We start from the raw sequence: 72,089 nt of genomic DNA on the forward strand, positions 1-72,089 counted from the left end.
AAAATTGAATGATTGTTTGATCGGGGCTCACAACAAACCCCGGTGTTTATTTGCTTGCTCCTTTATCAGTTGTTTTCAGCGACAAGTGACCGACCACACGTACCTGGATGCGAGGCTCCTCACGTTCGCATCATTAATCACAATGGTCAGCTTGGACAGGTGAACCCACAATCTCCGGGTGAAATCCACACAGAGTGGAATTTTGTTTATTTGGAGAGGTTACCACGTGTACTAAAAAAAACACAAGCTCATTCAGAGAAATAAACTTTCAACAGATTACAGCTGTTTTTCATTCTATTGGGTTCAAAAGGCTGAGTTAAGCGTCCGGGAACGCTGATAGTGTTGCCGAATAGCATGTACTCCGCTCATAAAGATTTTGCAAGGTCAGCACAATTATCAGGAATAGGATCATAATGTTTGGGATACGGAAAACAACGCTCACACTTCACACTTAAACTTTTATTGTCCCTTTCAAAGAAGTTGATAACTTAATTTTATGTGTGGTGTAACAGATAAAGCGATAAATGGGGAAAAACTTCTACCCAACTATTTCACCAAATAGCTCCAGCTCCTAATATGCCATATACTCCAGACTCTTCTATTCTGTGCTGGTGTAACTACTAGTATATATAGTATATAGTATGTAGTATATATGATACAGTTGGTAGACTTGGGGGTTATTTTGGGGGTTTTTTCTTGTGTGCGTGGGGGCTGGGGAGGAGTGTGTGTGGGGGGGTGGGGGTGGGGGGTGGGGTGAAATGTCGGTGATACACCCGCACTTGTCATACCAAATAACTTGCTTAATAGTAGAAGATGGTATTTTATGTTGCCTTGCCTGACGCTCAACACCAAAGGGACCAAAACAATGATCCTATCATCTGTATGACAGGGCCCGGTATCCAAAGTAATGACAACAAAGTGTCCTGTCGAGTACAAGCAGGTACACACTCATGTATAGATCTCAACATGAAATAAATGTCAATATGAAATAAGTGAAATAGTCTTAAACACGCCATTTCAACTCATCTTTTCTTTAACATTAACTGCAGTGTCTGCATATAGCGTCTAACATGTAGTATTATTTAACAACTACAAATAAAACTGTATAATATGCTCCTACTTTGTGTACACATCTAAACTATTATTTATCTAAATAATGCCACCCCCCACAAACATGAAGCCGTGATCCCGTGTTGACCATTGCACTAAGGTTAGAGGGTGATACATGGTCACCGCCTATCTTATCTATATTGCCTACGTGCGACTTGGCATGTGTTGCCAGGGTCGGTTTGACCTGAAGTCTCTGTTGTGATGGTGTTTCGCGGCGACAATTTCCATAAACAAATTAGACCGCAATTAATTGCTCGCTTGAAATACATAAGCTTATTTAAACGCCCATCTGAAAGTGATGATTTATGAAACAGAGAAAAAGTAACGGTATTTGTCCCTGTAACTCGCCAGTCTCGGTGCGGGTGGTACATCTCCGACTTACTTCCTGCTAAAACACACATGCCATCGTTTGAAGGTGATGGACAACTGATAATGGCGGGTTGAGATAACTAAGAAATATATTTGACATCCTACCTCTGATGAGCTGCTTGCGTCAAGGTGTGCATATACCGAAAAATATTCTGAGGATATAAGAAGAGATTCAAACATGACATACCGTACAGAAACTGTTGATATAATGTTCCTGTATATATCAAGATAAGACATTTACTGCAGAAAACATTCGATTACAGATCGGATATATTAACTAAATGACAAATTACACATATGTTACAATACTATCAAATTTGCAATTAGTATGGTTTGTCTCTCTCTATTTAGTTTGTCTGCCATTCTCTCCCCATATAGGTTACTGTCATACCTTCGTAGGAAGATATGACATGTAACCTCTGTGGGAAGAGAATATATGTCTCCCTGAATCACACTCCATGCATTTTCCCTACAACCAAGCCCTCTTTGCAATGCCGAAGTGAGTGAGTGAGTGAGTGAGTGAGTGAGTTTAGTCTTCCGCCGCACTCAGCAATGATCCAGTTATATGACGACGGTCTGTAAATAATCGAGTCTGGACCAGACAATCCGGTGATCAACAGCACGAGCATCGATCTGCACAATTGGGAACCGATAACATGTGTCAACCAAGTCGGCGAGTCTGACCAACAGATCCCTTTTAGTCGCGTGTTACGACAAGCATAGTCGCATTTTACGGCAAGCACGGGTTGCTGAAGGTCTATTCTACCCCGGGCCTTCACAGGTCGCAATGCTGAAGCCCTGAATGTAGCAAGACAGTATTTCATCACGTTGCCATCTCGCTGGGGTTCATTTGTTTTCATCAAAATTATATATATTCAGAGACGAAGCGTTAGTCTACTCTCTGTTCAATGGGGTCTGACAAGAGAACCAGACTCGGTTCTCCTTTGTCATCATGAACATGCTACAGCCGGAGATTTACACATGGAGCAACGTTTGAAGTAACGGTGACGAATGAATCGTATTATAGCCTATTATGCATTGTCACATCCATGCTTACACTGTGGCTGGAGTGTAAGTCATACATTGTCCTAGTTGAGTGAGTAAATATGTATCCCTGTGTGTGAGTACGTGCGTGTGCCACGTACAGGCAACCAGGCAGCCATTCTGAGCCTGAATAAAATCTAGACTTGCATCAGTTTGATTGAATGTGTTGACTTTTCCCATATTAGACAACGTCTTTATGACGATGTTCCTAGTTTATGTGAACCTTTTGACAAAGTTTCTAACCACTTGACCATAGCATATTTAAAGATTTAGGAATCAGTTTTTTACCCTTGAATACGATACTTGACTGATATTTTAGTGATTTTCAACATCATTTTAATAAATTATCGGTGTATTCTAAAACGAAAGACATTAACTCGCCGCGAATGGCTGCAACATTCCTGAAACGGCTTTAAGCAATATTCACTCACTCATTCAGTAAACTTGCTTCGGGCTTCTGCATCAGATATATGGTGGGGCGGAGGAAAAAAAATAATATGGTTCAGATGACTGTGAGACAAGCTACGATGTCGCTTGACTATTGCTGTTGCAGAGCCACTGAATTAATCCTAACTATCAGGCACACTGTGTATGAAATATGGCCCGTGCGACCACCCGAGAAGAGCAAGAGTTTTGACGGAGGGTCTAAAACCGTGAAACCGTTATCTGGTACAACCTTCAGATAATATGTTCCATGCATCAGGATTTTCTTTGGATTGTCTGGTCAGGTTAATGTCATTATAAGCTGATAACATGTTGAAGTTACAAACCACGGTGTTTTGGTTTGGGGTATATTTCACACACTGTTTCACGACCAGAGTCCCTCTCTTCACCAAGCTATCCATTCATGGAAAGTTTGTCACACTACGACTTCTTAAGCCCATTCTTAACACAATGGATACAAACAATGTTCAGAATTCTTGAGACTACGAACGGTTCGTGAATAAGGGCCCTGGACATAGAACTACTGGTGACGGAGTGAATCATACAGTCACTCACATCCGTATGTATTCAGTCACGTGTAAATACATCTAAAGCCGTCCATGCCCTTTCGATGCCCACAAGATTGTACGATTCACATCCCGTGAACATGTGTTTATGAATCACTATCAAATTGTGGTGATGTTCACGAAACTGAGAGCAATAGCTGCCCCATCAGTGACAACCGTCACAAAAACAGTCCCATCCATGTCACAAAGTCACACCGAAACTGTTATCAAAATATATTCAAATAAGCCCCTGCACATAGTTCATGAGTCATAAGTAGGGCAGAACAACAGGAAACGGGTTGGAAACATGTTTGTACAATTTTCGTTCCAAAAATTGTTTTCTGCTTTCCTTTTAAAGTTAACCGAAATTATTTTTATACTTGTAAATATAGCATTTCTCTCAAATAATAATAAAAAAATGATAAGCAAAAAAGCTCTTAATCGCGCACGTGTGTGTGTGTATATACAGTATGGTTCAAAATTATTGAGAATAGCTAAAGCATTTCATATTATTAAACGAGAACAAATCAGATAAAATTGAATGTATTGTGAAAGTGAACTGACCTTTTCATGTTGTGTAGGTAACAATTTAATATTTTATCAAGTCTCCTTGAGCTTCACGGCACAGTCTAAGACGGGTAGGCATACTTCCTATCAGAGAGGTTAGTGTCTCGTGAGTTATGCTGTCCCAGTATCGGACCACTTCTCTCTTCATGTCTTCAATTTTTGTCAACCCCTTTTGATTCACACATTCCTTCAACATCCCCCAAATGTTCTCAATGGGATTTAAGTCAGGACTATATGCAGGAAATGGTAATGCAGTCACATTTTTCTCCTGAAACCACTGCTTGGCATGTTTTGCGGTGTATTTAGGATCATTATCTTGCTGCAAAATCCAGTCATTTCCATATAACACATGTGCACTTGGAAGGAGAAAATATCTAATATGTTAGTGTAGTGTTGACTTGTCAGATTTCCCTCAAACACACACAGCGGGGTCGTTCCTAATAAGGATATCCCTCCCCATACATGAAACTTTGGGCTGTATTTAGGTCGTCGATACAATGGTGCTGACGCAGACTTTGTCCATATTTTCACATTATTGGGATATACCCATATTGAGCTTTCATCAGTAAAAATCACATTTTCCCAGTCAAAGTTTTCATGTGCCAAACACCACTCAACACGCCTGTCTTTATGTTCTTGTTTCATGAGAGGAAAAGGAATTCCAGTCTTTTTCTCCCATCCAAGATCAATCAAATTTCTTCTAACTGTAGATTTTGATACAACTGTTGATCCCCTTTCTATCATTTCATACCTGATGTTTGAGATGCTTGCCCTTTGCTTTTTAGACGCTAAAATTCCCAGCCGGACGCGATCTGAGAAGTCCAATTTTCTGGGTCTCCCTGCTCCTTTCTGGTGCCCAAAATCCATTCCCTCTTTAAAATTCTTCCTAATCCTATACACAGTAGAAAGAGGAGTTCCTGTTCTCTCTGCCAATGTATTTACATCATCAATTCCTTGATTACACAACTCAAAAATCAACCTTCTTTTATCTTCAGCAGACATTGTTGACAGTGCTGAGGAAAATGACGTCTGCTACAAATTCAGGGGAGGTAACTCTAATTGTACTATACTCAGTAGGCGAAGATGAGTTACCTCCCTTATACCAGTACTTAGTTTTAAGTATCAGCGAATCAGTTGAGGTGTTAGGATAGCTCAAAGTAAGAAGAAAAATTCTCAATAATTATGAACAAGACTATATGTGTGTGCATGTGTGTGTTTGAAATGAATAAAGGAATTAAATTGTTCATTTCATAGGCAAAGGAATTCTATTTTCATAAATTTACATAATTACAAACATATATTCTGGAAACAGATGATAAACATAGATGTTTTTCGCATTGTTAAAAGTACACAGAAATTACATGAAAAGACATATACTGTCAACACCCTTTTGCGAAATTCAGAGCTGGTTTTGCTTCCTGTTTAGTCTCTAAAGGTTGTGCGTATATTGTCAGAATCAATGTCAGTCTGACGTCCTTTTCCTCTGAATCATTTGAATGATATTACTACAGAATGGTATGTCCATGAACACATTACAGGAACTAAGTTTTTAATATCTGCAGTTCCATGCGCTGATTTAACATTTTCATGTGCGATACTTTCCATCGTATATTATAAAGCTTCATTTTCACACACAAAAAAAACATCCATAATTTTATATCTGAAGGTATTACGCGTGTTTTCTGTACAACTTCAGCAGCTTGTGAAAGTTATAACTATCCTGGACTAAAGTATCATCAGCATATGATTGGCAACCATGCACGATCATGCCGTTTTAGGATTCCACCAAGTAGACTGGTATATATTACATGGATTATAGGACCCAGAACCGATTCCTGTGTTACTTACCATGTAAGATTGGCACAATATTGCTGGTCTCCTATGATAACATTCTTCGGCTGTCAATACAGGAAGTGCACTGCCTCTAATGTTTGCATTGTGTTCAGCTGTAATGTTAAGCTGAACTACCATCCTCAATAGATCATCAACAGTGTAAACGGCGTGCGTTATGGAGATTCCATTTATGTGAGTGATAGGTAATGTTTGTGAACTTATTCGGAATTGTCACGACACAAAGTTAACACATTACAAAATTGTTTCAGCAACTTGGCAATGTTTGATTAGTATCAGCAATATGAGCACAAGACAATGTTCCGGAGAGATCGTGATTTTCAAACGAAGTGTCAACAGCGAGTAATAATATACTGACATGAATAACTGAATAATGAAAGTTTGAACAAATATAAACACAGACTTAGTTGAGTTTTGAAATTCGTGGTATTAGGGCTGGGACCGGTAATCCAGATTCCCGGGACGGGACACGGATACCCGTCTCAATACCCGTTAGACCATGCGACTAATAGATTAAACAATGTAATGTGTAACTCTGGCACGATTAAAATGTTGTATTGTCTTTGAAGATTTAGACACAATTTACATTCAGTGGTTAAAATATTGAAAAACTCCAAATTTTAGCCCCCGAGCTGAAGAAGATATTGCCATTCCTGGCAATGTCAGTAATTAACATAACGGGTATCCGTGTAGGGTAATAGGGATGGGGTACCCGGGTAGAAACATTGGACCCGTCCCAGCCCTGCGCGGTAAATTATTGTTTGGTATGTGATACAATAGAAAACACATGTTCTGTCAATCACTTCCTGGTTTACTCCTGTCATATCTACGTTACGTAGGAAGACATGATATTCTGTATAAAAGGATGTAACACATATGTGATGTCCAAAGGAAAACACAGACGACCGCGTACCTAGACGCCTCTGAGAATGGGTAAAAAGACAGGCTTCCCTATAACCCCTCTGTAATACGTCTGCTACGTCTGTTATTACAGGGGTGGTAGGGTAGCCCAGTGGATACGGTCGCTCGTCACGGTTCGATTCCTCACATGGGTATAATGTGAGGCCCATTTCTGGTGTCCCCCGCAGTGATATTGCTGGAATATCACAAAAGCCGTGTAAAACTAAACTCATTCACTCACATTATAGTCTTGTTACTAATAGGTTGGCAGTAATTGACAATTGTTTATACGAGAGACAATCTTATACTGTAATCTGTACTTTTGAAAATAAAACTTGTTTTTAGAAAGTAACGAGCATATGTCATATTTGGGATTGTACTTTCTCAGTAAAGTACAAATTCTAGCTCTTTCTTGGTTGAGTCTCATCCGGGATTCGAACCCGCACCCTCAGAGTCAGGCACCTAGTCATCCGGCTAGCCCGCTGAGCCACCTCGACTTCCACACTTCTGTTTTGAAAGCCGACATATCAGTTGGATGTCAAATAGGAACATACTTAGAATGTGTATAAATCTTAAACGGAATGGAGTTTGTTTAAACAAGAAATGAACTCACTGGTCACACAGTCTAAATATCACCTAGGCAAAGAAGCCTCATAATCAAAACATGTTTACGGGAAAGTGCACATATGTGCATTATCCTTATAATCTAAACATTTTCAGTGCAGTTCATCGTTAGGCACTGTCAAATTTGGATGAGATGCATAATATACACACATAAAAAAGTAGAAATCGTGAAATCTAAATGACAGCATTAAGTCTAAGGTTAGCGATAACTGCCCATGACAAACGTCCTATGTAAGGATGTTTACGTCTGTAAGCCCCAATATATACTGAGCAGCAAAAGAAACGCAATTTTCGAAAAAATGAAAGATCATAAAAGCAAACGTTCATGTTTATGTCTTCTATTTAAAAACTTGACAAAAAGCCAGAGTTTCGTTTCTTTTCCTGTTCAGTATACATTAGATATTTTGCACGTGCCGAACGACGTGGCACCATGCACGTGCTGATTTGGATGTCAACGCTGGTAAGGAGCCTTTCAAAGGATGTCCACGTTCTCTGCGGCTCTTTCTGTCAACTTTATTGATCCTGTTTATCAAACGGTATCATGGTGGTTTACTCGGTTATGTTCACAGACGTAGTCATGTCTGGCGAAGGTCAGCTTGAGACGTTCTAGTAGATTTCACGATGGATTATGGTGTGAGGTAGCCCCACACCATACTGCGCTATTCAGACAAACACTCACTCCCTTTGTTGTCACTGTGCTCACGGGCGGTGGGGTAGCCTTGTGGTTAAAGCGATCGTGCGTCGCGCCGTAGACCCGGTTCGACTCCCCACATGGGTACAATGTGTGAAACCCATTTCTGGTTTTGATGTTGCTGGAATATTGCTAAAAGCGGCGTAAAACCAAACTCACTCACTCACTATGCTCACCGTGCACGAATCGTCAAGCCTGATCTCTGGCAGTACAACCACAGACTGCCATGGACAGCAATCACCTGAAACTACTCTACTGAACACGAGAGACTAGCCTGTCTCACAGTTTATGAACGACATTATGTTCTCTTTCGCCAAAAGGCACTAGATGCAGTCTGCATTTCCCCAGGTCCCGAATCCCTTAATTCGTTGGGTCTCCTTTTCAGTTAAAATGGATCCGTATCTATTCAGAGATTAAACTTTAATCTAACAAGAGATGCGTATACGTCAGTGTCAGAGGCCGGTGACCGCGTTGGATGGCCTTGACACGGAATGACACTCAGCAATATTCCAGCTATATGGTGGCCGTCTGTAACTACTCGAGTCTGGACCAGACAATTCAGTGACCAACAGCATGAACATCGACCTCCGCAATTGGGAACCGATGACTTGTCAGCTGGCCTGATCACCCGATCCCGTAAGTCACCTCTTACGACTAGCAGAGTCGCCTTTTACGGCAAGCATGGGTTGCTGAAGGCCTGTTCTACTCCGGACCTTCACGGTCACAAGAGCAATGGGACAGAAACCTTCAAATCGTCATTAGAAGACTTATACGCAGCGTTATAGGATGAGTGAAAATGAAGAGTTGAAAAATGTGGAGCCTGTGTTTACTTGATCTAAAACCACTAACTTTGAATTTCCCCATCTCACCAAGGTGTCTGTCGTGGTCTTTGGTGGCCATCATGATCTATCTGACCTCATTACCAATTGTATTCATACAGTTATTACAGGAAGCTCGCATCTTTTGCAATTTTGAAAACAGTTATTTATTAATGGCCCTTATGTTTTTTGGAAGAGTGTATATCCGCAAATCATTTGCAGAAGTCATATATTCTCTCAAGACTTTCAACGATAAAGATGCTTTCCCACGCTTAACTGTTAAATTCTATCCTCAGTTTGTTTAGATCCTAAACACGTCAAATTATGGAACGGGCTTATGTTTGTCAAACACGTTTTTACAGCGCACCACCCTTTAACCGCGGGGTCAGATCTCAAGCGTACATATGAATATCATTCTTCATGACCACATTTCTCTAAATAGCCCATCTAGGTTCAGCGGAATGGCCACATTAAAATAAAATACGGAATGACCTGAATTGCAATGAACTGGGCTTAACGTGAGACGGACAAGGAAACAAACATGTTGCTAAGAAACTCCCCGGATACAAAATTACTGTCTCAGCAAACCGACAAATGTAAGAGTGTCCGACCTATTACATCCAAACAAGAAAACGTGACGTATCGCACGCGTCGAATTTTACCCGTATATATCAATAAGTGACCACAGACAATCAACACGTACATAGTTTAAAATAGGAGATTGAAGCGCTACTGTACATGTCAGTGTTATCTAACTGGGAGAGGTTTGTACGGAAGACCGCTGGGGCCACTCTGTTGTTAATTTTATATTGAAAGATAATATTATTTTGAAAATTTAAGTTTTCATCAGTGTCACATCGCAGAAAGTGTAACCCTGGCCAGTGATCTGGAATCTTCACGAGTGTACCTGTAATGTTCAATTAATGACTTAAATTTTCAAACTGGCTTGGATGAAAAGGTTTTCCGTAGTTTTATTCTGGTCACGTAGATGCTTGAAGACCAGTCTATTTCAGCCATACTGTTTCGAGAGGCGACCACATTATAAATTCCTACATCATGTTTGATGCGCTGAATGTCGATCGAATGGTCAACTGCCGATCTGATATAATATCTATTAAAGTCTGGAAAATTCTATCATTACTATCACTAATATCACTGCAACGAAGCACCAATTCTACTGACCCGTGAAGATACAGGGCAGAATTTGTCTTAGGCTAGACAGGTTAGATGATGTTGATCACAGGATTGTCAGCGCGAGACCACCGCCAAATAACCTGAACTTCTTTATTCTCCTTCAACCACCTAGCGGCGGTACAAGAGTACAAAATATCGGATTGCAAACAAAATAACAAGATGGGGCACAGTTAACATTTAAACTTTACAGCAGGAATATTGGCAAGGTTGGCGTTTAACAACAATCTAATGCGTGGTATTTTTTAAAATAGTTTTTTGTAGTGGCAACTACAGGCAGAAAAGAACGTGCTTACTGTCCCTGTCTTTGCACTCCACCCTCGTAACAAAGAATGAACTGTGCCAATATATTAACGACAGTTTGATAATTTTATTATTTTTTTTATTTTAGGGCCTAAATTCTGAAAAATTATCACAGCGTTGATTTGATGTTTTAATTATGTTCAGCGTTTCAATGAATATTATGTGTTTATTAGTTTTCGATGGAGGTTGCAGTTCATAGGTCGGCGTCCAGTCAAACAGACTGTATCAACAGAAATTGGCTTCACTCATTGTATCCACGTACGGAATTGAACTCGGACTCCCGTTTGACCAGCGAACACACTGACAGCTAGACTAAGCACCGCGCTGGAATGTTGTTTTTTCTGCCTTTGATGTAGCTAATATAATGCAGAAATTGGGTCATTTGAAATCTATTGACATCAGAGGCTGTATTACCTGGCTGTGGCGTTTTGAAGTCATGCTGAGGTAGGTGTAACAGGATGTGTCCCAGTCGACTAAAACGATCCAATAACAAGGTGTCTGTTTCGACCAATATCTAATGCAGTTATTTTTACACAACCGGACCTTTATAATGAATGGATGACGTTTGGGGTTGTGTCACATGTAATACCCATTTTCGTCATGTGTATCTTTTCATTAAAATTAAATACAGAGGTGTTTCATCATCAACAACATAAATTTGTAGAGTTGTAGAGTTGTCCGGAATACATATTTGTCTTGGCAAAGAAGGACAGTGTCGTTCTATTGTTTCATAGTGATTGAATTTGGTTTTCCGCCGCGTTTAAGAATACTGGAAACTTGCCAAATCAGCCTGGGTCAAAGATAGTTGTCATGTACCCAATGGTTCTTTTAAAGGACCGGTGGGCTTGCATACTGCGTATATTGCGCTCAGATCCGTGAGGATCAGGGTTAGAATTGACTTCAGTAGCTCATGCAGCGACTGGTGGGATTGACTGTGATACGATGAACGGAATCGGGTGGTCAGGCTCGAAGGCGTGGTTGACATGTCATCGTATCCCAGTTGCACAGATCGATGTTCATCGTGATCACCGGACTGTCCTCGATTATTTACAGACTGCCGCCATACAGCTGGAATATTACAGAGTGCGGCGTTAAACAATCAATTAATCATTTTGGCAATTTCGCAACAACATATGACTTAGGGTCACACTATGCCTTTTCAGAAAGTAGTTCAATGCAGCATGTTAAATTAACTGTATTCCACTAACCAACAGTGATTTGATGAGTCAGCATTAACTCTGTACCACTGATCAACAGTGATTTGATGAGTAAGCATTAACTCCGTACCACTCAGCAACAGTGATTTGATAAGTGAGTATTTACTCTGTACCACTGGCCAAAAGTGATTTGAGGAGTCTTGACAGACTGGAGGCCAAAACATATCCCAAATCCAGGAATTTGAACAATAATAGACTTATCTATTCAATGTCCATTTTGGACTTCTAATATAGTACATAAACCAGCGAACACTGTTAAATCACTGATGTTTTATTCTATCATGTCGAATATTTTACAACACTGGCATCTGGCATGGCATTGCTTCATAATTGGAAAAATTCTCACAGGATGAACTTGCTGTACAATCTTCATAGTTATCCTGATTACAAGAAATAAGCATCAAACATACACTCATACATACACTCTGTAACAAAGACGTCAAGCAGTTTTACATAATACTGACTAAGCCTGTACATTGGCTTCCCCAACTCCTAGTCAGTTACTCAGGTCAATGATACATATCTCAAGAAGACATCACTTTTTCAAGAACACCAGTTGTCATCACTTAATTTTCAGGATCCATTCACATTTTAAATGATATTTTTTACTTACACACCTACTGGAATCTGGACAGATAATCCACACTGATTATTACCTGCAATGTCATTCTATATTTAGTTGACACTCAATGCTATACAATATATATGGTACAAAATGTAGATGTACAATACATGACAGCAAACACTATACAGTCAAACCCTCAGATTGACTTTCCCTTTCTTCCTTTGGCTGAGAAACATAGCACCTCAAGACATATGGTTCATGTTGGCATGTAAGTGTGGGTGTAAATATTGTCTGTTCTCTCCAATAATACAGCAGTGATAAGTTGGCAGTCAGTTACTAACAGAGCCAGACAAACCAGTGATTGTCAGCAACACAAAAGTAACACTGTCACACATGATGATCCAGATCATCCAGGTTAATTGTCATTTAGTTGCCTCCAAATATCACCTTGGGGAATCTGAATTCTCAGTTGGACCAAAACCCATCAAACAGTAACGCAATGGCCATTTCTGAGTCAGTAACCTGTCCCCATTCTGGATCACAGCTATGACTGATAAACTGACTATGAACATGATAAATATAACACAAAAACATAACACAGGCATATTGTGCCATGCTTTTTAAATTACTGCAGTTAACATGTTACAGATATAAATGATATTCTTTTAATCAACACTGCCATATCTGCACAGTTCTGTTATCCCCCTCACTCACTCTAAGAATCATTTGACAATTGCTGTGTTCCATTAATACACTTGAACAACACTCTGTCTATGATTAACCATGCTGTAAGTCCAACATATTAGATACCTGTAACTAACTTTGGGCTATATTTGGTAGTATGTACCTAAACATAATTATGTACACAAACAATTTCTTTGACTAGATACTATTTCTTTCAATGCCTATCAATGCATGGTAGGTGTCAGTAGAAATAAGTCAAAACTTTGGAAGATTTAAGAAGTGGATCTTGTGAAAAGATTGTCCTTTGTGTTGCTCTGTTAGAAGGGTTCTTATAAAGGAATGTGATACAAGGCTTATGGAGTTCTGTAACATACGTACATGGTTCTATAGGGTTTGTAATAAAAGGGTCTTAAGAAAAATTGTTATGTAAGGTCTAATGAAGGTTCAAAAACGTTTTAAAGAGACTTTAACACTAAGTTCTATAAGGACATTATTGCAATATATGACTATTACTTCATCTTAATATAAGGTTCTATGGAAGACTGAAAGAAGAAGGTCTAATTAATAACATATAATTTAGTCCTAACTGAAGACTGTAACCAGTATGTAAGGCCTGGGCTCTGATGGAGGAATGTAGAACATGGATTCTAATGTAATGCCTGGATAGTTACTGCAGGGGTTACAGCAGTACACAATCTTCCCTACATCCAGCAAAGTTGAGATACCCTTCTGTATAATGTGATTGACACGTTGAAAGGCAAATGTTACTGCAAAAGCAGCCAGATACAAAGAAGAAACAATATAACATACAATGGAAGCTGTCAAAACCGGCATTTGTCCAATCTGGCAAGTTGTCCACACCAGCATAAAATCTCAGTCCCATCCATGGCTTGTACATTTATCATCAGCTCCATAATCCGGCACATTGATTAAGCCAGATTATTTATCAAGTCCCACTGAGTACCGGTTTAGACAACTTCCACTGTATTATTTGCTGAGAAGAACAATCCATACTACAAATAACCCATGAATACAAACTTACTGTGAAGTATTTTATAGCTAGGGTTTTCCAGGCTTTGCGCTTTGGTTAAATGAATCGTTGTCAATTACTTGAGTCCTAATGTATGTACGTCACAAATGCCTATCAATGTCTGGATTCAAACCGAGCAAGTTGACAGAAACACACCACTTGGCCACCCATGGGTTACTGCTTCTTGGTTTGGATAATCTTGCTGTGCATGTAGCTCTGCAGCTATTTCCTTAGAATTTCCTTACCACATTTATCTATGAATGCTCAATTCACATCAAATTACAATCATCCCAATATTACTCTTCCAACAGATATCAAATACAACTTAAACTCTTTACAAAATCTAGGGCATTAAGTTGATAACATATGCATAGAGTATACTAGGTACCCTGCCATCTGATATAAAAAAAAACATCTAATAATTACATCGGATAATTACACTGTTAAAGCAGATAATGAACACTATAGGTATTAATTACATACTGGCCGAGCACTGCTTCAACATATCTACATCACACATCTGGTACTCCCATAACAATTTTGGCACATTATTGGAAGCGACTATCGCTTTTGTCATTCCTTCCACCAGGTCCCTCCACAGTAGTCACTGACACATTCATCCCCCTGTATTAAAAGGTGGGTCTGTCAAATCTGTGCAGATGCTACGTGGGAATTAAATAATATATTTCATGCTTTCAGTGAGGAAAAGCATTTAATGAAAATCGACCTGAAATATCAACTACAGTTTAGCGAGGATCAAGTGGTTTTAATAACCAAGGTCAGTAATTCTGTAATCGTCAAATCTCTGAACCAGGGGTGGAAATAACCCATTGCCCAATGTCCCAGTCTAGTTTTTTTTTTCTGTCAGGCAAGCTAATTTGTATATCACACTGTACCGGTGTCCAGTGGACTTTCCATAGTTAATTATGTTCAATTGTTGGTTATTTAAATAATCAACAAGAAAATCAGCTTGTATAGTGGAAAACGTATCAGGGCAAGTGATTTTACAAGTGCCACTGTGCTGGGATACATTAGCAATTCAAAATTAGTTCCATCCCTGAACCCTTTGCCACATGTCCAAGTATATGTGAACACATGACAATTACAAGCCATAACACTCTACTTCAGTGTCATGAACACAGAGAAATAGTGACAGAAATGGGAATCACCTATGTCATAAAAAGTGCTGGAATTTCAAATTTGGATACACACAACAAACAGTGCTCAAAAGAAAATACAGAAACCACACAAAAGGCTACTAAGGACAGTCTCCTGTTAATTTCTCTTTAATATTTATTCATGTTTGTAAGGCTCGACCAATGGGTATCTTGTACTTCCTGAACACATCAATTTTGCAATAGTTGTGAGTCTTGTTTTACACACCACACAGCAATATACCATCTATACGACAGCTGTCTGTATATATTAAGTCTGGACCAAACAACCCAGTGATGAAGAGCATGAGCATAGATCTATGCAATTGGAAACCAATGATATGTGGGTTAACCAAGTCAGCAAGCCTGACCACCTGATCCCGTAAGTCGCTATACTATAGTAAATACATCTAAATGAACCAAAAATATGATCCTCAATAAAAAATATGCATGAACTATATATTACTTATATAAAGGTGTTTGTTTTCTGGAATTGCAGCTCAAATCTACCTTAATTTGTGTTCGTGCATCAAATCAAACTGACCAAGTAACAAGAAAAAACAAGAAACATCATTGGCCTGGCCTTACTATGCTGAAACACAAGTGACAAGAACACACATACCTTTACACTGAGTGTACAAGCTGCCCGTATCTACTGACAGTGGCAAGGTAAACACTGAGATGAAAGACATTATAGGAAGGTATGCGCATATCTCCTGCCTCATGTGATTCTAAGAAATCAATGAAACCTGACTTTACACTCTCAAATTCAATCAACACAGATTCACCATTCTTGACGGAACTGCTTGATCTGTATGTACTAGAGTGGTGTAGATGACGGTAACAATGATTAATAGAGAAACAACATTCCTACATAGATTCATTCCAGTTAAGCCCACTCAGTTCTGAGCACAGAACAGACATGAGGATTGACTACATCCAGGCTGGTGAAATGTCAGCCATTTCTGAAAAGCTAAAATGACAGAAAACAGTCCATTCCGAAAGGTGCCAGATTAAATTAATTAACTCTCTACGGCCAAGTGTGTTGTCAAACATACTGAATATGTTGATATATCTCATAATTATATACTGATTATTGTCTTCTTACCAACATTGGAAGTGACTTTTCACACAAAACACCTTTCATTATTAGTAGGCCATTGTCATCAGATGTAACATTAATGTGTTCTGGTTTTTTTCAGAGATAATCCCTCACAACAATATCTCCTTTTCATCAAATAGTATATCTCATAGAAACTGAAGAATGGTGAATTATAGATAACAACAATAGGATATTTTGTTACAAATCACTGGGACAAATCTTCAACAATGGACTTCCATCATCATAAAAACAGAAAATCTTAGATTTGGAAATGAGTATAATTGGAGTATCTTGGAATCTGTTGAATTTCTTAGCATCAGAGTGAAAGAAAATTGATGTTGGACATCCCTCGTTACATCGGAGACTGCCTTGAACTGTCTATGTTCATTATCTGGAGCTGACACACATTCCCAATATTAATAATTCAAACTGTGGCTGTATGGATCTTAAAGACAATTGTTGGAAGAGTCTCACTGATTCAAGAAATAACTTGACTGAACTTTGACAAAACATATCGCATACACTATAATAGTTCACACAGATTGTAGTGACAAAACTTGTTCATAACTCAGGAATACACATATAAAGTCCATGCTTTCCTGTTTATGTTGAGTAGAGAGTCTGATATAGGATTGTATTCACAAATGGTATCTTCTAACAAACAGATCCATGACAGAATCATGTGGTTCAGACTGACATTTCTACAGTTTCGAAACATGGATTCTCCTGAGGGCTTTATTTCCTTAAACTCAAGTGAACAAAACGTTTGAACATGGAACTGCCACCTTAACTAAAAAAAATATAGCCATACAAGACATCCAAAAAATAATGTAATCATTAAATGTTCAGGGTGCCCCATGTAACATACATGCCTTGGAGACAAGGCCAAGTGTAAATACATACATCAGGCAATGGTTCAACATTTACACCATTAAGTAACATAAAAGTCCACCCTTATGCTGACCAGTCAACCTGGTGAGAGAGGACATGGCAGCCAGCTTGAATAGTCACACATGTCACTGACTGTATCAACCTTTCGTCTAGCTCTGGGAATTGGAGATGTGGTATACTATCAGGAAGCAGGGTGCTACGAGTTGCGGTCACCATTTATCAATGGCACAGCAGACTTCCTTCCATTTCTGGAATGACCTGGAACAAAAGAACACCTCAACTGACATAAACGTGAGTGAATATGATACAGAGGAAACTGTCTAAACTGGCACTTAATGAGACTGAAGAAATAATCTAGTTTGGACAATGTGCCACATTGTAGGGCTGATGATAAATGTACAAGCCATGGATGGAACTGAGATTATATGCTAATAGTGACAACTTGTCGCATTGAACAGATGCCTGCTTTGACAGCTTCCACTGTATTTATCAAAGGAGCAAAACATTGTGTACTAATCACTGGACTTTCTGGTCCATGCTGTTAAACTTGTATAGAGTCTTCAGTGATGTACATGAAACATCAATGGGTTTGGTGGTAACAAGTCAAAATACACAAGAGTTATTTTCAAGGTAACTCTGGCACTGAAACATAAAGATCTGGACTAGGATATGATCCACAATGCTCTGAGTGGTGATGGCAAGGATTTGACTTAAGCCCATCCAAACTATGTGACTAAATAATATCCACCTCAACCAATCCCTGGTCAAATGTTCTTTTACAGAAATTTCTAAGAACATGACACCAGAACATACCTCCACCACCCCTCCCAATTAAGGACCACCTGATCTTCCTTAGTACCCATTACTATAGTGATTCAGTCATGAGACAGCATACTATATGCCAAACTGACAGAATACAACAGATAACGTGCTTACCTTTATATCTCTTCAAGGCTCTTGCCCTTTCCTCCATGTCATAGTACCACACAGTGATGGCATATCTGAAACATACAGAAATATACTTAAAAGTCAAGAAGGAAACATTAGAAACATTACTGCAACATGCATGAAAGCATTCAAGGCAAAATGTTATCGTATTCAACCAAAGGTGCAAAATCATGTTTCTACAAAGAGTAAAGACTTAGGTACCATAACCTGAGTGAAATAACAAGACAATAATTTAAGTAAAAGCTGCAACTAAAATATCACAGTGTTGGATATACCATTCTTGGTAAAATGACACTTTCAGATACAGCTTTCAACCATTGCAATTAACCCTTTTATGTTATGTCACTGTGTACTATTTTTAAATCTCAATAGATCAGAGATAAAATATGTTTATGTAATAGTTATTTTCCTACGTAGTAGCAGAGAGAGAGAGAGAGAGAGAGAGAGAGAGAGAGAGAGAGAGAGAGAGAGAGAGAGAGAGAGAGAGAGAGAGAGAGAGAGAGAGAGAGAGAGAGAGAGAGAGAGAGAGAGAGAGAGAGAGAGAGAGCGAGAGAGAGAGCAACTTACTTCCACTGAAATGGCAGGTCAGTGACAATTTACTGCAAATTTTTATTATATTCGCCGTTTTATCTCATATCATCTACCAAAAATGAAGCAAAGTAGCTCTTGACCGCGTAACATATTACCCACGAAAAGTTTAGACTCATTAGTGTAAATGTGGTCATTTTAGCAAGTTGATGGATGATCCTCGTGCAATTCATCTGCATGACATTTGCAGTTGGTTGCCCCAAGTTAGAGGAGAAATCCATTTTTGATGCAGCCATATGCATATACATAACATATGGTTAGTGTTCTAAGTGTGTCTTAACTTTTGATGGGTAGTATACAAGAAAATATAATCTTCTAAAGTATTGCATTCACGTTCTTTTTCTGTACAGTCGTGTTCACATCAGCTGGCTCCCTACAAGGACAGGTTTGAACTAATCTTCAGCAAACTCACACTTCTAAGAGACAACTACTGAGATCAGACATTATGAATTGGTGACTTTGTTGATGCCCATCATTGTATCTTGACTGGAATCACTGATGTTCATGACATCAATCACCATACTGTCTCATCCTCACTTGATTATTTACAAACTGCTAGTCATATTGCTACAATAGTGCTGAATGTGGCAGTAATCAACACACAAACAAAATTCACCAGGTCAAATATATTTGGTTAACAAGCTGTCAACCACATGTAGGGCAGTGTTCATAGAAGCTGACTGACAAACTGACCTTTCCCTACTGGAACTCTGAACTTCATGTGGGTTTCGTCTGTCTGACCAGAAGTACAACAGGCGGTCAAACACCGGCTCAATGTTGGCCACTCTGTTATTGCCCTGAGGGAAAATCCTCAATAAACCACCATTTTTCTGCAACAGAAGAAACAGTCTTCACCACAATTATCATCTAAATAGTATGTATCCTTGGTAGAAGAAACAGTTTTTTTGACTTAAACAATAAAAAGATGACACAAAAAAGTAAATAAACAGTCTCTACAAATGTGTAATCTATCCACAATAAACATCAAGAAGAGATAATAATCAAAGATTATCTGCCGAAGGATATTACATTCCTAAAAGGAGGCAAAATGCTACTTAAAAATCAATAATGATCAGTTGTGTCCAAGAAAAAGGTTAGCATGTTGATCCTACCAACAAAAAGTAGGGGAACACCCTAAACTTTGATAGTGATATATACCTTTAAACACGGTGAGATCATTGTTACTGAAAGGTAAAAGATTTTGTTTGCCAGCTTAATGGGCACTTTGAATGATATGTCTGAACTTGCAGTGAAGTAACTCATTCAATATTAGCCGAGTTAGAGTGAAATAAAACATTGTTTAAAACAGCGAAAAACAGGGGTGGTGAAACACACCAGCATCATGTTTGATTCAGACGACCAAACATAACAGCCAAGTGCATGTGGAAGACAGACAGACCTCCCATGTGGCGTGTGGCAAGGTTTCCTTTAAAACAAGCTACAGCCAACATCAAATTTTACAGCCAGCATCCCATACTTTTTGTTTGTAGTTATATTGACAAAACTTCTTTCGTTTACCGAACGTTGCGAACAAAGTAAGGATATTGTGATAAGCTGTGCTGCAATGTAAAATGGAACTCAGTACATGAGTTATACTCAATCATTAGTCACTGATTCATCCACAAAAACAGTGTCAATCTGGATTCAAGAACCTCATTATATATACTGTTAGGAAGTCAGTTCTCCTGTCTTTCACATGTCTCAATAATCCATATTAATCTTAGAAGATCAATTCAAATTATGTAAGAACATAAGCAGCAGCCAGCTATTGATCTCTGATTGAAGCATTTTCATTGACAAAACAAATATCCTTGACGGGGAAAGAGTCAAGTCACTTTGGGAAATAACTGTATCAAATCCATACTTGCTTCTCTTGCATACTGGGTTCTACCAAGCTTGATCAGGCTTGTATTGAATTATTTTCCTGCAGAGATCATGGCCACAAGGCCTAACCTGAAGTCCCCAAACTATATTTTGTGTTAGATTCAGTCAAACCAATTTCATAAATGAAGACTCAAGTGTTAAGGAGCCTTTATAAGTCTCGGAACTGAGCTGAAAAGAATTAGGGAGGTTTGATGAAAATAAGAAGATGTTGCATATAGAATGGCTAAAGATATATTGTGGGGAAAGTAGGAAGCTCATGGCCACATTGTTTAAAGTATGAACAATGATTACTATATTTACTCAACTTTTAATTGATATGTGGTTTGTGTTGTTGATCTAACAGGTGACATGAAGTGCTAAATACGACAAAAAGTTGATAGCATGAACAGTTACATACTACCCATGTCACTGGTCAGTCGGTCAATCAATGCACCTAAAATAGCCTCAGTAACAAGTCACTAATTACATCTTCTCACCAGCAAACTACTTCACTGGGTGTTAAGCCATGTTTTAACACATGCTAATGATACACTCACAATTGTACGACGGACTGTTTTTAGCAGCGATAACTTTTGACAGTGGAAAGGTTTTATTTATTTTTAATGACTTGCACATACTGAACCAACTACTGACTTTCATGTCAACTGATACAACACTCAACAGTAGACTATCTAACATTATCAAAAGTAACTGATATGGACACAAATGATATAAAATATGCTGCGCTAACAATTACATGACAAAACTTTGTGTTACACTGCACCTATCTAACGCTATCGACCGTAACTGATATGGACACAAATGATATAAAATATGCTGTGCTAACAATTACATGACAAAACTGTCCTCTGCACTTACCTAACATCATATACCGCAACTGATATAGATACAAAGTACATAAAATATGCTGTGCTAACAATTACATGACAATACTTCAAGTTAAACTGTTCTCTGCAAGAACTGAGATTTTCTTACCTCCAAACCCCTCGCATCCCAAAATATCATTATTTTAGACATCTTCACAGATGTGAAGGAAATTAGAACAACTGAAGGCCTATGTCAACAGAAACAGAAAATTTAACTTGTCTATCAAGTCAACAGTTTAAATTCTTTTTCATTCTTTAGACACCTACAGTACCACAAAAAATACATCAAATTATTGAACTTTAATTCCAGTATATCAAGTTTCATCATCAGTATCTGTGTTGTCTCCTCCTGATCATGGTTACATAAAAGTGTTTGCATAAAGCAGGTGGATAGTCTGAAGTCTTGAAAATCTGTAGTGATTAGACATAGTTTTCAGGCCAACATTCCAACAGATTCACTGACCTCGGCAAAAACATTGTATACGGTAAACCTCGGTAAACAATTGGTACACCCTTTACACATATTTTGCTAGAACTAAAATTACTAAATTACACCCAAATATGAACACATGTACATTAGGAAAAAAGTCTCTAACAAGAAATAATGCATGCATGTAGCCTAACAAAACATGCATGCATACTATTCATATGTAAAACCTTACTTTGTCTCCAAGGGTCAGTAGAGTAACCTAGTTGTTAAGGTTTTCACTCATCATGCTAAAGACCCAGGTTTGACTGCCAACATGGGTACAAAGTGTGAAACCCATTGACATCCCCCCTGCCATGATATTGCTGGTATATTGCTAAAAGCGGTGTAAAACTAAACTCGATCTTTACTTTTGTTGCCCACACATAGGAAAACTGAACACTTGCCAATCTTGCATAATAATGCAAAAAATTCTACACTGTCTCCATTCTGATTCATCAAGATACTCTCATCTAATGTCACCTTTTACTCTCATACTGACATCAAGTAGGCTCCATGAGAACCTTAGGCTATTAAAAGGTCTCATCCAGGCAACATCGGTATGAAATTTCATCATTCTTCCAGCAGGCCACATTCAAAATATCTAAAGAAGACCTTGATAATGTTACAAGGACCGACATTCACCTTGTGGACTTGATTAGACATGTTAAGAATGACATAAGGTTAAAGAGAGAGGTCTCGGGCACTCCCACAGATTGTGTAAACTAACTCTCAACTTTTCCTCCTAAATTTTGAAGTGTATTGGGATTGGTCTCAAATCAGTAATTGTGGATAGCAAAACAAGCTGCTTTGAACAGAAGTGAATCAGGTTAAGAGACCAGCCTATCTAGCCTGACCTAGATGTGGGTCTGAGCAAGACAACTGTTACCTAACAGTGCAGCACACTGAAAAGGTCCTCGATCATTGAAAACACTTATGACCTTGCATATCTGGTGTGGTGGTCGTCAGGCACAGTGTTTTCACAGTAAAATGTCACCTGACTGATCTCTGTTGATATATATTTTTAAAAATCTAAGTTCTAGATTCATTCAAAATTCTGTTTGATGGAGTTAGCTCTGTTAATACAGATCTGTAATGTAACAGTAAAGTAAACAGAAAATGACACTGGGAGTTAGGTTTGGGCTTATGGAATCATAAGTTTCAGGCACCGACTGCAGCTACATTTTGATACAGCTAACTGCTGTTACAAGACTCACATAACAACATTAACCAACTAAAAAAAAACCACTTTGAAACACAGGATTTGATCTGAGGAACTTGACTGAAATTACATCTTAAAGTTAGTTGCACCAGGAGAGAATATGGTTGCACCCTGGTCCAAACATATATCAAAGTCAAAATGTAAATCTGTATGTTGCCTGTGACATACCAACTGAGGTATGTAAAATGTGAAGGGAACAGAAGTAGCCAAACTTGATGAGTTACCAAAAAAACAGTGATTACTCAAGTGGTGTAATAAATTTAACTTGAATGTACGGAATGTGTTCCTAAATCAATCTTAAAATCTTTGCTATGCACTTCATGCATGTAAACATACATGTTAAGTGTCATTTTTTAGTATTAGGTTGCAATATATCAACAAAAGTGGTAGTACAAGGACCTCTTTTACTTTCATACTTAATGCAACCTTGGGATTGTATGCTAACTCTTGTGCCGATATTTGCTTGTCACATCGAAGACATTTAATATCCAACATGGGTACAATGTGTGAAGTCCATTTCTGGTGTCCCTGGATGTGATATTGCTGAAATATTCCTAAATGAGGCGTAAAACTGAAGTCACTCACTCAATGGTGATACTGAGTCGTATCATATTTGAACTTGAAAAGATGCAAGATTCATACTCAGATTTTATAGAATTTGTACACTATCATCTCCAAACAACCAGTCAGTTTGAAATCCCATCCTAACAATGCGAAACAGTTTCAGAATTTGGCAAGTCAGTCGGGCTAGCTATATAACTGGAAGTTACTAGTCCACAAAAATATTTACTAGGTCAAAATTTCAATGAAGACACAGGTTTCATCACTAAGCTGCAAATGTGAAAAACATTTTTATCAGGCCACAATGGTGCATGATTTAGAGTGTATTATAACTTAACAAGTTGGAGAGAGTGATATGTTTACTAAATGACCCCATGAAAATTCACCTGACAGTATATATAGTGACAGTCGGACGGTGACAGGAAATTTACTGGCCCGACTGGATTTTTACTAACTATGGGTTAGCGAGTCAGTGGTTATTTTGTCCCCTGACCTTGACCTTGACACTCAGGAAGTCTCTATGAAAAATCAATCAGTACCTGGTAAGACAGCTGACCTACTCTGCTGCTTTGCAACACTTCTTACCTGTTCAAAGAGTCACATGAGCACACACAATGTAGATCATCTGTAAAATTTATTAGTGAACTTGATAAGCCTTTAGTAAGGTCATAAATTCCAGTCATGTGCCCCAGCACTCATGCTGTAATATCCTCCCAATCACCATCATGTGGATTTCTTAGAAAGAGTATGCTGTAACCAGTAAGATGGCATGTCCCAAAATGGCACTCTAAATTTCAACACATTAAAGAAAAATATTTATCAGAAGTTCAAAACTTCCTCCTCGTTGCACCCCCTAAAAAACATGCATGGCGATCTAGTAGTGTAATAAACCAATTGTGGCCTGACAAAGATAAACCTTAACCTTTGGATTCTTATCTCCTCAGTCCAACATGTGAAACATATATCTGTGAGTTTTGGCAGGCCAGAGATCGCACTGTGGTGCTGAGCAGGTTGACACTGAATCGTCCACCTGTGCTGATGAGAAACCTCCAGTCAGTGGTGCTGACATTCCAACAAGGAGGAGCCTCAATGTAACTTCTACAAGAGTTTATGTTTTGTAAACATCTTCTGATAAGATTCACCTCAATCCTATGTAGCTCCGCACTTAGCTCTGAGGACCTGTGATAAATTACAGTGATAGCAGTGTTCGAAATTAATTTTTCTTATGCAAGAAGCAAGTACTTGCTATATAGTCTAAAAATGGGTAGCAAAATCCCCTAACCTATGGCAGTATTTTTTCATATTGCTGTTAATCCCTACAATTCACCCACTTTCAGATGCAAGGATAATGTCCATCATAAGTTCAAACAACAAACTGAGCTGTTTTCCTTAATGAAATCAAGAGAGATGAAATGACAGAGAGAATACCTTCTTCACAAAAGAAACATTTTCACAACTCTCAAGTTCTAAGTATTTGCCATTTTCCTTAAAATTAGATTTCCACTTGTGCACAGTACCAACAGGCATCGCTTACCTAACTGGCCTAGAATTTGCATTTTAAGCGACTGACTAAATAGTCTAATCATCCTTAATCTTGATTGTGACTGTCATCTTCTGTAAAGCCCCCAAAATATATGATAATTCAAAAAAAATTTCATGAATCAATCAATCTTTGCTCTTGGCAGAGACAAAAATAAAATAATTACACATTTTACTCATTTGTATTAAATGATCTATATTTGAAACTAAACCACATACGTAAAATATATCATATAATCAATTCACTGCAACTTTAATACTTCTCCATAACTATATTTATCATCAAGTTATGGAAACTAGCAGAGAGTGTTTTATCACCTTACTCTCCAGCATGTTCAGGAAATGACGAAAGTCCATTATCGAACATTGGTATCTTATACTTATGCTGTGATGTTATACTGTTGCAAGTATGCAAGTTTTGCCATGTGTTAGTGATCAACAAATGCTCCAATGAACATTTTTTGTGCAAGTTAAATAAATACCAATATCAGGAAGCTGCAAGTGAAAGTACACAAGTGAGCGAGTGATTGAGTGAGTGAGTTTAGTTTTACGCCGCACTCAGCAATATTTTAGCTATATGGCAGCGGTCTGTAAATAATCAAGTCTGGAGCAGACAATCCTGTCAACAACAGCATGAGCATCGATCTGTGCAAATGGGAACCACTGACTTGTCAGCAAGCCTAACCACCCAATACCGTTAGTTGCCTCTTAAGACAAACCTAGTCACTTTGGGGCAAGTATGGGTTGCTGAAGACCTATTCTACCCCAGATATTCACAGAACCCGATACTCCTATGTTTTCTTCCACTTTTCTATTGTTTTTAAGACTGAAATTTGCACCATATGTCAGTTTTTCTCATTTTGACTGGAGCCACTTCTTAATGAGGAGGTTCATCGGTAACCATAATAATAAATTATCAAAAAAGCTGACTGAAAGGGGCAAGTTCTAGAAATACCAATAGCATAATGATATACTGAATTTCATTACCTATGAAACCCAAAGAAATACATACAATTATATATTTTCTCAAGACTGGAACCTATTTTGATCATGATACTTATCAATGAAGGTTGTAAAATTCAGTTCATTTCACTTTCATTTTATCCTAACTCAAAATATCCTGATAGATAATTCACACCAAACACAATTGCGGAGGACAACTATGACGAAGGGATTTCTTCCTAACACAAGTGAAAGGAAACTTGTAAGAAAACAACAGGTGATATACAAAGAGAAGCATCCTGTGATCTTTTCTTCTCTCAAGGACAGTATTGCACAACTCACTCAGTAAACATCCAAGTATGCGCCTCATGTTGGTGCAGTGCTGCGTAGGCAAGATGGTGCAGATGTCATGAAGATATAAACTATCTACACCAGGGAGGTGAGCCTCTCAGCCTCCTCTCGATACGAACCATCCCTACCCACCATCACCAGCCTCTGTCAACACATCACTTGTGATAACCCAAGTCATATCCCCACTGCACTTCCCACCTATTATCACCAGATCAACTGATTTCCACATAGAACCTTATCCTCAAATTACATACACAGCTTTGTAGCCAGAAAGCGCTTTCTAGTGCAAATCAATTGACTTGAACATGTTAAAATGATGAAATCGTTGGCTTATAACCTACATCAATTAACATCTGGACAAATAGGCTCGGGACACAAAACCATCAAGCTAATAACATACTACAGGACAAGACTTGATAAAATGACTTAGACAAAACAATACAAACTACTTACAGCAACTGTGAATGACCTCAAATAAAAACAACAATATATACATTAGTCCATATTAACAACCATGGCTAATGTGGCAACGGTATAGAGTCATTTTGTACAAATGTAAGCACTTCCACAAGCGAATCTGGACCAGACAATCCATGGATCAAGGGTGTGAGCATCGATCTACACACTTGGGGTTAGATGACGTGTCAACCCAGTCAGTAAGCCTGACCACCCGATCCCGTTAGTCACCTCTTACAAGAAGCATGGCAGAAGATCAGTTCCAATCCAGGTTTTCACAGGTAACTTCCAGAAGAGATCCTGGAGGTATGGTTTAGGACAAACAGGTTTTAGTGTTAAGAAAAGAAAAGGCTAATTCCAGTATTTCAATCAACAGTTGAAAAAGGAGTTTTTGTGGGTTTGTTTTCAGTAGACATTAGTACTGCAAATCAACTTGTTGAATGTTTATCTAAACACTGAAAGTAATCTCCATATGCTGACCAGAAGGCAGTAGATTCAGGGGGGTTGAAGGTGGGGATAATTATGTTTACTGTACATAGATAGCTACAAAATGATCATGCATATCATGCATATCATTCATATTCTTGAAATACTTGATCCATTTGTTCAATCCCTCCCTTTCTAACAGCTGAATCTAGAGCTTGATGCCAATGTGCAAAAAAGAGATATCACCATAATGAACAGAATCATAAATTTACTACTAAACAAGGTTTAGGAGGAAAAACACTACGCAACCTGGATCCCATTTCTAGACTAGGTCAAAAAGTTATGAAACTGAATCACTGAGTGTTCAACGTCAAGAGGGTCCTGGAAGTCACTGAGTACTTAAGGCATGTTGACAACAGTATTTGAATCTTAGGACTCCTAAACTGAAGTGTTTTGATAACACTTTTTCTGTGTAATTTGGATTTATTACAATCCAATAACTGATGCAATACTATTCCTGAATGACACATGGTAATATGTTAAGACCTGGTGCATAATGAGCATCATATCTGTAAGTTATATAGTAATTTTGAAGAGAAATACACAAGAAAGTAGTCACATGACCCCTTTTGGAAACAAAATCGTGTTATTGATATTGGGAAAGCTCTTGGGAATGCACCTTCGACATTTAAAATAAAATAAAATGTGTCAAAACCACAAATAAACCATCAAACATACATTTTTACTGACTGAAGAATTTCCACAATGATTGCAACTACCTCACTTCCTTTGGGAATGACCTCTGTTTCAGCATGAAACTGCTCTAGTTTTCAGTTCTAAAATAGAAATGTCACTTCGTCACTTCACCATCAACTATGTGATATAAACTTATGGGACCTCGCCTCTTTCCCAAGGAAATATTTTCATACACCTATACCTCAGTTTCAACACACCTCTCAGATTTAATAAATGACCAGTCCCAAAAGTAATACAAATTTATACACAAGATTCGGGTCTGCGAACAAGGGCCTTTCACATGACTGCAAGTCTGTGATTCGACGCCTTAACAACTCCTCTTACATTCTTTGATAAATAGGATTACAGAAATTAGGTATCAAGAGGTTACAGAACTACTAGAAAAATGTGTCCAGTGTCTACAGTGGATAGAATCAAAGTCAGCCATGAACAGATGGTTATTTCTGTACCCCTGGCCACCATCTCATAACAGTTTCAAGAGGAATCTGTTTTCAATCTACTTTGTCAGATATGATGCATGACTTGTTTACACTGGCTGTATAGTGCTGCAACTTGGACCATACTATTTCTGTCCAAGAGGTTTTTTTCTTGTCTTGAATGTGAACATCAAGCACAACACCCTATCTAATAATATCTCTGGTCCATCCTGCCCACCATGAATGATGGACTTGTTAGCGGATGGCCCAGTTACATGAGAAACACATCACAGCAGGTTGGCCTTGACTTCATCAATGTTCAGTCAACAGCCGGAACATCCAATCTAGATAAGTTTTATGACATCTGTCTTTATACCATGTATGCCCCATCACAAACTGAGTTGATATTGGCAGCATTTTGCCTTGCCTTCTAGACCCCTTATAACTAATATTATCAAGAGTCTGGTAAAGCAAGCAAGTTTATAAAAGAAATTTATATTGCTTCTTGAGAAGTTGGGTCCCTTGGGGAGCAAAAATATTTTTTTCTGTTCTCATACCATACTTTTTATAATACTGGATGCATATTTTAATGTCATGAAAAACCCTGTACTGGTAAATGAAAATCTTCTGAAACATTTGTGCCCTTAGTTACCTTAGTTACTGCCACACAAGAATGTGAACAGTGCCATCTGAATGTGAACTGTAACATGAGAATGTATAGTGCCAAAAGAAAGTAAACAATGCCAATGAACGGTGCCACAAGAATGTAAATGGTGCCATGTCTTTTTTACATTTTGCTGTTAACAGCCTACTCAGCAATATTCTAGTTGAACTGTTTAACAGCAGCTAGTGCAAAGTGAATGTCAACAGTCTCATGTGAATGCAAACACTGAATGTCATTGAGAACAATGCCATGTAGTATGTACACGTAAATAGTGAATGTCTTTTTGTCAGTTTTCTGTCGACACAAAATGTTCGAGCTGCACAGCACAACTGGTGACATGTCTTCTAACTTACCCGAACATCCCAGTTTTCATTGAGGTAGTAGATGCATGTCACACAGCGGCCATCACCATTTGGATTGTCCACGTGACGAACATAACCCGTATCGTTACCAGGGTAGCAGGCAACCATTGCCTGAAACAAGTTATTTCAAGTTTCATTTCAGTGTTATAGTAACAACAGCACACAAATTTAAAAACAGATATAATTACATAAGGCATGATAAAAGCTGATTAATTTTACTCCTAACATTATACATACGACAGGGATTGGGATAGAACTTTGACAATGGAAGATTTTCAGGATACTTACTATCTTCTGAATTTAGAATGGACCACTAGCCCACTGCCCTTGTAGCAATAGTAAACTTCAAAATTTTCATGGGCCCTTTTTTTATTCCAATGTGCAAAATGGACCATGGCCCTTGCCTTTCCCAATCCCTGCATTCAACATGTTCTTTAAGGTCATTAACTGTAAAACATCATCATTGTATTTAAAGTAGGAGATATCATAACATTCCATCCAATGCAACAGTGCAAACTAGACATTTAAATATCTTCAATATTAAGCGATGACTACAGGTCCTGGTATATGCATGATCAGTAAAATAAAGCCACCTCTAGAGAACTGAAAAACCTGCAATTTATACCTAGAAATAGGTACTGGCAATTGCTGCTCCTACTGACTTCAGCTAAGCAGGTTTCAATACATGACACCCATCACCCCCAGTTTTGACATTCTTACAACAAAGGTGTAATAAACTGTGCAAAATATTTCAAAAATTCTTTGAAAGCAGCCATTCTTTAAACATTTTTAAAGAATTTTAAAATATTTCTAAAGAATCAGTTAGTATGGAAACAGTGCAATGGTACTTTCCATATTAACTAAGTCAACAAATATTTAATATATTTTCTCTTCACAGTTTGTTCAGGTACAACTGACACTGGCGTATCCAAAAGAAATTAATGCTTCTTGTTTCTTTAATTATTAATTGTTGATTGTTTACACAGTGCAATCTTTTGTATAAAGTGACTCTCATAGATGTATATGGAAAACAGAAATGGTCACTGGATAAATCTCACACCATCGAAGAGTTGGGCTGATGCATTGTTTGTTGACTCATCACATCAGTGAGACGACATAATCCCACAAACATGATACAAGGTCCCAAACAGATGAAACCAATGAATGTGCTAACACTACAGTTTTAGTTCTGATAAAAGAATATGTCAGCTTTTTATGTGACAATAATTCTCACAATCAAGTCATATGGGTTTTTCCTTTTGATCAAGCTAAATCACAAGAATTGAATCAATTGTGCTCATTTAAAGATAGGTCATTTGTGTGTAGGTTAGGAAAACTTGTACTGATGAGATTAATGCCTGTGTGAGTATTTAACAATGTCAAAATATGGTCAAAAGGTTATCAAACTTAAGTGTTTTAGGACGGTGCATATTCTGAAAATATGACAAAATGTATAGACATGAAATGGGAAAGTATTGTACGAACCTATCACTATCACATGAATCATAATTCATATTCTGATGTCTTTTTAAACTGAACTGAAACAACAGAAGTCTAAGGTTATTTCCTCACTGCACTTAATTAGAAATTCATACTGACCTTCTAGCATGAACATGTTTCTTTAAAAAATCATTCAGGAATATTCCACATACATCATATTGTCTGTTATCAGCTAGATTTTACTAGATGTAATTTCAAACTAGCAGACTTTTATTATTTTTCATTCTTGTACACACAGTTTCAACACGTTCAACAAAGTCACTGAGCTTGCCCATCCAGTCAACTGAATCACCTCTCTAAGATGAGCATAGGTTGTTGGGATCATTCAAACCGTGCTAGTCCACGCTTGCCAAATGATAAAAATGTCTTCACAAGCCTTCTTATGCATGCTCAAATTGTTAACATGATTATCCCAGGTCAGGGGACTGGTGTGCATGTGATACTGATTTTCAACTGCAACCCAAGTATACAATAATAATACATCCCATTCTGCAACCCAAGCTACTGTAAGTGTAAGGCACTACAAGGTAGAATTACTCGGACAGTGTATACAGTTTAAGTCTCCATATCGTGTATATGAAGAATACTGAACTTTTCATTTAAATTTTCAACACACTCAATAACTCCATGTCTAAGCTACACCTGAACTGAACAGAAATATTCATCTTTTCTCTTCCATTATATTTCCAACAGTTTGGTGTGGTTGTTAAAACTTGTAAATGATTCACAAAATATCTGAATCTTTGGGTAACTGGATGGCAAAGTCCATAAACACTGGCCTACTGGAACCTTGGAACAATGCTGTTAACATGTCATCCAGATGGTGCACACTAGGAGCATTCAGAAAAATGTTGCTAAAAAATTCCCCACGTGATTATCAGCTGGCAACTGAATGACGTAGTTTTGTCACAAGTAAGCAGCTTCTCGCAAACATACTCAAGGATGCACCATGCCAGATGCTATAAATATGACAATGTGCGTAGAATTTACGACAACAGTAGCTTGAGATCCTATACATGTCAAATTCGTCAGGCAAAATAGCGCACTGGACAAAGGAATGCTGCAGGCATGCATTGTGCATTGGGATGGTACTCAACCACATTCACTTTGTATTCACCTAGCAATGCTGCTGTTTCCTGTATTAAAGTGTATGCTATGTAAAAAGCCTGTCTAATTAGATTTACACAAGTCTCCAGAGAAATGATTGTTTATTCAATCATAAATTATAAGAAGATAAAGTCATGAATATACCCTACCACGGCAATATCCCTCATGAATATGTTTACAAGTTAAGATTATGCCAAATGTTTTGGTGTGTACATAGAAAAGTGGAAGGAGATCAATGAAAGGTTTTAAAAGTTTTGCTCCTGAAAGGAGCACAACCACCTATCTCCGCCGAAGTCAAACTTGCTGCCATGGAAATGCAAAAATATTTTATTCAGAATTAAAAAATTACCAAAATCACCAGTACACCACTAGACCAAGCTATGTGCCAAGTTTGCTGCAGATATAGTGAACAGCTTTAGAGTTCTTCTCCGGAAAACAGCACTACTACCAATTTCAGTCTAGTCAAAATTGTTGCCATGGAAACACCAAAAATATTTTATTCAGAATACCTACACTACCAGAAGGTACCAGTACACCACCAGATCTGTCTATGTGCCAAGTTTGATGACCAAATAGTGAACAGTTTCTGAGTTCTGCTCCGGAAAAGAGCACTACAACCAATTTCAGTCAAGTCAAAATTGTTGCCATGGAAGTACCAAATATATCTTATTCAGAATTTCAAAACTACCAAAATGCACCACGACACCACTAAACCAATGTCTGTGGTAAATTTTGATGAAGAAATAGGGAACGGTTTTAGAGTCCTGCTCTGGTAAAGAGCACTACCACTAATTCAGTCGAAGTCAAACTTGTTGCCATGCAAACGCCAAACATATTTTATTCAGAATTAAAAAACTATTAAAAGGCACCAGTACACCAGCAGAGCCATCTATGTGACAAGTTTGGTGAAAAAAGCATTACATAAACGGTTTTAAAACTCTGCTCTGGAAATGATAAATGTGCACAGACGGACGGAACACATTTTAATACCTGCTGCAAAACGTGTTGCTGGGTTTAATGAAAATATAAACAGGTTGCTTTATAATTTACAAGACTGACATCCTTGGAAGTCAGCGTAAGTAGACTTGCCTATTATAAGGATAGAATTGCCATACATCCATGGACTTGTCATTTTGCACAAACTTGGGTAAAGGCTACATGACAACCAACACTGTTACTTCCTATCATAAGTGCAAAACCATAACCATGATACATAAAACGCCTAACAGTAATGATTTTGCATTGATTAGTTTTTATATTTTGAAGAAGAAAACATGTCCCTGTCATGCCTAGTGTGGGTAGAATCTTAAAACAATCATGTAAAACTTAACACAATTATGTAAAACATACATATCCTTTAGAATTCTATAAACAGAAATGACTTTCTTACCTGAGTATTGTCACAAGTGTGTATTGTATGTCTGGAAAGGTTTGACATCAGTGTGTCTCTGCAGAAAACCACCTTATTGCTGACACTAACTCACACATATATCATGGCATGTTTTTCAGTAGATTTAGAGTTCTTATTATGTGTTTACACTGACTTATATTGATAGTTTATCATGCTTATGATTTTAGTTATAATTCCTGCAATATCACATTGTGATCCCAGAACTTCAGCATGTCACAAACTTGTATCAGGTAACCATATACAAGTAACCAGGTTGTTGAGTTTTATGGAAGTATACTTAAAGTAATTTGGAACAGTGATTTTTCTCTATCCTTTAGATAGGTTTGATAGATTTTAATATGACATGAATTTGGATGCAATTCTTTTGGACATTCTTGAACACAAGAGGATATTGAGTATGATAATTAGTCAACATTGACCAATGAACCATTTTAGGGCTTGAAACACAGTGATCATGAGTTTCAGTCACTGGCAATTATTATGTTGACTTGTTAAGACACAAACATCCATGTGGTGATGGATCAGTGCCAGACCAATCACAGCAACTGTGAACTATGTCAGCAACATATCATGTGTATCTGCATTAGTTTTGGGAATTGGTTGAAATCTCACAATTGATAACTGCTTCATTACCAACGAACAATCATTGAAAAAACTTGGCTAGCATCATTCTTCAGATTTCCAAATCAAGCTGTTACTGCAGATATGAATAACATGATGCATTGTGCTACTTTAAACTGATGATTAATACTACCGGGTAATGTAACTTAAACTTTCTGGAGTCTTCAAGAAATATTCAGTGATGACTTTTCAGTTACTGAAGTGAGTTTTCTAAGAATCAAACAAGTTTTCAGGCTCTGACAGCTCTGAAGATATGTTCCATTGTGAAGTGTTGGAAAGAATACAACAGTAGTTCCAAAATCATTTGTGTTTAAACTAAAAGTGCTTTATGGTTCAACTTCTTTATTATACAAGGTCACAACGTTTCGAGACAGATTCTAGTCTCTTCTTCAGGTGAGGTGATGTAACTTAAAACTTTCTGGAGTCACTTACACCTCACCTCACCTGAAGAAGAGACTAGAATCTGTCTCGAAACGTTGTGACCTTGTATAATAAAGAAGTTGAACAATAAAGCACTTTTAGTTTGATTCCTCCAACTTCTAAATGCCTTTGAAACAACTCATTTGTGTTTGATTATGAGAAAACGTGATCGAGTGCTTGGTCGTTTGGTCACAGCGACCAATCTTCGATTATTTCAATTTATCTGAACACCACTAATCTGCATGGTTTAGAGCCAAGATGATAGATCATATCTGGAAGTGAGATACACAATATGAAACATTTTTTCAGAATGACAGACTATGAAAACTACCACACTAGCCCTTGTGTGTTCAGTCACACACTCAACATGCTGAAAATAGCTTCAGAACATGTCTTTAATTTTAAAGAGATCAATTGAGAAATATATGTACAAGCTGACCTTTAACATGATTCTAAATTAAGGGCGGTCATTCCTAATGTGTTTGGGGAGGGTCTCACTTGAGTATTATTGAAAATGTTTCTCTTCCAAAGTACCCCCTAAATAGTCTACATAAGAGTTTATGACAATATACATGATGATATTTTGGCTTTCATGCTGAAATCTGACCACTTATCAACACATTACAGGCATGTAAACAGACATACAAATGAATGTAGAGTTATACTTGGAAGGTATGGAAACCTGCATGATGACAAAGCCCTAAAATAGATATGTAAAGTACACAACTGCACCTTTACTTGAAGATGAAGGAACAGGTTAAGGTGCAAAACAGGTGAAAGTGAAAGTGTGAAACCGTATCTCATCTTCTGCGCCTTCTAAAGGTTGATGAAATTCATAATTCATAAAAGTTGATACATTATTAACTTACCTTCGTTCTCTCACTAATCCTATAGTTTTGCAGTTTACCAGAGCACTGTAGAATAATATCATCCATACAGGATATCAAAAACAATATATCCTGACATCCATCCTCAGCACCATCTACCCAGGTTATCATATCACCTCTGATTCTTGTGGTATTGCTGGTATTTTCTGAGTCCACAACTTGTCCATTCCTGAAAACACCCGATCTGTATAACTCTTTCACTTCTTTCAGAATGTCTAAGCCTTTTGATTCACCAAGAAATTTATCAATCACACAAATACCATACTTGGTGAGACAGTTTGTCACATATTCTGCTAGTTCTTTGAAGCGTGACTTCAAAACAGTAACGTAAGTCTCGGATGAATCTAGTGGGTTGATGATGCGTTCTCTCATTGTGTCTCCACTGTCAGCTGAATCTCCAGAAGGTTGACTGAGAGAGCTAGCTGCTGTCTGCAATATATAGGCTTCAGAACTCCCTTCTTGTGGAACCGGTACGGATGCGTGACTCGTATCGTCTGCCCGCGAGCAACACAACTCATCAGGTCTGTGGTCACGATCATACACTTCCTCGACAGTCTTGTTTACACTGTGTGCGTGTGTTTTGGCACGCTTGCCTTCGACGTCCCATTGAGCAGATGACCGGTCACCAACTGCAATGTCAGTCGGCATTGTAATACTGCTGCCACTGGTCGACTGGTCGGAGGGACGCACTACTCCTCCGTGAACTGTTTTTTTGTCTTTCTTTTTGCTTTTACCTGCGCATCGTCGTTTGTGTTCCCTCCAATCGGCCTTCTGGTGTTCCCTACAACAATACCAAGTCTTTCTACACCCTGTACACAACGATAAATTATCTAGAGCTCCACACAGTTGGCATACATTCCTATCGTCACGTAGACACTTGTGGGTATCGTCGGACATGATGTTTGAACTACACATTCATACCAAGTGGGATTCCAAATCATTCCCGATACCGCCGAAGCTCAGTCTCTTGCTATACCTGGAGAAAGCAAGATCGCTTGTGAGAGAATACATAGGTCAAATGCAAATAATCGAGGCTGACAATTGCAAAATAACTTCTTAAACATAGCTGAAAGGTTGTCGTAGAAATAACAAAAGTAAATATGACGTCACTTCCCGTCAGTAAGCCCGCAGTAAAACAACACGTGATCGTGATTGAGTAACAAATATGACAGTAAATGGGATACCACAGCGTTCAGTTTTATTGAGAGAATCCTTTGCACTGACGCGATGACTCGCTGGAGTGTCACACATATCCGAAAATTCCAGATGTGGAGAGAGAGAGGGAGAGAAACGATAGTCCAGGGGTTTGAGTGCAACACGTATTTATAAGCATAAGCGAGAACATGCGTAATTTATTATGCGCCCGAGGCCTTAGCGAAAGCTGTTGGAAAAACTAAATTCTGTGGATTTTCAATGTATATATTAGTGCTCTCGATATTGTTCATCTACTGTATAGGATTTATTTGCATCATTCATTGATGCAGCGATACAATTTATGGTTACAATTTGGCCGCACTCACTGGTCGGACAAACCAGTGATTGACAGCATGAGCGACGAACCATGTTGACGGCCCTCACGTACGTGATCTGCTGGTCACAAAATAGCAAACAAAGACACGTCAAATGTTACGATCGGCTTGCATACGGAGAATTAATCATATCTATATACATGTAGTTTAAGTTTCATCTTTCAATAATTCTAATCGAAAACACATTTTTCTCGTCTACCATGCATTAATGTGTGGATTATTTCCCTGACGGCGTGACGATATCAAGGAATCACTGTCGCAAATTCAGTTATTTAACAAATCGCAGGAGCGGATACAGACTTTTGAGAAAAGGGGTGGGGGACGGTGGGTGTTGCACACATTTTCACGAGAGTTTCAATAGATCTAAACATTTGGGGGTGGGGCTGGGAAGGAGAGGGGGCGCAGCCCGTCTGGATCCGCCTATGAATTGTCATTATACTGAGAATAAACAAAATGAATAAATAACATTAAAATCGATATTTTTAAACTATCATAATACCTTTCAAGAAGTCACAAAACGCTTTATATGATTATATGATATTAATTTTGTCATAAAAAATTAAAATTCATTTTGTAAAGTCAGTATGTATATCATGTGCATTTGGTAGGCCATAAAATCGAATTTGTGCCTGTCTTTCGCTGTGTCTGCCATATAGCTGGACTACTGCCGAGTGAGACCTTAAACAACAAACCAACCAGCCAATCCTGTCTGTCTTAACAATGTTTATTCTTTTCCCATCCAAGACTGAAAACTGATACTGCATGATTTGTAAGTGTCATATTCACATGTACAAACATCTATGAGCAACATCAAACCTTACACTTAAATGGGAATGTCTACGGAAAGGACAAACATTTAAAATGGGACTATGTCAGTCATGCGCACCGTTAATAAACTCCCCCGTCCCCTAACGAGCACCTGTTAATCATGCCAGGTTTCACATATTATATAGGGCGTTGTGGCGCCAGTATTCTTATCTCGTATGCTAGTTTTGTCTACCGAATATGACATAGAGTGATTTTCCCACAGTGTCAAAGTAACCACGTATGTATATGTTCACCTGAACTAGAAAAATACCTTGCGAGTGCGTTGCTTCATAAGGGAGAGAGTCTACCTAATTCTCTCATATTACGCGCTATCGCTTTCTTGGATAGATGTGTTTCAAACTACCACTGGCTTTTCAGAACGTTTTTACCTTAAACCCCTAGTGAGAATCTGGAATAGATTGAGGGCCCAGACACATAAGAATGTAAAGAGGCGACATGTATCGTATGTTTGGCATAAATTTTAGTGGCATGGCCGATCATCGAACTCCAAACACCGAGGGACATTGCTCCAAATATGAATCACTACTGTGTGGCCAGATTCCAGTAATTACGGTCACTGTACTATTAAAGAATTAAAGAACTATTCCTTGGGTAAGGGGATGGGATACATGATTTCTAACATCACTTTCAGAAACAGAAACTAATCGTACCCAAACAATGGAATCCTGAATCCTTGGAAGTTTCGGCTGAAACATTTTATTGACAGGATTGACCCCAAAAAAGAATTCAGGGGCATACTTAATTAGCAGTACAGAATGATAAATGTCAACACACAGTGTCCACGTTAGTATTTACAACAAACAATAATTGGAGACAAACATTAACAAGAACCAGTTATGTCCTTTAGTGGGCAAGATATAATTACAGGAACTCGTTAACAGTGAGTGTAGTCGGCATTGGGTTTATCGGCAACGTTTTATACGAATATTACATATTTAAAATAAAGTGACATGGTATGGAGTAATACCGTTGGTACTATTTTCATTATTTTTTTTTCTTTTTGCAGTGATCAGTATATTCTTTCAAACTTTTATTTAAAATATGACTAAACACTGATAGCAAACGAAATTGACCAGTAATTATCTGCTACAAAGTGGACGCTTTCCATGTTAAATTATAAGTTCAAATGGGCCGAAATTGGTTAAAATACAACAGTCACATTACATTTTGTTTTCAAACGGAGATTGTTAGTTAACACCTTCAAGATAATGTTTAGCTAGAAAAGATGATGGTTATTACACTGAGTTATATTTGTATTTCAACGACTACCATGCACCTCTAGATGCAGATAAAATGCCTATTTAAGGCTTCAGTTTTCTGAAGGTTTCTACAAACTCTTGTACTCAGTGATTTGTGATCAAAGAAGACCACGGCACATTGACCTTAGTTTCTGTCATAGGCAGCTTTAATTGTTTTCAGTATTGGAAGTTTTTGTGTTCGATTGTGAAGATAGAAATTCCCTTGTCTTTGTATTGATAATATTTATGCTGATATTCATATTGTGGGTAATTAAACACTGACTGACTGGCGTTAGTTTTACGCCGCTAGCTTTTAGCAATATTGTAGTGGCGGTGACAGAAGGAATGTTACTTTACACATTGTAGCCATGTAGGGATTCGAACCTAGGTCTTCGGCGTGAGGACAATGAAACAAGTCTGATGTCTTGGAGTAAATGTCTTTTACAGACAATTCTGTCTTTTAACCACACTGAGTAGGACCTATCATTATGTGGCAGCACTGCACAACTTGGAGGAATACAGCGGCCTCTGTATTCCTTAAAAGCACTGGCAGGTTGGTATAATATTCCTATGTATAGTCAGTATTATAAAAAATGCCTGTCTGCGTGTTAATTTTCTAAATACTAGTAGTATATATAGTGATTGCATTTTATGTTCTACGATTGTTCTGTGTGTAGTTATTTTGTCCTATAAAAGGATTTGCGTCAATGGACACAATTACAATACACTCTCGTCTTTACTCACCTCTGTTAAAATGGGAAAGACTTGCTTGTGTAAGGCTACAAAGTTCTCTTACAATGACATGACAAAGTTATCGATAAAGGGAAACTCGTGTTTATCCAGTGATAACATTGCTCAGATATTTCCATAGAGGTATGGTATATAGGTCATGGACATTTGGATTAAAAACCTCCCGGTGAGACAACCCTGTAAACCCATTTTAAGGGCTTCCTCATCGCCCATAACCCTAGGAATTTAACTACCAGATGCTCTGGTGTACGTGTCATTTTACTGTCAAAAACAGTTGCCATTCGTACAAAAGCTGCTTCACGCTGCACTAGATGGCAGCTACGTATGTTAAGGTCAATCGGCCTGCTTTAGTCGATTCTCCAGTGGTTGATAGCATGTTGACGATGATGCATCCTCACCCTCATCTGTCGAGACACCCGGTGGTACAGTCAGTAACTTACTTCGGTGGTTACAGCGTTTGCTTGTCAGCTAGAGAACCGGGTTCGATTTTCCCACACAGTGTGTGAGGCTCCTTACTGATATTGTAGTTGCTGACATTGTTAAAAGTGGCTTAAAACTCAATTCACTCATTTCCGCGGCACTAGACACCCGATTCACATTTTAGACGATGCTAGCGTCGTTGAGTTACACTTCTGCAAGGAGCATCTGAAGCATGTAAACTGCATCATTAATAGTCTCACTCACGTACAGTTAAATGCAGACGTAAACAGTATATTTAATAAACGACAGGTGTAACCATCCAACGAAATCCAGATCTACTCAGATCCAGTATCATCTACGTGCTTATATATGCGCTATATAATGTACATTGTCATTCAATAATCAGCGTTATCAATCAGTCCATGTCAACATTGTAAGCGTTATCGGACAACATTGTTACAGTGATACATTACCATTAAAACAAGTCACATTATCACGACAAGGTGTTGGATACGTGCTGAACACAAGGTATCGACTTTGACGACGCAGAAACTATCACGATTCGCAGCAATCTGGATCATCAACGCGATACCTTGTGACCCGTATAGCCTTCGTTCCACAGGGAACCTGAGGTAGTTGATATGGGTTGTAATAGAAGGGAGATAACTCCTCGTGGCATTAGATTCGCATGGAAAGCTCATCACATCTTCTTTCAACATCCCAACAGAATGAGATACTTGACCGCAAGAGATATTCAAATTTAGCAGCTGGGTGAAACTATGCACGTGTTAGATACGTAGGTGATGTAATTAAAATTGTCAACAGAACTGGCTTCTGGTAAATGAATTCGAAGGCTGGTGCACTTTAAGATATGTCAATACGAAATGAAAAGTCGGCGATAACTCGAGGACTCCAACTTCATGAAAAAACACATGTAGACCACATTAATAAATATCAATCATGTAAACAGCTCCTGATGACAGGCGTTAAATTCAGTTGTGGGGAATTAATTTTACAAATGCATACTTTTAAGCACGCCTTCCTAGAGTGCGATCTAGTAATTGTGTGAACACGGAGATTTTGGTAGATGTAGCTCGTAGTCCCATGCACATACCATACACTTTTGATTAAACTACTCGTAGTTACTGATACCTCTGGGCACTAAAATAATAACATACGTATATATGTGTAAATATTATTCAATTTTCTTCTCATAATTGTTTATTCATTTATAATATCAGTATTATCAATAATGTTTCACTCACATGCATAGTCACTTTTGTACCTTACTGTAATCATACCGTGTATCGGGGATTTATACAAAGCAGCATTGGCCTATATAAAAGTGTGCACTTTTCTAGATATCGTTAAAGGATTGGATTGGGTACGGGTTGGAGACAACCTTTCAACAGCTAGGCTCTGAAATGGAACATATTTTACAGAAAATACAGGTTTTTAAATTAAAATTATAAATACAATAAAAAGGAACCTAGTGGAAAGATAGACTTGTCACATGTTCCATTATTGCGTGGGCTTTCTTGGATATATTTGCTTCAGGATTTGTATGGTAGACGAAGGCGGAGACAAACAATTGCTATTTTGTCGCAAAACATTTCATGCAGGCCAACAATGAATTTGGTTTGGGCGTAAACCCTACCTACAATGTTTTCCCAGCTTTATCTGAATTAGTGTTCGTGCTTTTCTTAACCCCACCCAGCCCAGTATGAATGTCAATTAGTTAATGTATCTGGTCTATACGTTTCAACAGTTAGTTTGTCTGGTCTATACACTATTATCTTGAACTGCCATGATATGGTTGTGTTATATGTCACTGTGAAAGCAAAGCACTGACCACTGAAACAATTCGAATCACTGTGCTGACAATAATTGTTAAAATAAAAATCTAGACTTCTGCAGTCATAAATTGTTTTTATATGTGACGACATCTTTCAAATGTGAACGAAATCGTTGGCGACATAACGAGTTTAGAACGTTTTACCGCTACACTCAAGTATGTTTTAGAAGACTGCTGAACGCCCTCTTTAAGCCAAACATACAGAGTTCCAATCGCATTGAAATCATGCTTAGTTCTAATTAAATTCATAAAAATGTTAATATCAGACGAACTTTCTGGAACCAGACCATGAAATGACTGACAGGAGGTCATAATCAGCCAATCAGAATCAGTTGTATTGAGCTATACACAGCACTTGTTTCAAACTACAGACTGTTGTTCAAACTGCGCTTAAAAGAATACTGAGACAAAATTATGGATTAATAAACTGAAAACAGAGCAAACGATCGTTCAAGAATTTTTATGGATATCAGTATGGTATGGCAGCAGATTCCATGGACTACGCTGAATTTATTCAGAACGACCATACCTACCTCACGATTCCATGTCATCTTCGTTAAAATCTTCATGTTTGCAGTGAAAACGTACCTATGATATTCGCTTTTAACGGAAAAGTAAATCTAATAAAGTGAACTTAAGACTGCATATCCTCACAACTTTACCTTGCCAAATGAACATATAAATCTCAGAATTTGATCATATTTGATCATGAAATCGCTATCTTGGGTTTGTATTACAAGGGGGTAAGCACATTAAACGAAACACCGAGAACAAGCTGGGTTGGTCTAAGTTAATGCTCATCACGTACCGCACATGCATTTGTTTGACTGTTTCAACTACTGCACTTACTCCCTTGTAATACAAACCAATAAAGGCGCTAGCGAATTGAATCATTGATCGTTTGTTGATTTCACTTTATATATACATACTAACATTTGTGTAGCGTCGATAAACAATTCAACTGCTCAAAGGCGCTTTGTTTGTCCCTCGATCATTGGAAATCCGTGATAATGGCCCATCGAATTTTCAATCTCATGTCCCTGGGGATTGTACAACTCTTCCTGCCACAAGACGCACCGAATTATTGAGGCTTTCCAATCCTTACAATATACCCATTTACTGCTGGGTGGATTGAGACACACAGGTACAGTATTTTGCACGTTGCTGTACCCGCGACTAGGTGTTTGCACGTATTCATGAGGCCACTATCTGGTCATCTACCAACGGATTCGTGTGTTCTTTTAAGTGCACGGGGTTGTGTACTGTACACTAGGGGTTGTGACAACACTGAAAGAGTCTGCACACAAAGTTGACACCAAGGCTTTTACACCCGGGTACAGGTGGGCTCGCTTGATTACTAGGCTGATGCCTCAGACAGCTCGTCCACCGCACCCTACAGCGCCCCTATATGATTTACTGTCTTGTTTAAAGTGAAATTCATCAGTACGTTTTCACTGCAACAGACTAAAAGTTCAGGATTTCGTTACGGGATTCGAACCGACACTCGCAAATAAAGGAATGACTGCGAGCACGTCTCATTGTCCCTGAAAGACGTTATTGTTCCTTCCGCGCAGGACGTTCCACCATGCTGACGCCCTTAATAAAGCAAGTCTAGATTTCCGCAGATTATATCATCTCACCACGATCTCTCCTTTGCAATCGTACAGTCAATAACTATTGTTCAAAGCATCCCGTGTGATCTTTCCGAAGTTGCCTGATTTGAAAACACATTCCGAATGCCACTTTTCTTATCTGATAAGCGGAGTTCTGATTGGTCGGGTCGGGTGAAAGGTCTTTCTGACGTGACCCGTAAAAGGGTGTCCTGTTCACGGTAGCAACAACCAAGATATGATTTTAATGACACTGAATTAATTGTGATTTAAATTTACCGTCTTCTGCCTATCCTTTTCTTTAAAAAAAATAATAGAATTATCTTTAGTTACCACCTGGTGCAAAAAATAAACAAATTTACATAGACTAATCATGTAACAGTATTTCAATAGTGTAATTATAGGGAAATAACATGGGCATTAGTTTCAAGTTAATAATAATACAACTATTTCATATTAGTGTATATACTAATATAAAGAATCAGACGAATTACAATGAGTCAAATGTGACGTCATCATCTTTGATAAAAAAAATCCGTGTACACCAGTCAGCGATAAGTATCCTAAATCCCTTCAGGCAACTAAACAACAAATTAAAAAAAAAACCAACAGAATAATGTGCATCAACAACGTTGTCACTGTCATTCCCCGTATCAACACCCATTTATAATACACGATTTCCATGTCCTGTTTTACTGATAACCACCGCAGGTGAATTTCGAACATGTCACGTGACCCCTTTTTTCAGTATTCGTAAAGGCGTCACTAACCTCACACAACACACACGAGACGGGGTTGTATTGACGTAGTTGTGTATAGTGTGCACACATGAGTATATTACAGAAGGAGGGTAATACTAGGGGTGGACGAGACACACTCACCCCTTGTCTCCATCGCCGGGGACTGCTTGCTGAATGAAGCCTTGTATAAGAGAATGTAGTAGGAAAACAGCGTTATCAGTTATATACTATCTGTGCAGGTGACCGGCAATGAGAAAGCCGTGAGAAGAACGACCGTTATCTGAAAGCCCTGTTTGAATCAACCCAACAATGCAGAACTCTAGGCAGACTGGAGCCAGTCTTTTTTGGCAAATATTGCTTCTACGGATGTTGTTCTCAAGGGAGATAACCTGTCATGCGCTATTTACACGTTCCCCCGCTTAGGTCCAAGGTCGCTCTATCTGCCTACCAATACCAACCCACTTACCTAGCTACGCTCCAAACTGCCTACATATATACCTTATCCTGACCACATTTAAAGCGTAATAAACCAATCGTTGCCTGTGTCATGTTATGCAATATGTAAAATGAGTATCATCGTCAGTCCTCCAATATTGTGCAATGCAAGAGTTCCAACCAGTTGGCTAAATATTGGAAGGAGTTTAGGGCCCCGTTCTGTTTAGAGTGAGTGAGTGAGTTTAGGTGTACGCCGCTTTTTGTAATATTCCAGCAATATCACGGCAGCGGACGCCAAAAAGGGGCTTCACACATTGTACTTATGTGGGGAATCGAACCCGTGTCTTCAGCGTGAGGACGGATCGCATTAACCTCTATAGGCTACCCCACCACCCCGTACTATGCATGAGTGGGTGAGTGAGTTTAGTTTTACGCCGCACTCAGCAATAATCCAGCTATATGGCGGCGGTCTATAAATAATCGAGTCTGGACCAGACAATCAAGTGATCACCAGCATGAGCATCGATTTGCGCAACTGGGAACCGATGACAAGGGGCTTTATTCTGTAATAATTGGTAACAATCGGGACTACCTCGACGTACTCTGAGTACCCCCTGACAATTGTGAATACTTCCTTCTAAAACATGTGTTGTGCCAATTTATTGTATATCGGTGAACCTGAAGTAATTATCTAGACATCGCCGCCAAAAGGGTTAAATGCAAACAATAAAAAAGCAGTAGTTTAAGTTACACACATCTAAGCAATTGGCGATCCTGAAGGCCCAAGTCATATAACCCGTTCACAAAGAGAGAAGGAGAATCATGTTGAACCGAACCCTGGTCGTCACTGTGATGAGCGACAAAAGGACTAGATCTATTGTTGACTCAAATAGCGTCGTGCCACTCGTACGTAATGACCGCACTGATCCAGTGCGTCTAAATTCAAATACACGCGTACTTCCTGGCCCAACAGGTTGTCTGTGGAGCACGGCGATTCACGCAACGTGCCAGCTTCAAAGACCCACCTGGATAGGTTGTGAAACAGTTGAAAGATGCACAGCAATATTTGTTATACTGAGTTTAGTTTTAAGCGGCTTTTAGCAGTATTCCAGCACTATCACGGCATGGGGACACAAGAAATGGGCTTCGCATATATACTGAGTAAAAAAAGAAACTTCACATTCTTTCTTCAGGGCACTATAAATGAACAAGAGATGGTAAGGTGGTTAAAATGTAATTATTGCATTGCTGAGATCTGTGTGATGTACTCGACACACTGACAGAGCCACAATCAGTTCCATTAGGCTACACCGCCGTTCCAAAACATGGGTATACAGAATGTTAAGTCACAAGAATAAAAATCGAATGGAGATTGGCTGCCAGCAACCGATTTCGAATGGTCTGTGAGGACAGTCGACCTCTAAACATCTCAGCCTTAGTTCGTGTAGCCGGTAGAAATCTGTCACGTAAGTGACGTAGGACGATTTGACGGTCTTCTGCTCGTAACGTCACACCCGACTATCAGAAGTGGTGCCAGTTTATTGCAGACGACCTAGCAAGTCATACACAGTACGACGGCTGCATCCCAATGCCCTTGCGACGTCAATAACTGATTTTCTCGCTTACAACATGCCAACAGCACGCTCACGTTGCACATTTGACAATCGTGGCATTTAAAGTACTGTTAGAAATGTGGTTTAAAAGTTTAAACGCGTGCAAATGCAGAATACTTCGATGCGAGGATCGTGTGATCGACTGCACGTACAAATCCTGATTTGGTTCTACCGTTATTTGCACGACGAATGGATGGGTTTCAGTGGGTTTTGCTAACGTTTTTCTTGAGTCGTAAGATAGGGATCCATTTCAGATTCATAGATGTATCATTAGAGAAAAATTATGCATTATTTTTAAAAATTATATTTTGTGAAGTTTCTTTTTTGACTCAGTATATTAATAATACGTGCATATGGATCATTCTGAAACATGGACATTGTTAAACTTCATATTACACATACTCGATTAGCTATTACAAATACGTTTGAAACACTGATATCACCAGTGTAATCAGGACTTGTACGTTTTATTATTATTTTAAAACTTGTGCATCAACTTTTTGGCAAGATCTTACGCTATGTCTCTGTTTGGTATACATGAATAGAACTTTCGTTCATTTTAGAAAGTCTGAAAAATACCACTAAATTCAAGAAAACATACATTTTTTTCAGATAATTATCAATATTCGTGATCCGCCATTTACACTTCTTTTCGGAATAGCAAGTGTATATGTGGGACGAGCTATGAATGCTTCTATATAATTACATTCTGTACTGTCCGTGAAAGGGTTAATATTGCATATATTTTCTATAACTGCCACCTACTTCTGTTGTGACGCAGTATTTTGAATACCTTTTGCTCACTGCATATCCAAAACAGGTCCCCTACTCTCCGACCTCCTCCGGGTTCATGGACGACAAAAAAATCAAACACTGACAGTTGTTTATTTTCAGTATGGTCCCCTGAGCAAAGGATTTTACAGTCTGTTCATTCACCCTTGTTTTAGGCATGGGATATCAGTAATGTACGGACTCAAGAGAGAGATTTATGTGCACTATTTGTTCCATTCAGAATTACATGTATGGTGTGACAACGCATACATGAACACCTGGACACAGACACACAAACATGCGTGCATGTCGAGTTGCACGTACACAGACGCATCAAACGCTCACGAGTATAGTACATTGCATACCTCATTATACTTACAAGATCACGTTCCTGATGCATGGAGTGTACACCGACTGGGAAAGAGCTTCAGTAGTATGTGGCGTGCTTAAAGAATGAAGCACGCGGGATAAGTCACATCATGGTAGCTGATTAAATAGAGATTTGAGTACTGTGTCAAGATGCTTTGTTATTGAAACACATATTAATATGTGACATTGTGAGATGTTTTTAACTTCGCATCTATGTAATGAGTGAGTACGTTTAGTTTTATGCCGCATCCAGCGATATTCCAGCTATAGGGTGACGGTCTGTCAATAATCGAGTCTGGGTCAGGCAATCCAGTGATTAACATCATGAGCATCGATCTACGCAAATGGGATACGGTGACGAGTCAACCAAGTCAGCGAGTCTGACCACCTTATCACGAGCATGGGTTGCTGATGGCGAATATTCTAACCCGAACCTTAACGGGTCCGCAACTATACAAAGTGATAGCAGTGCATAAATATGGTATAACATACATGCATTTAATTTAGTAAAACAAATATATATCACGGAATTCTCAACACTTATGCTATTCGAAAAGTGAAGATGTCGGTTAGAATCCATCTTCAGTATATCGGGTGTACCCGGGTGTAAAAGCCTCATGCTATTCGAAATGTGAAGAAGTCGGTTAAAATCCATCTTCAGTAACTCATGCTCAAGATGCCACTCACTGTGACGTGATCGGGTGGTCAGACTCGCTGACTTGGTTGACTCGTGTCATCGTATCCCACAAGTACTTAGATTGATGCTCATGCTGTGGATACCTGGATTGCCTGGTTTAGACTGGATTATTTACAGAATACCGCCATATATGTCAGATATAGCTGGCTAGATCCATTATCAACACTGGAAAACAATACTGTTTTATGTACGAACAGTTGATGTGAACATGCACGCCTGAATTCACGTGTTTATCGTTTCGTTAAACCTGTGTTGTATATACTGAGCCTTTTTCAAGCAAAATGTCTAGTATATTCTCATAACGGTTTGAATTTCTGCATTATGCATAAGGTCCTTCATAGTTCTGAACACATTTACGACGTGGAAGAGAGTTTACGTACGCTTCAGAAGACTCGATCAGTCTAAGTACACTTGGACTCAGTATTATTCGATACACTGCTATGTGAGTTTAATAAAAGCTAGCAGATGTAAAGCTGTGTAACGAATAATATTGAGCCTAAGTTTATGGAGAAATAGCAGGAGCTTATATTAAAGTAAATGCTTCCCTACCCCGCCACATGAGGGTTTGACAAACGAACACGGGACTCCAGCGTATGGAGTGAAAGCCTTAACGCTACCACACCTACCCGCGACTTGTACATGTGAATACCCTGATAACCGAGCTATGGGATACCTGATTAAGACTATGAAGATCCTAACGTTAAATGATGAAATGCTGTGATGGACAATGGTTGGGCAAATGATGCACACTGCATGAGGGACAGTCGGGCAGCCTGAAGATCATCTTTCTGTACACACAATGAGCCCTCAGCATATCAGCAAATAAACAGCCAATCGGAAGTCGTCGTTACCCTTGACTGCACATGCCGGGTCATTTTAAATACGGGAGTATATTTTTCAAATAAAATAGTTATACATTTCACCATTATTTATTTCGGGCATGAAAACAGATGACATAATATCAGAGGCCACGCGTCTGTACGTGATCTCTGCAGAAATTCATAATTGCAGTGGGCGGTGGGGCATCAGTATTTTCGTCTTTGAAGTTTTGACACTCATCATTGGAAAGCTATCTTACCAGTTTCGTCTTTACCAAATGCTGACATGATCAAATTAATTAAAAATATCTTCAGTAATTGACATGAATAATCGCTTGCGCGTTGTTTCATCATAACATCGTGGGAAAACATATGTTGATGACGAAATGAACGTGCAATGAACAACATTATCTTTATCCATATGCAACGACAGTCGCCGGTGTATATGTACAAGCATATCGCGAGCGCTGTTTCCGGAAATACCCGAACTTTGCAAACGTTTTCATCACTTCCGGTGCCCGTAACTTTAAGAAGTTAGTATTCGATACTGCACTTACAAATCCCGCTGATTGGGGCATGATGGCACTCAAGGTGGTTATAAGCAAAGACAAGCCAGCTGCAGGTAACTGACATACTCCTTTCGGTTGAATCATTGGTTAGCCCTGCATGAACCGGCGAGATGTCATCCAAATGGGCACGTGGTCTTTCATGTCAAACTATTGTTCAGTTTTCGATCACAATATCTTTTCACTTATCGAGGATAATAGACATACACGATTTGTATGTGTAATAGTCCATTCGGTTGAGTACCCTCGTTCTCTAAATAATGATATAATCGGACGGGTAAACAGGGCGAAGATAGCTAACCAGGACATTATTTTCAAGTTGTAAGAATTGGTTGATTCGTTTTTGGGTTGTATGTTATAGCTAGCCATCTTTAATTGAAGATGAGTAGACAGTTGCCAAATATGGACTACACGTGCACAATTAAAGTCATAAACATAATGCAGGGATTTTTGGGCAGCCAAAATATCAACCTTACAGCATGGTTGATGAAACAATACAGCATAGCTGGCATTTGTGCCACAATAGCAGAGGCTTACCTGTACAGCAGACCTGTTGAGAGTGTTGCTACAGCACTGACACTGACAGTTTTGAATCAGATGATATGTGACCTGGGGTCTCTTTACTTGTTTTGGTGCAGGTTGAGGTGAGGGGGGAGGTGAGTGAAGAGTGGTGTTACCAACTGCATCATGGATCATGCACAGCCGCCATAATTATTGTTTCATAAGACAGTCTTAACAAAAATGCACTCATTCCATTCCCTTTACCATGAAATTGAATGTCATTGAAGTATATGCTTATTTGTAGGACGGTGGGTTTAGCCAAGTGGTTATTAAAGCTTTCGCTCGTTAAGACAAAGATCATGGGCACATTGAGTAAAGTCCATTTCAGGTTCCCCTAATATGATGTTGCTCAGTTAATACCAAAAGTAAGGTGAAACCCAACATGCTCACTAAATCACTCGCTGCAGGGGCTGGTTAGATGTAATACTTGCCAGTGCAGACCAATACTTACTTTGCCCACCAAGCAACTTCATGTACATGTCTAAGTTTTAACTGGGCTATCACGCAAGTGAAGTTGAAAATCTGGCAGAGGGGTTAAAAAATCCCTTTGCCAGACACCCAGGCCAAGTCAGTTTTCATTTCGTGCTATCAAATAATGGTATCTTTATTGTCCTACATGGGCTACTAGATGAGTTTTGGTTGAGATTTCATATCTGCTCAAGACCCGTGAAGGTCCCAGGGTAGAATAGGCCTTCAGGAACCCATGCTTGCCATAAAAGGTGACTATGCTTGTCGTAAGAGGCGACTAACGGGATCGGGTGGTCAGACTAGCTGACTTGGTTGACACATGTCATCGGTTCCCCATTGCGCAGATCGATGCTCATGTTGTTGATCACTGGATTGTCTGGTCCAGACTCGATTATTTACAGACCGTCGCCATATAACTGGAATATTGCTAAGTGCGACGTAAAACTAAACTCACTCACTCACTCATATCTGCTCAAAATGTAGCTATTGAATTTAACAATGACCATATTAAAAGTAGAGTTATCTTTCTTTGTTATTTATCACTTTTCAGTAAGTTGTCCATTAAACATTAACATCAGCTACTACCATGTTGATTTATTCTTTCATAATTACATCAAAATGGTTGTCATGAAAATAAGTGGAAAATTAGTCAGGACAAGTTACTTAAAATCACTTGCCCAGTAGCAAGTGGGTTTTGAAAAAAAATATGAACCCCTGTGGCAATGTTGAAAATACCTCATCTCAGTCAGTCGGCCATTCAGGCAGATATTTCGAACATTGCTTTAAGGTGATTAAAGGGACACTGATTCAGCGATCTCTGCTGCATTCATAACATTGAGTATTTACTCCAGACATGTGAAATGCTAAATGCTTTTTTTTCGGTATTATTAGTAGTAACCATAGCTTTACTATAATTGAGAAAAGATGGTCCATGGCTCAGTCTCCAGACATGTCATACCAAACAACATGAAAAGATGGGATTGTGTTTTGCCCTAGCACTTGACAGTTAGGGAATATTGCAAGACCTGGTTATCAGCATTGCGAATGGAGTATCCATGTTGACCCGCAGCATTATCTCCCACTGTGCTATCACTATAAAACGAACAATCTTCTTGACAAATACAAACACACATAGTAAATATATGACTTAAACTGGTTCAATAGTGCTATCTCTCTGAGATGCTCCTTGATGCACCCATTCATGCTGAGTTTCAGACGGGGACAAACAAATACTGTATTTTATATTTTATGATCTTTGGTATGACGCAGCCGGGGATTGAACCCACGACCTTCCACTCTCTGTGATCTTCAATAATCCTTGCTTGATGTAAGAGGTGACTATGTGATTGATGTTCATGTTGTTGATCTCTGGATTGTCTTGCCTAGACTTGGGTATCTACAGACCGCCACTATATAACTGGAATATTGCTGAGTGTGGCATTACACAACCAACCAACCATTTGTACGTCAGCCCTTAGTCAGCACAAACCCTTCTTTGGCACTGGGTCATCAAGGTCATTTTTAGCACTGTGCAGTAAACTGGCCGAGTCAGCAAGTCTGATATTGTGACCAGCCCCATGATGCTGGGAACATGTCATCTTTCAGCTGGTTCAGTGACACAGGGCACCTGTTTGTCAGGGTGCAACATGCACTGTAGCAGATTAAACTTTGCATGTGCCTCTGAAGTTTTAGCTGACTAAACTTGAGCATAGTTCGTGAAATAGTCCACCTTGGCTCCACATTCATACCATCTAAGTATTAAAATTACTTTCATTTTACATCATGTCTTTTGTATACCTTACCATTGTTGCAGATAATTCATCTCCGCAATATAAGCATATAATTTTAAAGTGAAACATGTGCAGCCAGTTTATCTGTTGTGCAGTCAGTTATCTATCCCGAACTTACTTGTTGCTGCACAGTGAAAAAAAACCCTAGGATTTATTCAGTTGACTGTTATGTGCTTATATCAGATGTACCTCTCATCTTTGTTTGTGGGTCAAGGTAAATCCCTAAACTATGCTTTCTGTCATTTCAGCTGCAATCCTTGCTGTTGAGTATTTGAAGGCAAAGGGTGAAGACGTAAACTGGGAGTTCGGTTCATCCAACAGCCTCACAGTCAACAAGTAAGTTGTACTTGTATCAGTCTGTACTTGTATCACTGATACAAGCAAGTCTGTTTGCTTGTATCAGTGTTAATTTAAAGGCAGTATTATTAATAAGTTACAAGAAGTATGTGAGTTGGTCATTACTTATGCTATCATCCTCTAGTTTCTCTGACCCATATGTGACAGTTTGCCATCAACTGACATAAACTTAATTTAACACTGCACCAGCTACATGACGATGCTCTATAAACTATCTGGACCAGGCAATTCAGTGATTGATATTATGAACAGTGATCTATGCAGTTGGTTTGCTGTGACATGCACCAACTGCATCAGGAAGAATGTTTGTCTCTTAATGATAAGTGTGGTTTGCTGATGACAAGTTCTCATGACAGTTTTCAGATGTATTTGTAGCTTTGATAGTGCTGTGGCATCAAGCCATGCTTGCTCACTCACTCACTCATCTGTCACAGAAAAACATCAAGTGAAATATTATAAATGTTTCTTTTGTTTCCAGAGATGTGAATTTCACATTCTGCCCCTCTATTTGCCGCTATCTGGCCAGGGCTTTCCCTGCTGCTGGACTCCAAGGGACAGCTGTTCTGGAGAAAACTGAGGTAGGATTTCTTTTGAATTCATAAAGTTTATACTCTTTACAGTGACTGACTTATTTTAATGTTCTATTGACATTACTTCAGTTGTATTGCAACAGTGTAATAGTTCTAGTGATCATGATTTGCCAACATGGTGATCATCAAAACACAATCATCCTCCTTTGCGCTGCGGCATCACAGCGGGGTGGGGCTTGGATTTTACAGATTGATGTTTACCGTACGATGAGACTGGTGCACATTCAGAAAGTGACATGACATGACAGTATTAGATGATGTTTTTGGTAACTTATTAACTTAATACAGCAGCAGATGACTGAATGCGGAAGCAAACACGAGAGTATGGAAGTAAACATGAGAATGCGGAAGTAAATGTGATCGAAGCAAGAGAATGATTTTGATAACCGCAATTAGTGTCAATAACTAAGAGTAATTATTCTACTGGCAATACAATGCTCCTATCTGTTTTCTCAATTCTGCACATAATGCATTTGAAGATTTGCAATAACTGTTCAGACTTGAGTACAGCAGTTTAAGTAGAAATGCCAGTGTCAAGATTAACAGAGTTTCACTGCATCGTTGTTACTGATGACGTGTTGTTTATTCAGGTTGACCACTGGATACAGTTTGCTGGAGGTCAGCTGTCTTGTGCATCAGATTTCGCGGATGCCATCCAGTACCTTGACAACGTCCTCGGCTCCATCACCTTCTTGGTCGGCCATGACTTTACCATCGCTGACTTCATTGTGTGGGAGACCCTGCAGAGTAAGATTTTTTTTTCTCTTAGATGTCTGTGGTCATACATGATTCATCAGCTTTTTAAATTACAAAATATACTTTTTTAATTATTTTTTAATTATCTGGTATCTTATGGTGGCCCGGTGTATCATTTTGGACTCAGATCCACAAAGTACAGTCATCCCTCGCCATGGCGCGGGTGTGTGTTGCATCATAGCAAACATTGTAAGTACTTGTCGTAACTCGACTGATAGCATGTCTTGTCTTTCATAAGTTACTACTTTCGATGTTGGTATGATCATTACTGAGAAAACCCTGCATGTTTTAAGTATCTGTAATGGATATGTATGATAAACACTGTGGTTGCCATCCGCACTGAATTTCACTAGTTTACGCAAATAACAGGATTGGGAGGTAAGGCTCACTCACTTGGTTGACATGTCATGTCCCAATTCCATAGATTGATATTCATGCTGTTGATGACTTTATTGTCTGGTTCAGGCTTGATTATTTACAGATTGCCACCATTTAGCTTGAATATCGCTGGGTGTGGCAACCAACAAACCAATTTTGGACTAACCTCTGACAAAGCAGCCATGTAGTCTGTATTCCATGATCTGTTTCCCCCGTTGCTTACAGCTGATCCAACCAAAGATGTCAGAAACTTACTGCCAAGATAATCCAATCAGTTCAAAATGGTGGTTCAGTAGCCGAATGGTTAAAGCATTTACTTATCACAAATAAGACCCAAGTTCATTTCTCAACCTGGGTACAGTTGCAGTGCAGTTATAACCCAACAGGCACTTTTGAAAGCTTTTATCATGGGTTTGAATACAAGTTTGCTCTATTAATGTTTGAAGGCTTGTCAGCATAAAACCCATTTCTCAAAAATGGGAGAATGTTGTCATAACAGCATTAAACCTGACTAACTCTCTACCTTTGACATGGCAAGTTAGATTCCCATATGGGTACAATTTATGAAGCCCATTTCTAGTGTCTCCCGCCATGATATTGCTGGAATATTGCAATAATGTCATTAAATTAGACTCGCTCACTCACTATGCCTTTTAACAAATAACTTTTCGCTAGAGGGTTGTATTAATTTGATTCAGCCAATGGCCAGTGGCTGTCTTTGTTGGAGAAAGGGAATGCGCCTCCACATGCCAAGCGTTACTTCAACTTCCTGTCATCAGAGGCCATATTTGCATCGACAATTACCAAGTTGCCAAAAGTGGAGATCAAAGGAGATAAGCGAGGAGATGGAGTTGTAAGTTCACTGCTATCACAAAGATATAGCACTCTCCATGCAATAGTGAAATAAGTTTTGTAAAATGTTGGTAGTATCATAGTGTTTTTTAATTAGCAGAAGATAGATCTGTTGCCCAAAAGTTAGAGTTAGTTCTGTATCAAATCGTGGTTGTTATCTACCAAGCTTTAGTTAGTTATTATTGTCCAAAATTCCTTTCGTTTCATTGAAGAAATAGAGTAATCTTTGGGTTTAAGTTGTAATGCATTTCATCTCAGCCCTATTTCAGTGTGAAAGAAGCATTTACTGTAGCCCTTGATTGGGTTTCAGATGAAGAAAGAGGAAGGAAAGTATGTAGATCTGCCTGGTGCAGAGATGGGGAAAGTAGTCGTCAGATTCCCCCCTGAGGCAAGTGGGTATGTTGAGGCAATTCTCTTTTAGATGTTTGTTAAAATATATCAATGTTGCTGTTTACTGTTTCCTGACAATGAAGTGTTGGGATGTCACAATGATGCCACCAATTACTAACCAAGATGTCATAATGCCTTCATTGTCTCACACCGATGCCGTGGTTACCTGGCAATGATTCCTCTGTTACCTAACAATGAGGCCACTGTTGCCTAACACTGATGCCTGTTTAACCTGACAGTGAGGCCACTGTTACCTGGCAGTGATGCCTCTGTAATCTAACAATGAGGCCACTGTTACCTGACAGTGAGGCCACTGTTACCTGACAATGATGCCACTGTTACCTGTGATTTATTTGACAAAGATGTACCCTGACAATGAGACTTTGGAACCAAACATTGAAATAACCTGGCAGTGATGCTAGCTTTGATAATATGGAAGTGTTATCCTCAGTGTCATCTGAGAAAACTGTTGTCTCGTGTTGACCCAAATGAGTTGTCTGTGTGTTGTCAGATACCTGCATGTCGGTCACGCCAAGGCAGCTCTGCTGAACCAGTACTACGCTGAGGCCTTCAAGGGTAAACTCATCATGAGATTTGACGACACAAACCCAGCCAAAGAGAATAAGGAGTATGAAAAGGTACGGCCCATAGAAATTACTTAGACTACAAACACACACACAGAACGCACTCTACAGTATTACCAGCATGCTGCTGTGTGTTTTGCAAGTGACACATATCACAGTATTTCTTCTCCATTAAGAAAAGAGAAAGTATAGAGTTGTTTAACCAAAGATATACGCAGGAATTCATACGCAAATGGTGTTTCCTTCGAAATTAATATACAAAGGGACATAAATCCTGCAGTGACTGTTTCTCACTTCACGTTGATATCCCCCATGTATCAATGACCACTAAATGACTGGCAATGGTCGCTTTGAATGTTTATGTAAGTATTATGAAGAGAGGGTCTGGTAAGTGGTCCCTGGGATCACTTTGTAATATTGTCACTTGAAATATATGAAATACCTTGCAGCATGATCATTCTGCTGAAGATGCTGAAGACCAATGTTGGTTTCCCCACATGAGTGCAATGCATGAAGTTCATTTCGGCTGTCATAGTGGCATGGTGGGCTTATTGCTAAACATTGTGTGAAAACACACCTTTGAGTGGCATTTTAGAAGTTGTGAAGTACAATGCTGGACAAACTTTATGGATAACAAGTTCTTTTATTCGTGTGTGAGACCTTTCGATACAGATTCTTGTTCTGTTGTCATGCAGCTTGACAACAGTACAAGAATTTGCTGTTATGTGTAAAGGTTGTTCTGAATTGCATGAAACACAACTTGCTGATTGTCTGACTGACTCACTCACCGTAAATTCATGTGAGACATGTTACATGAATCACTGTTTATTCCATCATCGACATGTCTGTGGCCATGGCTGCTGACGAGCTCTTCTAAATGGGGTTAACCCAATCTTTCCTTAATGATGGTGAAGACAACTCTCTGATCTGTGTTGTCAGGTTATTCTGGAGGACCTGAAAATGCTTGGGGTCAAGTATGACATATTTAGTCACTCTTCCGACCACTTCGACCGTCTGATGAGCCTTTGTGAGAAGCTGATCCGTGACCAGAAGGCGTACGTGGATGACACCGACCCAGAGACTATGAAGAAGGAGAGAGAAGAAAGAAAGGAATCCAAGAACAGGAACAACAGTAAGTACAAAGTATGGTGATAGATAGTGACTTAATGTGATATGACATTGCTTTTAGCAATATTCCAGCCATAAGGGGGCAAGAACTCCAGAAATGTGCTTCACTCCTGGGGGATCAAACCCCGTTCTTTGGTGTGATGAGGAAACACTAACTGTTGGTCTTTGCTACTGCCTCACAAAAAGAACATGGTATTGCTAGGGTTGGACTTAATGGCAATATGGCCTCCTATGACCATGATAATCTAGAAAGTGGAAAATTGATACTCTATGCACTCAAATGATTGGCCATTTGGAAAAACCTTTTGAGATCATGGATGATGATCTGTAAGGAATTTAATGCTGTATTCGTCCTTGTTTACATCCAGTAGTGTTAGCCTTCTCAGTTTTTTTGCTCCTATTCCAGAATAACTCAGTAATAAATTTGAATCCTTGACGTTTCAACACTGTGTCCATTATGCTCCAAAGCAATAAGATTCTGTTACATGTGCCGTTTTTGCCTTTCCTCCAACACTAATTTGATATATGTGAAATACTGTTGTGGGCAACCTCAAACCATGCAGATATTATTGCCATGTGTGTGTCTGTGGCCAGGTGTGGACAAGAACCTCAGCATGTGGCAGGAAATGATCAATGCCACTGAACTTGGCCAGCGGTGTGCTGTCCGTGCCAAGATCAACATGGCATCAGACAACGGGTGTATGCGAGACCCAACCATCTACCGCTGCAAGAATGAGCCTCACGTCCGGACAGGGACTAAATACAAGTGAGTTTTTCCAGGGTATAGTATTTTGTGTATTTAGTGCTCTGCTGCAATAAGTTCCACCGATGTCTTGGCTGTAAGTAGTCCAATATGTCCAAATTTTCCAACAGAAGTTCCAGATTTTACCGTGTGACCACAAAACTTTGACCACTTTTCAAACTTATATCAACACGATATCTAATGGACTGTTGTACCCAATCACTTCAAATTTGGTGACAACTTACGTACAGGGATTATGCAGCCACCAATTGATTTGGTCGACCTTGACCTTATCTTTAAGGTTACTACACCACTTTGACCACTTTTACATTTTTATTTTGTCATCCTACATTGGTTGATTATGCAGACACCAGTCATTTCAGGCATGTTGTATGTGACCCCAAAAATATATAGAAGTAGATATGTTATGAATATTCCTTTCTTCTTAGCAGCAGGGGGCATTGCCATAGTAATGGCAAGCACTTGTTTTAAATGGAGGAGCCATTCTACATGAATATATAAGTGACTCTTATCAAAAATAGTTCTTTCAGCAATATTTGAACCAAGTGCTTAAGCTTTAGAAGAAATTACCTCATACCAGTATAGTTTTAGGATAGTGAAGTAACAGGGCAAATACAGCATTTAATCAACAATTTTGAGAACTTGTATTATTATTCAAACATGACTACAACTGGAAATTTCTATATGCACATCCTCAATAGTGTGACCTGTGAAGGTCCCAGGGTAGAATAGGCCTTCAGCAACCCATACTTGCCATAAAAGGCGACTTTGCTTGTCGTAAGGGGCGACTAATGGGATCGGTTGGTCATGCTCGCTGACTTGGTTGACACATGTCATCGACTCCCAATTGCGCAGATCAATGCTTATGTTGTTGGTCACTGGATTGTCTGTCCAGACTCTATTATATACAGACCGCCGCGATATAGCTGGAAAATTGCAGAGAGTGGCGTAAATCTAAACTCACTCATTCACTCTTCAACAATGTTCAGATGTTACAGCACCTAGCCTAAAAAATACCACATTTACAATCATTTTTAGGTATTTGGTTCTTGTCAGCAAAGAAATAATTCCTGTCATTTCATCAGATTAGGGATACTTGAACAGAAAAATGAGTTTTAAGAAACTTAACACTCTTATCCTGTAACTGTGAAGATTATGGTGTTTTGTGTGTCAGGTGAAACCAAGGAGCAATGATCTTCTACCAGGATCACCTTATGCGATCTTGAAAATGTCAGTCTGAGGCGTGTTCAGAACCGCGGGCACCTGCGCGATTGCCTCCTGTTAGCGCTAACATGTGTCCTGACTGGATGCAAGAGCTTGGTTACATTAACCATTCGTGACCAACTCATGTAATTCCGTGGCAAGTCAAATACCTTTTCGCTTTCTTGTGGAGGTTACGGAAAAAGGCAAGTGGCGACGAATGACATTAAACATGTATAAGACCAAATTTTATGGCTTTCAACTTCTTCTTTATTGTTTACACAACGTTTCTTGGCTATTCCTTGACCCTTCATCAGGTGGATGCCTACTAATGATGATATTTGCATTTTTATTTTTCATTAAACATGGTCTCAATCTTTGTTTGCTTGGCGAGGCAGCTGAGGATGGGCGGACACTCGCGATTCTGAACACGCCTCTGGTACTTTGTTCTATAACATAAGCCCAGTTTCAGCCAGTGTTTCTCCAAACTCACCACTCTTACTGCATGTGGTTTCTGTATGTCTGCTTCAAGGGTGTACCCGACTTACGACTTTGCTTGTCCAGTGGTGGACAGTGTTGAGGGTGTAACTCATGCCTTGAGGACCACTGAGTACCATGACCGAGATGAGCAGTACTTCTGGTTCATCAAACAGTTAGGTAGGTGTCAGTCCTTCTCAGTCTTTCCATCTAAATCAGAAAAATAAATCTGTTGACAATGTAACAATGCACATTTGTAGTCTCTGAGACTTGCAATGTGGACAAAATGTGTCTTTTAAGAGAACATATTTTTTTAACACAAGTCATCATCCACTTACATCCAACTCTCATTAATCCGACATCATCGTTGCACCGCAAACTGTTGGCTTAACGGTGATGTTAGATTATTGAGGGAGAGGAAAGTACCTTTATCCAATTTGTTACCAACAAAAGCGCCAGATAAGGTCGATGAACAGAATTCAGATCACCAAGACTTGATTGTATAAACAATGCTTATGTGACACAATCTGCTGCATCATAACGAGGGTAAACACAACTGTTCAAGAACCGATTATGTCTGCAAACAAACAATCCAGATATACACATAGTACACATTGCATGCAAGTATTTGAAGGTCCTCCAAGCCAATACAGGCAGTTGTACATCTGTGTGTTTGTACAGGTTTGAGGAAGCCATATATCTATGAGTATAGCAGGTTGAACCTGCAGAATGTTGTCATGTCGAAGAGGAAACTCACCTGGTTTGTCAATGAGGGCATCGTCGAAGGCTGGTAGGTACTGGTAGATTTCAGGTGTACCTGTTATTGTTGTGTGTTAAATAGCATCATTCACTACTTAATTGTTATTGATAGTTGTCAGTGTACAGTGTAATGTATTTTGAAGTATCTTTAGGACCTTGCTGGTATCAGTTAGATGGGATATTACTGACACTGATAGAATATGACTGATAGTGAGCATATATTTCCAACACGGATGAGTTGAAACCTATACTGATGACATGAGGCCAAGGGCAACAAGATGTGACCAGTACTGATGACATGAGAATCGAGGGCAACAAGTTATGACCAATACTGATGGCATTGGCAGATGTGACCAGTACTAAAGACATGAGAACCAAGGGCAACAAGATATGACCAATACTGATGACATGCACAGATGTGACCAATACTAAAGACCTGAGAACCAAGGGCAGAAAGATATGACCAATACTGATGACATGGACAGATGTGACCAATACCGATGAGATGAGACCAAGGGCAACAAGTTATGACCAATACATATGACATGGACAGATGTGACCAATACTAAAGACATGAGAACCAAGGGCAACAAGATGTGACCAATCCTGATGACATGGGCAGATGTGACCAATACTAAAGACATGAGAACCAAGGGCAACAAGATGTGACCAATACTGATGCAGTGAAACCAATACTGATTAGATGAGACCTTTTGAATGACTTTCTCATTTTGTCTTTAACCCAGGAATGATCCTCGCTTCCCAACAGTTCGAGGTGTCTTAAGGAGAGGAATGACAGTTGAAGGTCTGAAGCAGTTTATTGTCTCACAGGTGAGCTTGCAAAATACTGGAGGAAATGGGTTACAATGTGTCTGATTACAATCTTGCATACAACTAGCAACTAGTCCAGTCAACATTACAACCTGTGTCCAGAGCTTGGAACCTTTGGTTGTAATCGTTTCAATCTCATGTCCGTATCTGGTTTCATTATGTCAGCCCATGAAAGGAGAAAGTAGGTTGTCTCCTGTCTCTTTTGTGGAGTGTTTAAAGCTTATTCCCTGAGAGTGGAAGGATGGCAGTGTGAAACTGTGGCTGATTCAAACCGAAAGACTGTAAAAATAGTTGTGTTTGCCTCCGTGCTTGATTCTCAACATTGAGGTTAACAAGGACTGACTGACTGACTGACTTGGTGTTGGTATGATGTGTCTGAGTGAGGTATCTGTGTGATGGAATGAGGTGTCCACGTGTCTGAGTGAGGTATCCATGTGTCTGACTGATGTATCCATGTGGCTTAGTGAGGTATCTGTGAGTGAGAAAGGTATCCAAGTGTCTGAGATATCTGTGTGTCTGAGTGAGGTATCCATGTGTCTGAGTGAGGTATCCATGTGTCTGAGTGAGGTATCCCTGAAGTATCCATGTGTTTGAGGTATCCATGTGTCAGTGAGGTAATTGTGTGTCAGAGTGAGATATACCTGAGGTATCTGTGTGTCGGAGTGATGTATCCATGTGTCAGAGTGAGGTAATTGTGTGTCAGTGAGGTAATCGTGTGTCGGAGTGAGGTATCCATGTGGCTGAGTGAGGTATCCATGTCAACTTATAGTTGGAACTGGGTTAGGGGTAAAAGAGCCTGGCTCACTTGCTTGGTTGATTGTGTGTTTTCTGATGATTTGGGATGCTACTCCTCTTTAATTTGTCAGGTCCAGACTTCATTATTCGTACTGCATGAGATAGGTGGATGATTTCTAACTGTGTAAAATATTATGAGTATGCATCACTTTCTGAGACGCTTCAGATGAGAACATAGCGATATCAACTCGAGATGCTTCCAGTTAGTCCCCACTTTGCTACTTTTATCCCATTGATGTTACCATGACAACCAGTGGAATTCTGTAGTAGCTAGATGAAAGCTGCTGAATCAAGCCATTCCATCAGTGCTGTGACTGGATGGTTCAAAACAGTAGTGACAGTTATTTATATAATAACATTGTTGATCATTGCTCATAGTATAAGTATCTGGACTTTCAGTCAAAACAAATATTTCAAAACCACCTGGAATTTCGCTCAGTTAAACAATGAAAGAAACGAATGTCTCCTGTTTCAGGGCTCCTCTCGGTCAGTTGTTATGATGGAGTGGGACAAGATCTGGGCCTGTAATAAGAAAGTCATAGACCCAGTTGTCCCACGCTTCACAGCACTGGAGAAGGGGGATGTAGTCCCTGTGTCTGTGGCCGGAGCGAAGGAATCGTCCGAGGAAGTTGCCAGGCATCCCAAGGTCAGTCAAAACAGTACACAGAGCTTCAGTTTTACACATGTGTTGATTTTCTGCTGCTCTGCATCTCTGATCCAATCATTCCCAAAGCTTTTGTCCCACTAACGAATACCTTTTGCTGAAAACATGAAAATGTCATGATTGCTGCTTCCATATTCAGCAAAGTTCATTGTGGTAAGTGATATAACCACACACAAAACCAAAAATTCTATTGAATGTGCAGCTGCTGTTATATTTCATCTTCAGAACAAGGATGTTGGCATGAAGACTGTGTGGTATGGCCCCAAGTTGTACATAGAGGGTGCTGATGCTCAGGTCATCAAGGAAGGCGAGATTGTTACGTTCATCAACTGGGGAAATCTCAAAATCAAATCTATAAAGAAGTAGGTCTGCGTTACAGTTAAATGAACTGACATAGGATCAGTTTACATGTATTGAGTGTCTTAAAATTAACTTGGCAGCAAAATGGTGAAAGCCATCGATCAATGAGGACAATTCATAGAATTCTAAATCATCATTATGTCATAATTAAAGGGATATTGGAAGAAGCGACAGTTGTCTTGCTGATAGGTGGTCTTGTAGTGAATTAGTCGGCTGAGTGGTGAAAGTGTTCGCTCGTCATGCTTAAGACCTGGGTTCTATTTCCCACATGGATAGAATGTGTTATTGAGTACATAGTCTTTACACTGGTGAAATCTTCCCAGAAACCTAGTTTGATGAAATCCACTGTGTGACCTGCACCCTCACTGTTATCTCATGTTACAGGGATGGAGACAAAGTGGTGTCTATTGATGCTGAACTCAACCTGGACAACAAAGTAAGTATGAAGAAATCTTATGACCATAAATGGGCGCCACTGTTAGACATGGAGATGTCAGTTAAAACCATGTTAAATACTTGTTAAGATTAAAAGCTTGATGAAATTGATAACTGTTCACCCTTGAAGGTTGTTTCTACCAATTAGTATTTGCCTGAAGTGTGTATAAATAAACAGATGTGATGCTCCCTGTTAAATGCAATGCAGTTTTCAAAAAGAAAATATTTCACACAAATTCTCTAAATAGTGTTATGAGAAATACATGTAACTTACGAATATCATGGCAGAATGGTGGAGTAGCTAAGTGGTTAAAGACTGAGCTTGTCACTCCAAAGGCCAGGTGAGTACAGTGTGGTGAACCCTTACCCAGAGATAGCTGTAATATCTCTGAAATGGTTGTAAAACATACTGAAATGAAGCAGACTATTGGGAACTGATTCACTTTGGACAGGGGACTTTAATGCCCTGACAACTGTTGTGCACTCATCTGTCCAAAACCTGATTTGAGTTGGTCAGTCCAAGTCTGTGCTGTCTGTTATTCATCATAACTCCAATGTGAATGATACTGTTGTCTTCTCCAGGACTACAAGAAGACCCAGAAGATCACATGGCTGACTGTTACGGACAAGGCGCCATTGATCCCAGCTGTGTGTGTCCAGTTAGACTACCTCATCACAAAGGCTGTGCTAGGCAAGGAGGAGGACTTCAAGGACTATGTCAACAAGGACTCTCGAGTATGTCCACTCTAACATCCCAGTTAACATTTTGATTAAATAACATGTTGTGCTAAGGTCTGTGTGTCAGAAATTAAGATATATAAAAATATTGTGTTTACAAATTTTATATAACATTATCAGATGTGTATTCAAGCCTGCTTGATGTGTGTTTTCTTTTGCTAGAAAGAAACCGAGATGCTTGGCGATCCTTGTCTAGCGACCTTAAAGAAAGGGGATATAATCCAGCTCCAAAGACGAGGTTATTTCATCTGTGACCAACCTTATGAACCAGTCAGGTACAGAGCATACAGATTGTGGATAGGGACAGACAGTTACCTGAAGAGAAGATTATTGATTGTATCTTCTTATGTTGCCATGGTTACCTGTATTTCAGTGCAGCATTTTCAGTAGACTTTCTAGTTCCACTGTAAAACAACACATCAGCATCTGTGCTGTGCTGTAGGTTTTTGTCCTGAATTGCAGTGCTGCAGCTACCTTAAAGCATGTGTTTACCATTACGAAAGTTATTACTGTTGACAGTTGTTCTTGACAGCTGAGACTTTGTAGGACCCACCCTCATACAAGTTTTTGTTTTGCAGTCGATACTCTGGACGAGCGAGTCCCTGTGTGTTGCTGAACATTCCTGATGGACATCAGAAGGAAATGCCCACTACAGGTTCCAAACACAAACAGGAGAGTGCAAAGGAGGTAAGTCAAATGGTTGTGATACACTTAGATCATAGGACATTCTCCCTTGTGTTTAATCCTACAAGGGCACCAGTGTCCTGTAATTGTCATAAGAGGTGATTAATGGAGTGTTAAACCCCACTTGCTCTCTCTCAGTTAGCCTCACTCACTTTCACTTGCACACTCACTCGCTCATTTTTACTCTTCTCACGTTCACTCTCACTTGCTCACTCGTATTCATTCTCACTCACTCACTAACTTGATGTTATTTATCCATTACAGAAGGCTCAAAGCAAGAAGGGCAAGTTAGCCGAGAAATCCCCACAGGATGAGCTGCCACCCTCAGAGATGAGTCCGGTCAGTGTGGTCGACCTTGACAACAACATCCGTGCTCAGGGTGACCTCGTCAGGAAGCTCAAGGGCGAGAAAGCTCCCAAGGTGAGCCATAATGCCTTTCCTTGTGTGTTACCACTGCATATAGTTAGAATGGCTAGGATTATCGTCAAATCGTGCTCTGTTATCAGAAATGTGCGGGCCATTGTAACTTGATAATGCCTACAAAATGCATGGAAACTGGTCTTTATCAAGCCTGTTGTTAGGTGATGTAATAAGTAGTTAAGCTGTTGATGTTCAGTCACCTACAGATCGTTTGAAGTTAGGTTCATTATTAGCATTATTTCTGACTCACATTCATCACATGTACCTGTGCCATTATGTACTTTCTTGCCTGTGCCAACCTTGACAATTGTACCATAAATTACAACATAGAGCTATGAAAACATCGAATACTACTGATATTGTTGAGCAATGAAAAATATGGCAGCTGGTAGTAAAAGTCGGCAAAGGTCAAGGTCAAATGTCATCAATTTCAATCTGTGTTGTTCTCTCACTTGTCCATATTTGTTAAAAGTGTGACCTCCATCGTTTCTTATGACAGTAAATGCTTCAAAACTGATGTCTTATTTTATTAAAAATTCCATCCATTTTAGCTATAATAAAAGTCTTCATTGGGCAGGTAATAAAAAGACCTCGGGCTTCTGCAAATAATAATGCCCTGAGAAATAGTGTTACCCTTATAATTATTCCATGTCAGAATATATCCCTGTATCTCATACCTGTTTTAACACTTCATATAGGACCAAAAACAGTAATGAGAATCAAGAAATTGGTCTCTGAGTGATTGGAGAAAATGTTCCTGTTGAACAGTTATGCTATTCATGACCATGGTGATCCTGGTTTTCCACACACATCTGAATTTAATCACTCATCACTCGCTAAAACGACTTTATCAGAAAACGTTTATGTGGGTTTGTGTGATACATTTAAAGATCGATGTCTCTATATCACACAATTAACTGACAATAGATACAGTTATCAGAGATGGCCAATCAGAATTTGAGAATGTTCCCCCATTCCTGCAATGGCTCTGGTGTACATCTTAACAGCTTGACAAATGACACCCAGCTAAACATTGCTGCATGTGATGATGTATTTCAGGACCAGGTTGATGCAGCTGTGAAAACTCTGCTGAGTCTGAAGGCGGACTTCAAGGCTGCAGCTGGAAAGGATTGGAAGCCAGACGTCAAACTCCCAGAGCCTTCTCCAGCTAGCAAGAAGATCGGAGCTGCCGATGTCAATATCAATGATCTCAACAACAAGGTCATGGCTCAAGGCAATCAAGTTAGGGAGCTCAAGTCCAAGAAGGCACCAAAGGTGTGTTATGTCACTTTGATTCAGTATTTGACCACCATAATCTTTGGCATATAGCAAATTTCAAGAGAGTAAATGAGAAATAGCATGAAATACCAAGCCTACTGACACTGGAGCTGGCCTATTGTTCTGGGTGTCATTGTTCAAAGTGATCTTCACGTGAAGGTGATCATAACCCCCATACCTTGACGTACTTATGACTGGCATAGCGCTGAGGGTCCTTTGTACAACGGCACCCTGGTCATGTGAGGATGGATGGCAAGGATGGATGACATCATGTCACATATTCCTCAACAGCGAAGGATTGGTATATTAAACATTTGTATAATTGCTCCGCATCAGTAATCGGCATAGAGCGTCTCTAAAATATTCCTGTGGAAAATATTGCATAAAATTAATCTACCTACATGGGTAATATCACATGTGAATACTGAACTTAGAGTTCGGTTCTCTACGAAGTATCCCAGACATTTATGTTTGTTCTCCCAGGACCAGATTGATGCAGCAGTGAAACTCCTACTGAGTCTGAAAGCAGACTTCAAGGCTGCAACTGGGTTAGACTGGAAACCGGACATGAAGCTCCCAACAGGGTCAGGTAGCACGGATAATCAGGCATCGAGTGGCAATGTGGATGACCTCAACACCAAGATTACTGCCCAGGGCAATATGGTGCGGGATCTCAAGTCCAAGAAGGCTCCAAAGGTAAATATGTTCATTCATGTACCATTCCATTTGTGGTCAAAGAACTTTTAGTCAGATTTTGTTGTATATGGTACAGTCGCATGGTTTTTGTCATCTGTGTATATTTCTGCATCACATACTTTCTGATATTTTACAAGGCACCACTTCATCGGCAGCTTGTTTGGCATCACATTATAACGATTCTGATATTCGTTCGAATTTAATGAACACATGTGCCTTATGCAAGCAACTGTGCTGAAAAAATGGTATATGTGTACAGTTGAATCTATTCCGGACTATTACATACTTTTCTAGTCGCGACTGTTTTTGTCTGGATTACTAAGAAGTCTGGAATAGACAGTTAACATAGACACTCGTTGTTGTTGACATGTGATCATCCAGCTGCATCTAAAAGCAACATTCTTTGTTAACATTTTGATTAAAATTACCTTCTTCTTGTAATGATATAAAAAAATAACACAGATTCCAACATTAGGGTCAGTAAAATGTTTGTTAGAGTGTTCTTTGATTTTACATCCAAAACTACCAGTGGTCTTGTGGTCTAAGGTGGCAATGAATAGGACCGAAACAGCAGTGCCAGAGATGTTTGTTTAACTGACTGTTATTTCAGTCAACCAACTCCGGATTACACAGCATTGTTCTCACTGCAGATTGATTGTTGGGACTGTTGTTGAGCCTGTAATCCTTAATAGACTGGACCACAAAGCAATATTTAATGCTAAATGAAGAACGATTTTGCTGGGACTCCGAAAGTAGTCCAGATTGTTGTGAAAACTGCACTGCATGGTGTCTGTATTTCACAGATTCCACTTTATGTAATCTGCAAGCAGTTCTGCAGTTCTTAAAGGCTTTATGTGCTGGGATCAGGCCTAACTAAGATCAAAACCTACATGCTTCAAGACACAGTAACATGGAAGTTGTTGGACTAGTTTACACTGTGCATTAGCAGAAACTTAACATGATATCTAGGTAGATCATGACATGTAAGCAGCATCTAATTTGCATATTGTCATTTTCTCAAAACCTCCTGACTTGAACTCAACCAATTGAATTGTTCTGAATGCAGGGTGTTCCTATATATCTGCTAATCAGTGTCATGTGATATTGCCCATATTGTCAGTCACTGTTCATAGAGATTTCAAGATTTTTTGAAACTCTTCATAGTGAGGGAGGTTTTGCACCATTTTTAGCAATATTCCAGCAATATCAGGACTCGAGACACCAGAAATGGACTTCACCCATTGTACTCATGTGGGGAATTGAACCTGGGTCTTCTTGGGATGACAAGCGAACGCTTCAACCACTTGGCGAGGCAAACCCACCAATCCCTTAACTCTTCAGAAATCTGACAAAACATTACATATAATTAAATATACATGGCATGAAATTAAGTGCAAATTCTTCATTCTGTCGTATCATTTCTAAAAGTGTTTGTGTAAGAGTCTCGAAGCTACTATCATCCTACTGTCTGCTACTTTGGCCGCCAGTACAGTGCAACTGTAGCAATATAAACGCTGCTGAGTAAAGCCATCTGAATTATCTCCCTTGACCAGGTGGACCGTAACTGCAGCGACATCATTGATCATGTTTAGGGTTTCTACTTGTTGGCACAAACTAGTCAGGAAGTATGAAGTGGAGTTTTGTCATAGTTTTTGTCATAGTCAAGTTTTGTCATATAGCTCCTCAGGAACCCCAACTTTGTTAACAATACTCTGCGTGTACAGAAAAATACTCAGTACATTTATACATATACATTAAGCAGCAACCTTTTGGACATGCTGAAGGTGGGATTTTTTTGGAAAACATGTCTGGATGAACGTATTTTGAGTCGTTACTGCCAAGTAGAATGATTTTTTTGAAATATTCACAATGAACAGTGCAAACAGTAGCCTAGCAGTTAAAGCGTTCGCCCATCATGCTGAAGACCCATGTTCAATTCCCCGCATGGGTACATTGTGTGAGCCCCATATCTGGTGTCCATGACGTAAAATTGCTGGAATATTGCTAAAAGTGGCATAAAACCTTGCTCTCACTCTCTCTCTCTCTCTCACTCGCTCGCTCACTTACTTGTCCACCTTTTGGTTAAAACTTCATACCAATAATTACGAATCAGACATGAAGCCTATGACCATTACAGTTTATTACATGGATGTGATAACGGTAAGATGGTGCTTCTAAAAGTGGAACTGTGGAGAAACCACATTAATTAAAGCTTTTGCTCATCACAAAGTACCACATTTCTGGTCACCTAGTTCAACACCCCAAACAGATATAAAGTGTGATGCTTGGTGGGGTTTCACCTCCATTATCTTACTGGAGTAGTGTCTCATGTGGCAGAAAAATACACTTATCTGAAAGTATGTAGCACGTGTACGCTTCAGTTTGAAACACTAAAACACATGCACAGTGGTCTTTTGGACAAGGACTCCATAACGTGTATTTAATCCTAACGTAGCTATTTTCATCACACTGCTGTTACTATGACAGCAAGTGGATTTCTATGGTAGCTAGATCAAGGCTGCTGAATCAAGCCATTCCTTAAGTGCTGTGATTGGATGGTTCAAAACATTAGTGACAGCATTTCTGTCTTGATGTTATCATTTGTGGTAGTCCACAGCCTAAAGTGTTTGAGTCTCACACTATTACTGGGACAGGAGGGGTCACTGTACACCAGAAACATCAGCAAACATCGGCAAGAATGCTCAATTTTCAGTCATCAGTTTGTTCTTCGTTAAGATTTTATATTAAAGAATAATGTGATATTGCACTGCTCTACACACTCCAGTAATAAAATCTAAACAATACAATCTTTTAATCCTTCATTCAAAATATGCACAGATGCTGTATTTTTTGTAGACAAAACATGCCATTATTAATCATGTATTATAGATGTATGTGGGTGAGCTAACAGCTTATATGCAGCTTTTATGCTTATATGATAATACATGCTTATGGTGGTCTAGAATTCATGCTCTTCATTCTTTGAGGTTTTTGCAGAATTGTTTGTGTGATTGTCTAAGCTACTATCATCCTACTGTCTGCTACTTTGGCCGCCAGTACAGTTCTACTGTAGCTACATAAATGCTGCTGAGTAAAGCCATCTGAGTTGTCTCCCTTTACCAGGTGGACCGAAACTGTGGCAACACCATTGATCATATTTACTGGGTTACTGTTAGATTTGTTTGTACAACCTGATCTAAAAACTTGATTGATTTTTGTCTTAATATAACTAATCTGCAGCCTCAGATTTGAGGGTATTGAACCACATACAAAAACAAAGTACAGCTATAATAGCTCTGGATTACAACTTATAGAAAATGGGGAAGTTTACCCAGATCATTGCATCAGTGTTCTTAGCATCTACTAAAAATGTTCTTTAAACTGTTAAAAGGGTTCTTCATTTACTATAAATTGTAGTTAGTGTTATCTACAATTCATGAGTTTCATTCTGTAATATTCCCGAAATCTTTGTGAAACTCAATCACTCTCCTTCCATTTTTCTATATACACACCAAAACGTTTGGCATAATCATAACTTGTAGACATACGGATATTTTGCCTTTGTGGGGACTATTGATGACTTTGTCTTCTTGTTTTAGAATTTGTTTTTGTGATTGTCTAAGCTGCGACCATCCTACTGGCCGCTACTTTGGATGCTAGTACAGTAAAACTGTAGCGACATAAAAGCTGCTGAGTAAAGCCACATGAGTTGTCTCTCTTGACCAGTTAGATTTAAACTGCTGTGACATCATTTACCATTCAGAAATAAACTTGTGATTTGTGATAACCATTCAGTAACTGTGCCCTTGATTTTCCTCTCTAAACTGCAAACCGAAAGAGGGTGGTAGTGTTCAGTTATTGCTGTGGCAGTTTGGTGAAACAGTTCATGTTCCACTTGTACCAAAGGACACGTGTAGATTTGTTACCTTACCTGGATGGCCATTATATATTATGGACTGGTTGGTCTAGTGTCATTTCTGTGTGTCTGAGTGGGATACCAGTAAAGGTCACGGGGTAGAATAGGCCTTCAGCAACCCATGCTTGCCATAAAAGGAAACCATGCTTGTCGTAAGAGGCGACTAACGGGATCGGGTGGTCAGGTTTGCTCACTTGGTTGACACATGTTATCGGTTCCCAATTGCGCAGATGGATGCTCATGTTGTTGATCACTGGATTGTCTGGTCCAGACCCAATTATTTACAGACGGCAGCCATATAGCTGGAAAATTGCTAAGTACGGCATAAAACTAAAGTCACTCACTCACTCACTGAGTGGAATGTCAACTAGGGCTGTTTACGATACACTCACATATGTGGTGAATCGAACTGCAGCCCTTCATGAAAACAATGCGTTATTTGTGGTCACCAGAACCAAATATGAATGAATATTTACAATTTTTTTGA

General features: G+C 39.1%; 2 protein-coding genes across 2 annotated transcripts in view; one reads left to right on the forward strand and one right to left on the reverse strand.

The window, feature by feature from the left end:
* Positions 1–11,929: 11,929 nt before the first annotated feature.
* LOC137293851 (egl nine homolog 1-like) lies at positions 11,930–36,601 on the reverse strand. Its single transcript, XM_067824625.1, has 5 exons — positions 35,476–36,601; positions 29,539–29,658; positions 19,330–19,466; positions 18,037–18,101; positions 11,930–17,358 (listed from the first exon to the last, which is right to left on the reverse strand). The coding sequence occupies exons 1-5, from the start codon at positions 36,406–36,408 to the stop codon at positions 17,297–17,299; spliced, it is 1,317 nt and encodes a 438-aa protein (XP_067680726.1). The 5' UTR covers positions 36,409–36,601; the 3' UTR covers positions 11,930–17,296.
* A 13,057-nt stretch (positions 36,602–49,658) lies between these two features.
* LOC137293397 (bifunctional glutamate/proline--tRNA ligase-like) overlaps positions 49,659–72,089 on the forward strand; it is a 41,798-nt gene continuing 19,367 nt past the window's right edge. The window contains exons 1-21 of the mRNA XM_067823914.1: positions 49,659–49,788; positions 52,800–52,887; positions 53,387–53,486; positions 54,089–54,245; positions 55,331–55,485; positions 55,795–55,880; positions 56,386–56,512; positions 57,398–57,590; positions 58,181–58,352; positions 60,082–60,206; positions 60,708–60,816; positions 61,532–61,616; positions 62,887–63,057; positions 63,301–63,437; positions 63,820–63,871; positions 64,453–64,605; positions 64,771–64,883; positions 65,187–65,295; positions 65,557–65,712; positions 66,772–66,987; positions 67,474–67,686. Coding sequence (XP_067680015.1) covers positions 49,743–49,788; positions 52,800–52,887; positions 53,387–53,486; positions 54,089–54,245; positions 55,331–55,485; positions 55,795–55,880; positions 56,386–56,512; positions 57,398–57,590; positions 58,181–58,352; positions 60,082–60,206; positions 60,708–60,816; positions 61,532–61,616; positions 62,887–63,057; positions 63,301–63,437; positions 63,820–63,871; positions 64,453–64,605; positions 64,771–64,883; positions 65,187–65,295; positions 65,557–65,712; positions 66,772–66,987; positions 67,474–67,686 — 2,763 coding nt within the window. The 5' untranslated portion in view covers positions 49,659–49,742. The remainder of the gene's footprint in view (positions 49,789–52,799; positions 52,888–53,386; positions 53,487–54,088; positions 54,246–55,330; positions 55,486–55,794; positions 55,881–56,385; positions 56,513–57,397; positions 57,591–58,180; positions 58,353–60,081; positions 60,207–60,707; positions 60,817–61,531; positions 61,617–62,886; positions 63,058–63,300; positions 63,438–63,819; positions 63,872–64,452; positions 64,606–64,770; positions 64,884–65,186; positions 65,296–65,556; positions 65,713–66,771; positions 66,988–67,473; positions 67,687–72,089) is intronic.

Source organism: Haliotis asinina, chromosome 8, assembly GCF_037392515.1.
Source record: "Haliotis asinina isolate JCU_RB_2024 chromosome 8, JCU_Hal_asi_v2, whole genome shotgun sequence".
NCBI lineage: Eukaryota > Metazoa > Mollusca > Gastropoda > Lepetellida > Haliotidae > Haliotis > Haliotis asinina.

What these genes read in the sequence shown, in the direction of transcription:
- LOC137293851 (XM_067824625.1), bottom strand. Translation starts at nt 36,408, where the DNA reads ATGTGTAGTTCAAACATCATGTCCGACGATACCCACAAGTGTCTACGT. An exon ending in ATGAAAACTGGGATGTTCGG is followed by an intron (nt 19,467 to 29,538) that starts GTAAGTTAGAAG and finishes CTTCTGTTGCAG; the next exon opens with AAAAATGGTGGTTTATTGAG. An exon ending in AGCCTTGAAGAGATATAAAG is followed by an intron (nt 17,359 to 18,036) that starts GTAAGCACGTTA and finishes CTTTTGTTCCAG; the next exon opens with GTCATTCCAGAAATGGAAGG.